This window comes from Phaseolus vulgaris, chromosome 3 (genome assembly GCF_051622355.1).
Source record: "Phaseolus vulgaris cultivar YP4 chromosome 3, ASM5162235v1, whole genome shotgun sequence".
Lineage (NCBI taxonomy): Eukaryota > Viridiplantae > Streptophyta > Magnoliopsida > Fabales > Fabaceae > Phaseolus > Phaseolus vulgaris.
The window spans coordinates 46777477-46849565 of NC_143500.1; the positions used below are offsets into that span (position 1 = coordinate 46777477).

Genomic DNA, 72089 nt, shown 5'->3' on the forward strand with positions numbered 1-72089 from the left:
TTCGAGTTTGCTTTGGAAGCTAACCTTTCGGTATTCTTAGGGTGATTCACATTCATTTAACAAGGAACATTTTGAGCACATTATTGTTTGTCTGACTACAAGAGCTCATTCTACTCCACTTCACCAAAAAAAATGCAGAAGAATTTGAAGAATTTATATACAAGTTATAGTATAATTTTCATGCTGGGTCATCTAAAGTTATGACACCAGATAATGTTTTATGCTGCAATTGGTTGCGAGCTTTGCTGTGAGAGTGTAGTATTGAGATCTTACAATGCATCAAGGAACTTTTTTATTGAATGAAAAGACTCAAGGAGGGAACGACTTTGCCAGAACAAATAGTAAATGAAAAGACGGAGGAAGCTGTAGTTTAAAAGCATTTAAGTAGAAAACTGAAAAACCAGAAGAGCTTAAATTAGAGATGATTATTTTTCAGCTTAAAAAATTAACAAACGTATGCTAACTTTGACAACAGATTTAAAAATATACTTTGTGGAGCCTTTTTTTATTTTAAAAATAAAATTTGTTTTTCTCTAACACGTGCTACACTGGGACAATTAGCACCATCGATCACGCTTATCTGAAGGTAAAAAAAAGTCGCAGATAACATCTGCCGACAACTGAAACTTTTGCATAAGGTTAGTTTGAAGAAATAAAAAAAAGACGGCTTCATTTTCAATTAATCATATCTCTCACCAACATATATTCTCTGAGAATAAATAAAAATGCAGAGTTGTGAAAAAAAAAAACAATTAAAACGACTAATTGAGGTGCATATTCTATTGTGTAGTTTTCATATACTCCTTAATGCTACAAAAAATTCATTTAAACTTTTATTTTTTATTTTTTCAAATATTATATCTAATATCAGTGATTTTACCTTTGATAGGACCAATTGGATTCTCTAGATACAGGAGTTGTTTGATTTGGATTTTGTTTGTTGTTAATCTTTCATTACATATATTTAACAAATTTTATTGGCACGAACAATGAATAACTACAGGGAAAAGGCTGTAGCAATCAACTTGTTGCTTAACTCATACGTTGACATAATGTAATTACTTGGTTCGTCAGTCATTGTAATAATGAAGAATCCAAAAGATGTCAACTTGTGTCAAGAAACATGCCACCTGTCATGTCATCATTATTCAACGTTAAATCGATAAAATTTATTAAACATATAATGAAAATATCAAAATGAAACAATTAGGCATATAAAAATCTAATTTGCACAATTAAAACTTCAAAGACAAAAAAACATAATTATAATACATAAAAAAATAAAAAATTAGTCATCTATTATCTTCTTAGAATTTTTTATTAATAGGTATAGTCTACATATGTATCGTTTTTGTAAATATATGAGTTTTGGTTAAGTTCTTCCATATTTTGTATTTTTTTTTCTTTTATTGAATAATACTTTTTTCATGTGATGACAATGATTGTTGTTACTTAAGGTATTAGCATAACTGAGATGTCAAGTAACATAATGATGTCTAACATAAAAACTTTTAATATAAAAAAAATCAAAAATTATTCTTAAATCTATTTTATACTCTAATATTAAATATGGTTACTATGATTCACCAAATTGTTCAAGTTCTTTATGACTTGATTGATTTGATTCCTATATTTTAAACTAGTAGAAGACATGTAAAATAACGAAATGTATGAAAGAAATTGTATTATTATTATTATTATTATTATTATTATTATTATTATTATTATTATTATTATTATTATTATTATTATTATTATTATTATTATTATTATTATTATTATTATTTTCCGTTTTATTTTATTTATTTATTATTATTACTTTTATGAAAAAAAGTTGGAGGCCGTGAAACTAAACATTTTTTTAAAAAGAATTGTTTTAAGATCTGTCGCATCATCGGAGCTTTATTCCCCTATCTTCTTCTTAAGTGTTTAATCTTAAATACGGGATTAAATTATTCTGAAAATTAATTTTAAAAGACTTATTATCTATCTTTACATTTAATTTTTTATTAGAACAAAAATAGAGTATGAAGTCTTTGAAAGCATATAGAAGAATTATGAGATTGAAGGTTATGTATGTATATTGCCGACTAGGATAAGAACCCACTAATATGCCGACCTTCACACTAAAAATTTGAGCCGCAAATTTTAGTATTGGCGTCACACATTCAGCAGCCATGCTCATGGCTATTAATATTAAAAAGACAAATGAAAGCAGACAAAAACCTTGGAGCTGTTGTACCTATGCAAGACCACTCCAAACATCTCTTATCTGCCATTTCCTCATAATTTTTTTCATCACACCTTCATCAAATGTCTTTAGATTCCTCTCACTTCAATCACCTACTTGTAAAAGCTTAATAATTTCCCATTACCCAAACTTAAATTGCATTATCAACGCACTTGATTCCTTTCTATCTGATGCATGCACTCTCTCAATTATTGTAAACCCCGACCATATATGTTATTATAAAATCTACAACTTGTCAATAATCTGTAATTTAATATTCAAAAGAATTTCAACTTGTTTGAATGAAAAATATTCTACGTAACTATGCATAGATATGGCCAAACTGTTTAGTTAGACCTTAGAATAAATAATAGTAGCATTGAAGGAAAAAGGATATATATATATAATAATTTCAGCATAGAAACGTGAAGTGATTAGCTTACTACTTTGTGCACGTGGTGATTTCTTTATCTGCTTCTTATTTAATTGATTGATTAATTAATTTGGGTCTTAAATTTGACAGCTGGCGAGGAAAATCCATTGTGGGCCGCAGATGTTCAAACTGGTATTGAAGATTTGAAGCAGACATATTATTTGACGTAATAGGAAAAAGATGTTAAGAAGACTCAAAGATTGCGGTGCGCACGGGTTGGTGGTTGGCACGTAGTGACTAATACATGCTACACATAATATCAATGACAATTTTTCAAGTCAAAGTCAATTGTCCTATATTTTTTATGGTCATTGGTCAGCTTCAAAGCCTGTGTAATGCTTATGCTACCTTACGTGGGACTCTCTTCCTCCTATAAAATCTTTTTTTAAATCACAGATAAAATAACTCCACGTTAACTCATACTTTCATATGTCTGCGCAGCAAGTATATTTAGAGCATCTTGGTGATAATAACTAAACATTAACGATGGTGTTGTGTTGAGGTAAAAGGTAATAAAGTTTCAGCGGAATCATAACATGTGTTCATTAATATGCAGATTTGTGTTGATGTGTATCAATACATCTGAAATTTATTTTGGAATATGCACATGTGTGTGAAGTTTTCTTTGAAGTAAATATCTTCCAAAAGGCATTTTCCTCCATTTTGCTAAAGAAATCTATCAACTCCACCTCACACTTTGGTTAATTTTTATTTCTATCAATAACATGTATGTATACTAAAATAAAATAAGAGAAGTTACTTTAAATATAATCTTGTGTATCTTGTTACATCTTCATTATTGATGGGAAAAAGCATATAAGTTTGGTTTGATATAAAAAGAAGTAAAGGAGAGAAATATGTGATAGATTCGAATCTCCCTCTTTACTCTAGATGTTAACAATTAATATTTTGTGACAAAAATTTATAAATTTCCTTAATTATTTGATAAATACAATTATTTGTACTAGTCTTAAATCCAATTAAGTTTATCAGAATTATAGGCTCCAAAGTCAAGCATATCATTCTTTTCTCACCCAGGACTTTTCTTTCTTTCATATTTTTTTTTTACCAACAAAAAATAATAAATAATAGAAGTATTTTAGAAATACTTAAACCCTTATACAAGCAAGTCTTCTTGTAACTCCTTACATGAAGCAAATTATAGACTTCTCCCACTTGAATATTAAAGTTCCTACGCATATATAATTTTTTATACATTAATATATATATATATATATATATATATAAAAGTTTGTATTTTTTTTATAATTTATCTATATTTTTATTTTTAATTCGTATATAAATTAATTTTAACTTTTATAAAAATACCTTTTTTAATACTTTTTTTCCTTAGAGAAGTTCCTCGAAATAAATTTATGATTGATAAAGAAGATTTGATTATAATAGGAACAAAATAATTTTAGTTGCATGTTTATGAAAATAAGAATTATTTCTATAAATGATAAATCAAAAGAACAGTATTTATTTTTAAAATGTAAAAACAAATATTACACGAATAAATAAATTTATCAAATCATTCACACTATGTTTACTGGAACTGATAGTGTGGAATTGGAAGAGATATAGGATGAGAAAAGCAAATAAATGTGCCAATGAAAGGAAAGTTAGAAAAGCAAATGAAAGGAAAGTTAGAAAAGCAGACAAAAAGTGAGATGAAATCACGAAAAACAATATTTTTTTTTATTCCTTCAAATTTTCGCTGATTTTAAGAGATTTGTGAACAAAGTGGATTTTTTTAAAATTAATTATATATATAAATTATATTTTAATATAAATATAAGTATAATGTTTAATATATATTTTTATATTATAATAAAATGAATAATTAAAATAATAAATAAAAAGAAATTTAAAATTTAATTATTAATATGCATTTTTATTATTATTTATTAATTTTTAATTTAAAAATTATTTTAATTTTAATTTTAACTTTTAAAATTTTTATATTAAATTATTTATAAATCTTTTAAATTTATTATATCTATCAAAGCACACACAAACTCTAACATAATCATCACATTACAAACTTCAATAAACTTTTTTTATAGATCTACTCTAATATATCTCAATCCTAACAACCTAATCACTACAAATTTACTTTCTAAAATCTTTTCTTAATCCAAACACACCCTACATTAGGAAACTCATAATGCGGAATTGGAAGAGAATGACATGAAATGTTCCTTGTAAGGGTGGAAAGAAAGACAATTGGCGTTGTTTGAGAAGATGAAATTTCGCCGTCTCTTTTAGGCTCTGTTTGGATTGAGGAGAGGATGTGTGAGGATTTGAGGAAGTGAATGTGTGAGGAAAGTGTGAAGAAAGTGAGGGTGTTTGGATTCGGGTATGTTAGGGTGGATGTGTGAGGAAAGTTTATGGGAGTTTGTGAGTGATGTGATGGTTATGATGAAATTTTAATTTTTTTTTAAATGTGTGAATTGTTACTTTACAGATTAACCCTTGCCTATTAAAAAAATTAATAATAAAATGAGTTGTTTTTGTTTAAAAATGAAAAACTTTCACACATTTCGTAAATTTAAAAATTATAATTAAAAAAATATATGTTAAATGTAAATATGTATAATATAAAAACTATAATTAGAAAAAAAATATGTATTCAACAAATTAAATAAAAACAGAACTTCAAGTAATAAAATTGAAAAATAAATCAAATCTTATATAAATAAAAAGATATTATTTTTTAATATTAAAAACCCTCTAGAAATGAAAAATAAAAAATACTATAACAACAAAAATATAACGTAATTAACAATAAAAAAAATTTCATAAAAAATTATAATAAAATAAATTATAACTCATAAACATAATAACTATATATAGAAATATATTAATATAAACATAAAAAAAAATAAAAACAGAATTTCAAATAATTTTTTTAAATATTAAACATATACTATAAAATTAAAAAATAAATCACATCTTATATAAATAAAAAATTACTATTTTTTAATATTAAAAAACTTCACAATAAAACAATTAAAAAATACAACATAACAAAAATATAACTTAATTAACCATAGAAAAGGATTTCATAAAAAATAAGGATAAAAACGTATTAGTAGTATAATCCGATATAGTTCAATAATTAATTATTATTATTTTGTTTTATTAAATATTTGTGTTAGTTAAATTTATTTAATAAATAATATTTATAATAAAGTGTAGTTTTTATTAATAAATAATGTAAAAATACGTGAAAATATATTAATTATATTTTCAGTTTCTAATGAATAATTTAAGTTAGAATAAAATTATTTTAAGTGATGGATTGCTTTTAGAGATTTTTTGTATTAAACAAATTAAATATTTAGTATAAAATAAAATGAAAAATGTTTATTATAATCTTTTGGTGATGACCATGATCCAACCCAGGTAATATTTTCAATTTTAATTAGATATAGTATATTTTTTTCTTTAAACAAAACTAAATTCAACCACATTTAATAAAATATCTGATTAGAACTTGAAAAATAAGTATCACCTGATCTACTCTAATAACTAATATATAAATGAAATATTTTATTTAACTATATTTTTTTTACACTGATTTATAATATTTTATAAAATAATAAACAAACTTAAAACTTCCTTAAAATTTATTATGATTTGTTTCTTCATTTTAAATATTATATATATATATATATATATATATATATGTATATTAAACATTGTACAATACATTTTTTAAAATACTAATACATTCCAATGAAGCATTATGATACATTCAAATGAGGGTAAATTTGGAAATAAGGGATGCTGACATGGCTTTTCTTCTACATCTTTTTATTTTGAGGGGAGAGGATATTTACTGTTCACAGGTATATCCTTTCCTTCACTTCCCTGCACATCCCTTGATCCAAACCATGGATATCCACTCACATCCTTCCTCTTGAACAGTACATCCATGGAAGCAAACAGGAGGTTAGTGTGATAGTGGGAAGAAAACTTCTCATCCCGTAACAGTGGTGGTTTGATAAAAAAAACATTGAAAAATTAAATAAGATTTCGTAATTGAAACGCACATGGAAAATGAGTAGAAGTAGGAAAAATAACGAAGATTGTAATTAATTACTTTATATATGTAATATAACAAAATAATAGTAAAAAAAATTAAAAATAATAATCAAATAGTATAAATGAAATACTATAATAATTATTACAATTAAAAATAATCATATTATTATTAATATTAATAATAAAATTATAAAAAATAATAATAAATTTATAAAATACTAATAATATTTATGTTAAAACATATATAATTATAAAATTAAAATAAATTATTTATAAATAATAATAAATTTATAAAGTAACAAAATTATAAAATAATAATAATAATACAAATTTATCATCATTCATTTTAAATACAAAGACTAAATCGTAATTTTACAAATTTATTAAATAAAAAATTATTTTTTCTCTAACATATGAATTAAATTATTCACAAATGTTCCTTTCATATTTTACTTTAAATTAATTTTAACCACAAAATAAAAATGTAATCTTACAATTTTATTAATTAATTTTTTTACCAATCATATTTATTACACTACTTACAATTTTTTATAAGAATTCATTTCATTTTTCTTCATTTTTTTACTTTCTTTTCCTCAATACAAATAACTCTACTTTTCACAATTTTTCTCTCCTTTCCTATAATTTTGTTCTTCCTCAAACTTATTCCTTGAAATACACACGCTCAACTACTGAGTAAAGGATCCGATCAAACAAAACATAATTACTTCAAGCAGTAAATTTTAATTTATATAATATTAGTATCACTACAATAAATTTATTAAATAATAATTAAATTTAAAAAATAAGCATAATTTATCATTATATTAATCATTAGATACTAAAAAATTATTAATATCTAAAATAATTTCTATTATTAATAACAAATTTTAAAATAATTTTTAATTTTATAATTAATTATAAAATAATTTATAAATTTGTATCTAATTAGCTACGAATATTTTAGATATTAATAGACTAATTTAAAATATAAAGTAATTATAACTAAAAAATTTAATAATTAATTATTAAATATCAATAAAATTAGTTTATAATTTATTATTAATAATAAAAAATATTTTAAATATTAATATTTTTTTAATTTATAAAATAATTTTTAATTTAATTAATATAATAAAATAATTTTTATTTAATAATTTTCTTGTAATACAATGTTATCTTTCATTTTACACAAATATTAAACGTCTAATTTCTATTCCAATGCTTCATTTGAAAGCAGGGTTGATTTCATTTTCACACCAACAAAAATATTTGTTTTATATAAGTTAATGAGGCCAAGTATTTGAAATTAACGTTGCGCTTAGAAAAATAATTCAGTTAAAGTTATTGGATTATTTAAATGAATCAAATTTTGAAACTTTTTTATTCATAATTAAACTTAAAACTTGAAATACTTTAACATTTACTAAACCATTCTATACTAGAATATACAAATTACATACACAACCTTTATGAAAAAAATATCATTTTAAATATTCAACGTTGATTATAATTTTATTTTATTTATTAACAAAGAATTGATGAATTAAAAGTCGTAAAATAGTTGTGAATAAAATTTAAAATTAAATAACAGTTCCCGTTTGACATATGTATATGTGTGTGTACAAATTGATCACATACACAAACACAAATCATTCATTAGTTATTCCAATATGGCAGATCAAACTTAAATAATTGAGTTGCAAAGATGTTCATACATGAGCCACATTGAAATGAAGAAGCAACATAGTAAGATGGTAGCTGTTTTTGGTTAGTGACAACTAATTTTGGATAAAATAATGATAAATTGGGGCAGTGATGGATCATGTTTTTCCGCAGTGTAAATCCAAACTCAAATGATGCAATATGAAGTTGAAGGTGATTGGTAGTTACTGTCATGGAAAACACTAAAAAGCAAAAAGCATATGATTCTACTGTGATGATGTGTGAGGCAAGTTGAGAGCAGTTGGGTCCTCCGAGGGTTATTAAATTTGGAAGAGACTTATCCAAACAATGCAAAGATCATAAATGTGTCCACAATCGTTGTATCCGTATTGTTTGGTTCCTGTCCTTCTCCAACTCATTCTCCACTTCTTTCTTCCCTCGCCATCTTCTTTCACCTAGATTCCTTTTTCACTGAAATACACAGATCATTCGCTTATATCTGAGTGAGTTTTCAAAAATTTAGTACCTACTTAATTACTCACCAATTAATCAATTATCATATCTAATCACTCCTAAATTTCAAGAAATAATTATTTTAATTACAATTTAGCGGGATCGAATGTCCCCTGTGGAATTCCTCTTATCTTTTCTTTTATATCGACCATCCTTCTACCGTGTCCGAGAGAGGAGATGTACCTGCAAAGGTAGGTAATTTGACGCTCAAGTCTGCTGAGGTCAATATCAATGATTTAATTGAAGATTCAAAATAATCTTATCTTTCACCATGAAGGTCCCCTTTTATTTATACTACTCCGATAGGTCTTGTCTTGTCAAGATGGTTCAAACAGGCACAATAGATGTTAATCCTGTTTTGTTATCTTTTTAATTAAAATTAACGTACTTACCTCTTATATGGCGCGAGTGTTAGTTTTGGCCGGAAGGTCGTTAGGCCATCTAGATGGTCGGTCATTCGACTTTATGACATAACAATTATATTTGTATACCATTTACATTGAATTCATACGAGATGATACCAATGTAAAGTTTTTATATTTGATTTATTTTATATACAAGGAAAAAAATTATAAATTATAATATTTTAAAGTTTTGGATGGATTGTAATATTAAATTTATGTATTTATTGTTCTTTCTAATAATCAAAATGGATTTTTGTAAGATAAAAATATTGATACATTACATATGTGCTCATTATGAGTATTACTCCATCAAGATACAAAATTATGATAATTAGTGTAGAGTTTCTTGAAGAATGATTGAATAAGTGTCTTTGGTTTTCTTGTTCTAATTGCATAGATGTTGTTCTAATTAGATAAATCAAGTTTTTAAGTAAAAAACCACATCTTAAATTGTTTGGATTAAATGGATGTAGATTTGGAAAGAATTGAATTAGCATAAAAAAATTGTTTCATCTTCTCTAATTTTCTTGAATTTTTGTTTTTGGTGTTCACGGAGTGTTCACTTAATTTCCGTTATCATCAAACTAATTCACTCATGGTTATGATTTTAGTCATTTTTTATTTTACAAATTAAAGGTGGACAAAACTCACATAAATGTTTCTAAAACATAATTTAAGAAACTATTTTTGGATAGTATTTTACAAACAATAACGACCCATTTGTTTCCGAGCAGAAAAAGGAAGATGTTTATTGTGCATGAAGAAAACACAATAATCAAAATAAAATATCAAAATCACAAAAAAAGAACTCCTTTTACTTTCAAATTTTCTTCATATTTTAAAAAAGATTTGCAAGGAATTTTTTTTATCTATATATATATAATTATTTTTAATTTATTCTATTATCCTTTTTTCATTTTAAACTCAAAATATTATAAATTTTTATGTTAACTAAAATTATAATCTAAACACATAAAATATAAACAAATAATAATAATAATTTTTATATAATTAATTATATTATAAATATAATAGATTATATATTATATTTCAATTAAGAATAATTATAATCCAAAAAAAATTAATCAAATTAATTTTTTAATAATTTTTAAATAGAAGGATAAATTTGTAAGTTTACATTTTTATCAATTAAAAAAAAATACAATTTCAATCGCATTTATCACATCACTCATAAACTTTCATACATTTTTCACTATATTCACCTTATACTAAAAACAACCTCACTTTCTTCACATTTCCTCTTTAAATCATCATAAATCCATCTTAATGAAAACATAAATTAAGTAATCACCAAAAAACATTCACATCACAAACAAATGAACCTAAATTTAAACAAACACTTTATGTAATAGTTATACTACCCATTTGGATATAATCAAGTCAACATTATAGTAGAAAAATAAATCATGTAGTAAAAATAAAAAATAAAAAATATTAATTTCACACTTATTAAAGAGTTTAATTCTTAATTTAAGAAATCTGATTAATTATAAGTAAGAGGTTATTGTAGTCAATGTTCACGCTCATAATATATTAAACATATTTGATTAAGAATGTATATTAAGTGAAAAGAGAAAGAAGGTCCTGTATCCTAATATTTTAAATTTATTTGAGTACAAGAAAAAGATGGCCACAGGCTTCATGAGCAATTAATTAAATAGAGATATAATAGCCGTAAGAAAGAAAATAAAAATCGGCGATTATGCAGCTTGCAAAAGTGACAACAGGGAAGACAAACACCAAGCAAGTTGTCTGCACCTTTAAGCTAAATGACGTCACGCCCTTTCGTCACCCAAAAAAATTGACTCAAACTCATTATTAATAAAGAAAAATTAAAGAGAAAAAACATCTAAGAAAATTATATAGAATAATTTACATTATATTTTGGCTATCATGTTGTAATTTAAATTTTTTTTTTATTCCTCAGTGAACAAAGACTTGACGTTGTAATATAATATTAGGATTTTGTGTTTTTAATTTATTCCTAAGTTAATATGATAAGACTTGTTGTAAGAAAAATCTGTGGGAGTGGAAAAAATGGTCGAAATAAAGCACGTGAGGAAAATCCGCACTAATTCCTTGCCGTTTACACTTTACGCATGCGAACCTTCAGCGAAGCTAAGTAGATGACTCCAACACGATGAAAAAATTAGACATCCACAAAAAATAATATAAAAACATAAAAAATTCAAACGATAAATGAGAAAAGGCCAAGTGCATGAACCTACAATCCTATAAATACCCACCAATTCCAAACCTTATAAGTTCGAATATTCAATACGCTCTTCAAAAATATCCAAAATCCTCACTTTACTCACTATCATAAATCTTTTTGCAAAGCAATTAGATTTAAACCACAATACTATAATCGGAAGATCGGAAACGGAGATGTTCGAACAAAGTAGTACATACGAATCGGATTTGGCACTCTATTCGATTCGCCGCCACTTGCTCGGCGAGTCCGAATCAATATTCGGAGCCCCAACATGTGCATCGGGTCGGACCTCAAGTGTCAGCATCTTGTACTCCTGTTTGAGCGACAATTGGGGCGACCTTCCGTTAAAGGAGGACGATTCCGAAGACATGGTGCTCTACGGCGTGCTCCGTGACGCTGTTAAGGTGGGGTGGGTCCCTTCTCTTGAGGTCGGATCGCCCGATAGCGTGTTGTCGGGTTTTCCTACGGATTTCACGGTGAAGCTGGAACCGGACGTGTTGCCGACGGTGACGAGCTCGCCTCCTTTGACAGCGGTGGTGAAGCAGGAGAAGAAGGCTTCTCCCGCCAAGGGGAAGCACTACCGCGGCGTGCGGCAGCGGCCGTGGGGGAAGTTTGCGGCGGAGATCCGGGACCCGGCGAAAAACGGGGCGCGGGTTTGGCTGGGAACGTTTGAGACCGCTGAGGATGCGGCCTTGGCTTACGACCGCGCCGCCTACCGTATGCGGGGGTCGAGGGCGTTGCTGAATTTTCCGTTGAGGGTTAACTCGGGCGAGCCCGACCCGGTGAGGGTGACTTCGAAGCGGTCTTCATCGCCGGAAAGTGGGGCGGGTCCGGCGAAGAGGAAAAAGGTGGGGGAGTCTGGGCAAGTGGGAAGTCAAGTGGCAGAGTGTAGACGTGGCGAACAATTATTGGTTACCTGAGAGAAATTGTATGGGTGGTGTTGTGTTTATTAAATACACTTGTAATTATTGAGGTGCGTGTATTGCACTTACCCCACCCATCCTCCAACTCAATTTTGGAACCTAGAAAAAGATGAGGGAGATTTTAAAAATATGGAATTCAGAAGATAATGAAGGAGGTGAAGATATGTGATTTAGCTATGTGAATACCAAATTTTTTATTTCTTTGTTAGAAGTTATAATTATGAATGGGTTAATTTTGATAAATGAGACGAGACCTTAACTTTTGATTAATTCCCCTGTTCGTGGGAATGGATCGATGTGAAAGGGTTCGTATGAGATCAGGAGAAAGAAGTGTTTTACCAATTGACTATTAACAATTGTTATTTGGATACAGAAAAGTATGGCACCAATGGTAAAACCTTTTGGCTGAAGAAGAAATAATTTAATGGTTATATTGTGGTAAGACTTACCAAATAAGGTTTTTAGTGTAATCTTGTTTCCGGTTTTTCTTTCCAAATATTAACCAAGTAATGCGTCCACACCGGTACACACAAAGGCTACTACAAAAGCATTATAACAGGACAAAGCTGAAAAATGTGAAATTATATATATACTTATGCAAATAAAATAAAAAAACTCCTGTATAATATTTTCATTTTGTAATCGATAGGATAAAAGCTGTGTTGCACGAAATAAAAGGCCATACAATAGATTGAATGACAACGATTTCTATTATTTTATAGAAAAACATAAGTTAATAATTAGTTCATAAAGGAGACGCATTAAAATTATGTGGACAGATCATTTCAATCTATTTTGACTCAACTTATTATTGTTCTACTAAAAGTAGGGCGAGAGCAGTAATTCCAACTTAAACTAATAACATATTTTAAGATGGAATGACGAATTAGTTTATCAATGTAATATCCTAGAAAATAACATCTAAATATTATAATACAAGTTCTACGTATTTTTATACAAACTTGAAATTTTTCAAAATATTCCTAATACATGATTAGAATTTATAGAAATACAAATATTTACATATCCATAACTCAAAATAAAACTCTGAAATCTCTAAGGCTTTCCTGCACTTGTATGGTCATATGTACACGCAGTTTAAATACAACACAAAAAGCAAGGGTAAGCTAGTGAAAATAAAATTTTATAATATACGAAATTAAATTAAAAGAGAAAATCAAATTACATGGCCAAATTCTCAATTATTCAATCTTCTTCAAAATCCAACATAAATCAATCACATAGATCTCACATGGATCTACACATCCAAAATATTCAACAAACAACGTCTTGAGGAAGACCCGTATTAAGTAAGTCTTACTAGAGACTAACACTTGATCCAAAGATTACCAGCGAATCCAACAAAAATGATCAGGGTAAGTTCAATACAACTCAAGCCGTGCATCTCATATGTCACGGTGTGCATGAACTTCCCCATCAGCTTCTCACCACCTGATATCTTAGTCTATGTGACTTACATCATCAGTGAAGCTCGGAGATCTCTGTTACCACATAGGCATCAATACTTAATACACAGCAAACATCAGTCCATACATTATCACAAATGTATGAATTCAATTCCATACCATTTTGTCATACAATATCATTCAAAAAGTGATCTACAATATTCAAAAGTCAATTTGACATAAAAAAAATAACACTTTAAAAATAATTCATCAAAACCTAATATTTCCACAAATTTAAATAATATATAAACAAACAACCCAATATATATAAACACACAACATCCCTGCAAGAGAAATTGAATATTGGGACCACGTCCCTTTCACATCCAGATCTTCTAGCCTAAGGTTCAATTAAAAATTAAATTTAGCTTCCCTTACCTCAAATGTTTGCTTTCCAAACAACTTTTAGAATTTTATTCCCCACGGTCTAGATAAGCTTCAAGATTTACGGCCTAATGCAAGTTATCCAAACAAAACAAAAATTCAGTATATAGTAGAATAAGTTGAGATGATTAAACTTCTCAAGTGACCCCACCAATATTGATGACTAAATTCTAAGGAAAAAAAAGAACAAATGATATTTAGAGTAAAAATGAACTTACTCTGTTTGAAAATCTGATCGGGTAGAAATGTTTCTTAACTCCTCAGCTACAACATAGTATTATCAGATTCTAAAATAGATGAGGTATGGAGTGAAAAATTAAGAGAAAAGATAGAAGGAAGAGATGGAGAGAGAAAAATAAAATAAAAAGAATGGTGTTGTGACAAAGGCACGGGTTTTGTTTTTTTTTTAAAAAAAAAGCGCTGTTACAATCACTTTTCAATTCTTTTATAATATTTTTTTAATTTTTTGTTTTAAATTTATTTACTTATTTATAATTATTAATATAATTTTTTAAACAATAAAAATATAAAAATAACAAGAAAAATTAATTAAACTTTAATATTTAAAATAAATAAAGTTTAATATCTAACTCATTTTCCACGAAAAAAATGTCGTCTCCAACAGTTTTAAAGTTACAAAGAATTTGATAATCTAAAGGAACCCACTTGATGTTTATTCCACTAAATCTAGGTGTGAGTACCTTGTAAAATTGGAATGGAGTGCCCCTAAAAAGTGTTGATATAGAGACAGGACAAATTTTGAGTTGTGACTGACAGCACACTTATTGTTCAATTTCTTTTCTGAATTCATACTTCAATTAATCACGGATAAGATGTACAATAATCATTTGGAACAACTATGGAATCCAATAACTCAAATAAAAAAAATATAGAAATTAGAGGAACCGTAAAGAGAGTACACACTTCTTTATAATGAATGAGGATGATATATTGAGAACGTACTTCATTATATAATATTTAATTAATGATATAAAAAATGTATTTTTGGCATTTTATTAAAAAATTAAAATTTAGAAAAAAAAATAGTATATACTTAGAGCAAAATTGTCAAAGTATATTTTTCAACAATCCATACATATCAAAGAATTTCAGTTTTTAAAATACCTTCTTCGAAGCATTTTGACAGTACTAAAAAATATTAAGGGAATTCAATCTTACCTTCGTCATATAAAATTAACTTATTAAAATAAAAATTAAATTCACTTATACATTATAATTTATTTATATTTTTTAATTAATCTAAAATTTACAATACTTTTTAAATTAAGAATACAGTATCTCAAACCTATGTAAAATTCAATAATAAATAACATGATAGATATAAAACTTGACCAAAATGAATTGTAATTAATTTTAATACCATTTTAAGAGGATAATATTTAAATTTAGTTCTACCTAAAAAAAACATGGTAAAATAGAGTTTAAATTTTGTTATATATTATAGTTTTTTATTACATATATGATTGATGTGAGATCTCAAATATAAAACAAAAACAAATTTAAAAATATTGTAAAATGAAAATATTTTTCCTTTCAGACAAAAAATAAATTTATTTAATATTAAGAAATATTTTGTAAATTTGAATATTTTTTTTATTTTTTTTTGTCTATTGAATATTTAAAAAAATTATATTTTAAAATTAAATTTTTATGATTTATTTTTTTAAACTGTGTATTCATGGATGATATTTCGTCTAGTCATCTTTGTTTATTTGTTTCCACTGTTAATAAATATCGAGTTTTGTAATTTATATAAAATAATATATCACTTAATATTAGAAAATATAGAATGACAAATAAACCTGTTAATAAATATTGTTATAGATGATTACTAAAATGCAAGAAAAATTCGTTACCCAACATATCTTCAAATAAAATAATAAAAATCATGTACTTTTACAATAAATATAATATTATTTTATATTAATTACAAAAGTATGAATTTTTTAATACGTGAAAACAAGTTTACATCACTCCATTATTAACAGAAAAAAAATTAGATAACAAAAATTTAAAAATTTTAAGTACACAAATTAATTCTTTTAATAAGGATCCAATTCAAAATTATTACAAGTTAATTAAAGTTAAATATTTTTATTACATCTTTACACACCAATGCATTATAACTTTAATGAGTTTAATAAAAGATGTTGATTCTCCCACTTTATAATCAATGATTATAATTGTTAGGGAAATTAATTTTCTTCTAGAGATGATGTTAGGCTGTCAGCAATTGGATTTACGTAACTACTCCAACATCAAAAGCAACTAATTCTTGGAATTTCCTATCAAATGAGAAAATTGGGTCATAATTGTGTTATATTTTAATGTTGCTTTTGCTTTGAGTATAAATCAAAGAGGTAGGAGTCGCCTACAAAAATAAATGCAAATTATTGATAAACACATTATACTTACAATAATTAAGATTCTTCACTTATAATCAAATCATTGTTTTTAATATTTTCAGAACATAACACCAAACCATGTACTTCATATAACCAATCCCTACATCATCATCATCATCATCATCATTATTATTATTATTATTATTATTATTATTATTATTATTATTATTATAATATATGTATATATATATGAAATCAACGATAACATGGTTGTGAAAAAAAGAAACAAATAACATTTATTTTTTTTCTTTTATAAAGGGAAACATGGTGCCCCGGCCACCACACCATCACAGTTACGAATTGCAATAATTGATTTTTCTTTTCAAAAACGATAAAACACTCATTAATTCATTGTCTCATCACATGGTTTTGACCCAAAGCTAACAAGTATCTAAAACTACAATATATATATATATATATATATATATATATATATATATTATAGTTTTAGAAACTAGGATTCGAGGAGATAGTCGTAGTTCGGATTAATTTATTCTTTTTTATATACGGATTAAAATGTTTTTAAAATATTTTAATTTATATTCAATTTATTCTTTCTCAATAAAAAAATTATTTTCACTTTTTCATATCCAATTCACAGATAAACTTATGTTTTCTTAATCTCCTCCGATTTTATTCAACTCGTTCTTAAAGTACCCATTTCCACTAAAAAATTGAAGAGAAAAAACTAAAGAGTTGATCAGTGACTTGGAGATGAGAAAATAGAAAAAATAGTCACTTTATTCCACTGATAGTAAAAATTAAACATATATTTAGATAAAAATAAAAATATTTTGAATTCTAAATAAAATAAATTTATTGAATTAAGTCTATAAAATATATCAACACTAAAAGGAGTAATGTTTGAATAGTTTTGGTAAAGCAAGACAAAAATGCATGATCATGCTAAAATAACTATATGTCGATTTCATTTATTTTTATTATTTTTTAAATATAAAAAGTTAGATAATTTGGATTATTAAAAAATACAGAATTTACACAATGTTACACACTTTCACGTGGATTCTCTTATGAAAAGCTTCGTTATATAAATTATGTACATAGCGAATAACAAATGCACAATATTTAACCTAATATTTTATGTTTTGAAGAAACCAGACGCCGTTGAAATTATTTTATTGATTTTACACTTACCCGCTGCAAATGCTATCTTCACTTTCCTGAAAACATGATTAGGAGCATGACTTTCCCTTTTGTTCAACGTCATTTGGGTCAGAACTATTAATTCAAAACAAATAATTAAGTGCGTTCCGGAATTCAATTCAAAGATGAATTCTGAGGTCTCAATAACGTTAGCACACATTTGTTTATGCATAAATGAAAAACTAAGAGTTGCCAAAGACAAACATTGCTTCTCTGAAATTCTTAACAAAAACAACACTCACTTACACACGATGATCTTGAAAACGAAACGTGTAAGCAGGAGTATAGACATAGTAAAACATACTATTCAAATAACAGTATATTTTGAATATCATGACATCAATAAGCTACAGTGTCTTCACATTGCAACGTTTTAAAATAAAGAATATTTTTGTGTTTGAAAACTGTGGTATATTAATTAGAATTTGAGAATTGTGGAGGTTCAAAGATGAGAAGGTTTTCGTCAACCGCAAAAGGCACCGCACGTGTTCGTCCACGACACAGTATGTAAGACCTTACACAATTGTCGCACCTTATCCTCAACGTTAGACTTTTCAAACTTTGACCTTCCCTTTTCTTCTATGATACTTTTCAACCATTGTTAAATCAAGGAACAGTTTTCTTTTATATGAGAGAATGTTGACTAAGGAAAACATGGTTTTCAATAATTTACACACAACCACAAGTACAAAATCTTAGATTTATTTATAAATTATAATTATTTTTAATTAAAATATTATTAAAATATTTATAATTATAAATATTTGATACAAAATTATTTTTATATTAAATAACATTACTATTTTTATCTTTATTTTTTTAATTAATATAATTATTATATAAATTTATTTCTTTATTATTAAAAAATATATTTATTTTTATTATTATTTATATTTATAATTTATTATATATAATATGATTAATTATGTTTTTTATAATTTTGATTATATTTTTTAGATTTAAATTGTAATCCTATTTTAAATAAAAATAAAAATAATTTAAATTTAAAATAAATAAAATAAAATAAAATTATTAATTAAATATATATACAACTTTTTTCGTATTACCATCCTACAAGATTCATAATTTTGTTGTTGTAAAATCGTATTAACATATTGATTACTTTTGTTGTTGTAAAATCTTATTAACATATTGATTATTTGTGATAGTTTTTAGTTCTCTTTATAAGTCTCTAGAAGAGTGAAAAAATGTGGTGTTGTTGCATCAAATCACAAGTTTAATTAATTTAATATAAAAATAACGGCTGTTATGCTATAAATGTAAAAAATATTGGAATATTGACAAATCTTCATAAAAGTGTCATTGGTATTACAAAGTTGTATATTTCTTTGAATACCATTCATAACTGTAACTGGATTTTAACAGATTGGTCCAAACAATCACTCATTTAATGAACTTGTTATTTTTCAATACTTGCAATGCCAAGTGGCCCACAAACTTTGCTCTCAATACAACCTGAAAATGACTTCAAAAATATATATAGAAATAATATAATGTTAATTAAGAAAGTAATTTAAAATAGTTGTCTTTATTTTTAATTTAATAATTCATAAAAATTAATAAAAAAGACATAAACAATTACTTTAAAATAACTTGATCTTACAAATATATTTAAATCGTTAAACGTAGATTTAGAAAAAAATAAATAGATTTGGAATAAAGGATAGTAAAAAACAATTAGATTTTATGAGCTGGGCACCGTGACATATTCAGTCTTAGTTTATTCTCACGTATGAAGCAGATGCCAATGTGTTTATATTTTTTACTTTTGTATTATACATATAAAATACTGAAATAAAAATTATACTGTTACGTCGAAAAGTCAATCATAAGGTTTGACTGAAGGTCAAGGCAGAAGAGTTAAATGTAAAAAATATAAATAAATAAAATTATAATTGGTTATTGTAACAAAATTCATAACATGATCCAAATTAATAGGTGTGTTTTAAAAAAATTATGTAAAAAAGAAAAGTTCAAATAGGTTCTGAGTTCAATAAAAATAATATAAATAGGTCATCAATTTAAGAGGTAATGTAGAATGAATTTATCTGATAATTATATAAACTGATTTTGACTTTAACATCGAAGCGTCTTGCAGGTACACATCCAACCGTGAGAGGAGGCCGAGAAGAGAAATCTAGAGATTCATGAATCAAACCCAACCAAGTGAGTTTGTGATACTATTAACCCAACCTAAAGTCAAAGGAGTGGACCAAAAGCTCAACCCGAGAAACCCAAAAAATCTGATAAGTCAACAAAATGTGAGTTTGATTTTAAATAAGTAGATAATACTGATATATTTCATTTTTAATACTATAAAAGATAATAATTTTAGTATAAAATTTTAATTTTATTGAACTTTCATTAACAATTGAAGTAATAATCAAGCATCTCTTTAGTAATTGGTCATGTGTACTTATAAAAAAAATTAATCTTGTAATTATTCCAACTCACATGTATTTTAAATCTACTGTTTTAAATGTATATTAATGAAATGTTTTTTTTTTATAAAATCACGTGACAATCACTAAAAAATACTTTACGTATTCTAAAAATAAAATATATTAATATTTCTTGTACTAAATGCTCTAAAAATAAAATATATTAAGATTTATTATACTAAAGTGACTATTACATAAAATCATAATGTCATATGATTTGAAGATAGAAATATTAAATAAAATAATAATTTGAATTATAAACATTTATAAATAAAGTTGAAATTATTGATTATAATTAAATAATTTATTATATAAAAGTAATAGGTTTATTAATTATTTTAATTAAATACATTAATTAACTAGACTTAATATTTACATTGTAAAAATATGTTTATATATACACACAATAAAAGTAAATAAAAATTTAAAAATTTCTTAATGTTAGTAGATTGAGTCTAGTTCGTATTAACTATAGTGAATAAGTTGGATTTGATCTAATTCTTTAGTCAATAATAAAATAAGTTTAGTCCATTTTACCACCGTTATTTGAAGCTAATCATATCAGATCAACAAGTCTTACATATTATTTCTCTTAAATTTATATTTTTAGGCAATAATTTTAAGAAAATAATATTTTTTTTTATTTAAGTGAAGGAATATATAGTGAGAAACTAAGAACACATTGCCCCATCCTGAATTTTAATTATCAGTAAATACGCATTAGAATTTTTTTTTACTTTAAAGAAAATTGTTTTTTTAAAACTTAATTAGCTCTTCAACTGGATCTATTTTGCCACTTTAATTTAAGGGTGATTAACTTATTGAATCTAAAAATTCAAACAAAACTAATTAATTGAATTAATTCATTCATTTCACTTCAAATTACAAACAAATTTTTTTTATAATGGATTTATTGTATGAACTAAGCCAATGACCCAATCGACTATATTTATCTTTTTACATTTACAATATAGTTTACAACTTTAGTACTTTTTTTTTTATTACTTTTGTCTTTTATTCTTTTTCTTTTTCATTCATTTTATTTTTCTTATTCATATAATATTTTTAAGTGTCTCAATTTAATCATGTTTATGATGGATTTTTTTTTATCATATTTAGGGAAAAAGTTAAAATAAGAAACATAATGTAATATACCATATATAGGTGATAATTATTGAAAACTAAATATAAACAAAATAATAAAGTATTCATTAAAAGTTAATAAATATGTTTATTACGCACTGATATAAATTTAACCTTCTATAAGATATCCATAAAAAAAAAACCTTGCATGAAATAAATAATAAACAGAGATAAAAAAAAACTTTATAAAAATAATATGATAATTTTATCATAATCGCTTGACTTGAACCAAACTAATAAAATGGTTTGGATCAGATAAAAAAAATCAAAATCTATGCCAAATCAAATGAATTAAAATATTATTGATACGAATTTAATTTCACCCTAAAGTGAAAGCAAAGCAAGTTATAAATCTTCATACCCTGATTAATTTTGTCTATTTTAATGTGGTGACTATTTATGAACTAGAAATGGACCTTGGATGTGTCCCAAAGAGAGCAAAAATGAGTGGTGTTTAATAATTGATTATGCCGAAACAATTTCATACTAATTATTTCACATGTTCAATGGCATAAAAATAATGTATTTGTTATACCATAAATATTGAAAATATTTAACTTTAAGCTAAGAGTAATTACAAATGAATATATTTACTATCCTTATTGTATACGATATAAGCAACATCTGGAAAAACACCAAAACTCAGAATCCAAATTACAGTTCCGAATAGCACATTTGGAACAGAAAATATCAAAATAAGTTGCTTACAAAAAATAACATTCTGAGTTATATTTTAAAATATTCCAATTTTTTTAGATGATTTAGAATGAATAATCATAAATACTTGAAAATTGATTTAGGATTACACATTTTGAAATCTTCATTTTGAAATATATACTCTTTTTCAGAAATGTGTAATCCAGAAACTTTTTAATATACTTTAGAAATCATTTCCCCAAAAATATTAAAACTTCAAAAAACATTTTCAACATATTCAGTATTTCGTTATAAAATATACATATTCTAGAATGTCTCCAAATGTGTAATAGTTTTTTTTATAAATTCATATGAAATGAGGTGCAGAAAGTAATTGTAGATGTACTTAAAGCAAAAGCCTATTAAATGATGCATGTTATTCGACACATTTTTTTGGACCAGAATAAGGGTATTTCTTCCTGCAATCCATCAAATCTTTTCCTTCACCCCATCAATTGCTGAAAAGACTGTTTTTCCTTTTTAAAATTGACTTCCGGTCTATGTCTTCCAGAAATTTTCCAGAACATATTTTCTGAAATTTGAAAAATGTTTTCTAGAACAGTATTTTCGAAATCAACTTTTCAGAAGGTATATAGTATGCTCATGAATATGTTTTCCAACATAGATTTTTCAGAGTATGCCGAAATGAAGGTGAATCAGATGAATAGATGAGGACTTTTGGTCATTTTACCTAATTAATAGGGGTGAAGGAAAAAATTTGATAAAGTGCATGAAGAAGCATCCTTTAAAATTTGGTCTCAACATTTATCTATGCCATTATGCTTATTTGAACTGTTGCCTTTAAAAAAACTGAAAAATCAAAGCGCCAGTAAACAACTTCTAGGTCAAAGTTTGTTCTTTTAGATCAAATTTCCTCGTGCATCTATTTTGACCGAAAGATGCTCTGCTTGATATGTCACTGAACGAAAATAAAAAAACGTAGATACAGGCAAAAAGTGAATAAAACTTCAGATGCCTGGAGATTATACAGCAGATAACTTCAAGAACTGCTTCACCTAAAAAAGCCCAAATTGACTACCTTAATGTCCATCCCCGGATTTCTTTGATATTGCAATGACATTGAAGTTAAGGGAATCTGGATTTTTCTGGATCATGCTCTGGATAACTTTAGCTGCATCCTGTCGTAAATTTAGATGTGCATATTAGTAATTAAAAATAGTGTAGTAGAGAAACAAACATGCTGGATGAAAGATAATAAACCCAGTAGCTTCAGACATGATCAAATAACTAGGATCGGCAAGGGTTGATTGAAAATGCCTATGGTGACGGGTTTCAGCACAACCCTCCAAAATTTGACTATATGGGGAACAAAGAAAAAGGCATGTTCAAGCTGATGAAGGTGGAGAACTATGTTAACAAAAAGTAGACGTGATTTCAAGTAATTAACTTGAAACGAATGAAACTCAATTTAGTAATAGAAAATAAATACAATGAGAAAAATGATACACCAAGGAGAAAACCCTCTTTGCACACAAATAGAAAACACCCAAATCCTATATTCATAGTGTATGCCACTGTAAATGGGTGCCAGAAACAACATTCACAAGCTACTAGTTTGGGCTCTAACTGCACCCAAAAATTCCTTTATAAGATAATTCCTTCCCAACTAAAATATGACAATGATCGAGATAAAATGTATCCCACCGCTTTGAGAACTATGGCGGCAGGTTGGCAGCTATTGCATTGCTAAGAAGAACAAATACACATTCTTACTGTTCCCCCTTGGTTATTCTGCCTCACTTTGGACCTTGTCACACATAGTTGTCTTCTAAGGTTTTCAAATTATGAATCCACTGAACCACCAACTCTTTCTATAATATATTTGAAAATTGGCCTTGTTACCCCCACAACCACAGCCAACATATTAGGATATTAGATTTAGAATTTGCATTTGATTTCAAGGCACATTTGAGGAACATTTAGTTTAGAATTGTGGAATCAAAAAGGCTATAAATAACCATCAAGAGAGTTTCAAGAGTTCTTTAAAAGAGAGAAAGTTATCTTCTTGCTTGAGTCTTATCTTGCCTCTTTGGATCAAGTGACGACAATTTATCTTAGATCTTCTCCAAGTGGTGTGACAACCTCCATCAATTCATAAGTTTTTCCTTTCCATTTTTTTCTTTACTTTCTTTTTAATGACGAGTTGGAACTTGTACATTCCATCTCCATAGTTTGTGCTTATCTTGTCCTATGTTCATGTTCTTCTCTTGGATGCAATTCCCACTTATATAATCTTATTAGATTAATTTGTTTCTAGTGATGAGCATCCTCGAGTGTCATCTACATTCTTAAATCCTAAAAGATAAAATCAAATTCTTAAACTGTTTTCAAGCTAGCATAAGTAGAATCATATCATACTTCCTCCGATCTTTGTTAACTTTCTTCAACCAAAGATGTCCCGTTTTTAAATGATCCACCTTCTCCACGCCTTCCATGCTATTATCATCACCGGGGTTGTCAGAAAAGAAAAAAAAAAACTAGTACCAAACTGCATTAAAAATGCCCCTAAATTGAGCTGCTTAAATTGAATTAAACTATAACTTATAAAATTGAATAAGAGTGAAAAACATGCTTCAAAATAAGATGTTCTGGCCAATAGTTCAAACAGTTCAATCAATTCAAAGCAGTGCCATTTGTTTGAATTGTTATATGGTTCAATTCAGTTCGCCTGAACTATTATGCAGTTTAGTTTAGTTCGTCCAAATTGCCTTTACAATTTAATTCAATTCTATAACAGTTCAGTTTGGTTCATCACTTCATCTACTTTGCCCACCCCTAATCATTTGGCCAGTCTCTTGCTTTTTTACCACCACCCACTAATGATGATTTCAAGTAAGCCAACTTCTTCACCTATCTGCCTTTTAAGATTGATCTCCCATTTGCATTAGGGTTCCACTTAATTCAATCTTTCTCCTCATTATGTTACTTAAGTTATCATCATTTGCTTGTTTGGCGTTATACTTCCCTTTCTTTCTTAACCAGTGCCTACTTTTATACCATCCTAGTTGTCAATAAACTATGATTGATGGAATGTGTACGCTATAGTCACCAACAGTTGATGAGTTTATTCTACAAAAACAAATGACATCACACACTAACAATAAAATCTGGCTTTCTGAAATTATTGAAAAGGAGCATATGTTCAATTTCTAGCAGGACCTAAATAGGGACATAGACAAAACCAAAGAAGTTTGTTCGGAACAAAAACTTTTCCCTATGAATCTAATTGTTTTTTAACAGAAAAAAGGGAAGGAAGGATACAAGGAAAGAATTTTAGGACTATTTTCTGTTTAGTGATGGTACAAATTTTATATGGGCTCCACATTAAAGAGTGGTTGTTTCCCATTTTGACAGAAAAGGAAGAATGAGAGCTTGAAATGTAAACGAAACTAATGCCCTTATTTATATCACAAGACATCTCATTTTTTATTTAGAGTATTTGTCATATTACACACAGTTTTTTCTCTTTCATTTTTCTCCCCTACCAACCAACCTACAAAATCACCTCAATTCATTCTACTTTTCGTTCCTTCCATTTTGTGAATGTTACAAGAGAGAAAAAAATGGGTTATGTTCGATCTTCCCTACTAGACCAACTACAACTTCTCCAAGTTTTGTACTTACTAGGTTAGTAGTTAGTACTCAAAACAAGTAAAAAAAATAGAGAATGAAAATCAGTGGTGGGCACTACTACAATCATGACCAAATTTTGTATGGTGGGGGAGCTAAAGAATCCTTCTTCACCAAAGCTTATGCATCTACACCCTTCAACAAAATGTGGTTACAGAAAGCAAGAATGGACACCTTTTAGAGGTATCCCATTCCTTAATGTTCCAGATAAATATTACAGAGAAGCTCTCTTACATTACTGCAGCTCTCATCAATAAATTTAATGAACCACTGGATCCTTGCACACCTATATCAGCTGCTGGCTACAAGAGATATGTCGTTTGACTTGTCAAAAAAGGGACTACAAAAAAGTGGCCAGCCATTACTCATTTAGAGAGTAGAGAGCAATTAGTAGCAAAAATCCAAGGATGAATGTCTAGTAGACTGGGGATAGAACTGAAGGTGGGGAATTTGATATATTAGACACTTACAAGGCCCAATATTATCTACAGCATAGAGCCAGTTTGTGCATTGTCCAACTGAAAAGGACAAAGGAATTATCTAGAGGCAGCCAACTGTATATTGAAATATCTGAGGGGAACTCCAGGCAAAGGAATTATTGAAGGCTTTCTAATTGGGCTAGATCAACTGATGTTAGTAAGTCAAGAACTGGGAATAGGCTATAGCACAAGCACAAAGGTATGGGGAAACCTTGTTACATGGAAAAGCAAAATACAATCTCCATTGTGGAAAGGAGAAGGATGGATAGTGGCAATCATACAATGATTATGACAATTAATTTGGATTGAGAGGCTCTACAGTACCTAAAATTCTCTAGAAAAGGTCTATAAAGCTATTTAGTAACAGTGAATCAGCAACAAGATGCATGGTTCACAAGCCTGTCCAGCATAATCAAACAAGCATGTCAAAATTGATAGCAATCATATCAAATATGAAATTGTTTATATGGGGTATCAAACTATCAATATCTTCTATGTTCAAACAGGACACCATGATACATGAGGACATTACCAAAGCCTGTCAACATCTTGGTTTGAATTCTTATTTGGTACGCTAGGAATGATTGATATCTATTCACTAGGTTGAGGGGGAATGTTGCAGATGATCTTGGTCATCATAGGAGGTGGCCCTTAATGCCAGTAGCAGTAAATGTTGTGTGTTTGTTGTAATTTCTTAATTGTATCCTGATTGATGTTAGTTACTTTAAAAGTAATCTCCTATCTATAATTACGGCCACTTTAGCCTATTTAGTGTAAATTCTGTATTCTCAGAATAGCAAATAGGATTTCTTTCTAAAAAGCCTCTGTACACTAACTTTACAAACTCAAATTTAAATCACTAGCTATCAGAAAATTTTCTCCAAAGAGGTGGGTGCTCCAGTGCCAGAGCCACTTACCTACACATTTGTGTTTGTTTCTTCATCCATCATTTAAAATTTTAAGTGACAACAGAATTACTAGAATTTGCAAACTAAATCAGTTCCTTTCGCTAAATACATGTTTTTAAGCATCAATAAAACTATATCCCTAACATTTAAAGAAATTTACCCTCAACAAAGCACTTGGTGAGGATTCACCATGAGATATTGGTCCCGACTTTCTTCCATCAAGCTCATACAGTTGACCTGCATATCATACAATTGCAGAGACATTAATCAGATGAATTTTTTGCAACTGCAAAAGGAGAACAACAAATTCAAATTGACATTAATAGGATCTAGATAGTTTAGTTTAGCCTTTTAATATAGCTGGTTTATGATTTAGACATTTAGTTCGCCTCCTACAATGGTGTTGTTGATACAATGATATCTTAGTATATTGTTTTGCTCTTTTTATGAACACAACACAGACAAAAACCATTAATTTTTTTATTTATATAAAGAGATTACCATCCACACAGGCAAAGCAGATGAAATGAGTGTCCACGTTATCTGATGCCTGCATTATAAGCAAAAAGATTGTAAGACAAGAAAACAAACAGTTGAAAAAAACAATTTTGTTGTTGCACAGGGGAGAGGGTTGTTATCTATTTTTACAATACTATTCAGGTTTTGCCTCACGGTATGACAGCCTTCTAATAGTTATATCTCCTAAAACCTCAGTAAAATTTGCAAAATCATCCAGCGCAAGTACTAATAGTATTAAGCACTTCATATTTTTCAGATATAATTTCCATTCATTTTGTCCCATCAACAGACAAAATTGCATGGAAAGATTATTTCTTCACATATACAATAAAAATGCTTCCTTTTGACCTATATAATTTCACCTTTTTTTTATCAACGAAGAAATTCATCAGGATGAAAAAAATATGGCCCACTACATTACACTCTCGGGGAGCACAAATGTACATAGCCTTATAGGACTATTAATCTTTAAGCAATTGCATCAAATACTGGCATATAATGCCCATTGCTATGAAAAGAAACTTCTTAGCCCCCTTTTGGCTCATAAAGCTAAATCCCTGTGTGTAATTGATAGAACTTAAATGAAAGAAAATCCAAGTAGGAAGCAGGATTTGACTCCAATAGGTTGGAGTCTTCTCATAATTTGTTTGATTAGTTTTGAAAGAAACATCCTTGTACATAACAACTTAAATTCAACATTTGTTCAAATCTCTGTAGTGTAAAAGCCCAAATCTAATTCCCGACTACACATCACAGAAGAACCCAAAAAAGCTGTTAAATAAAAATCCCTGCTTAAATATGAGTTTATCATGTTAAAAGAATAATGATAATAATAAACAACTAAGATTTTCAAGATGATAAATCTAATTATCAAGACTACTCATCATAAAAGAACCTATATCCAAAGAATAATGATAACAACAAACAACTAGAAAATTTTCAAGAAAAGAAGGCCAAATGAATCTCTCATTATTACTACATCAGTTATCTGTTTCACTACTACATCACATCATACCCCCCAATTATTGTTGCTTTAAATTTAATAAATAAAGTACCACTGTATCACCAGCAGTGGCTGCTACTGAATGAGCAACTTCCATGTCCCTGTCATTCTCAAGAAAGGCAGCCCGCTGCAAAATACGGAAGTTAGAAAATGTCAAATGAGCATTATATTTAACTTGCTATTAGTGTCATTTGTTTGCATTTATTAAATATGAGAAAGAGAAAAGTTTTTTGTAGGAAAAAATAAATAACCTGAATTGGATCCATGCTGGCAGTAGATTTAAAGAACTTGTCAAAAAATGACCCCTCAGCTGTTAACCACAAGAGCAACACAAACTGAATGAAATTTAATGGTTGATACACTATAAACTTAAGCTGAGGCTGTGACTGTTAAAAGCCTACCAAGCTTGACTTCGGAAGTTATGTTCCCAAGTGCATGGAGCAGACCTATCGTACCACAAGCATTACCCACGGTTTGCTTCATAAAGTACACTTTACTGCTATAATCCTACACCAGAATAACAACAAAAGAATCCTACTCAATTATATGATATATGCAACCTAAAATTCAGATTTATTGGACACTATTAAATAAAATGGCCAATTAAGCTTGAAAGACGATCTATAATTAATAATATCCTACAGTCCAAACAGAATGTAGAATGCTTTGAATCAGGTTAAACGAATAGTCACAGACAGATGAAAAGACTCTATAAATAGACATATCCACTCAGGCACTCACTTTTTTTTCATTTTCCTGTTGCAACCTTTCTTCTTCAGTCTGATAAGAGAAAATAAAAACTTTCACAAAATCAGAAGCACAAATATGCAAATGACATGAAGTGGAAATAAAAATTGGAAAAAGAAAAAAACACATGTTGTGAGTTGAAACTAACCTTTGCAGTAATGGGATAAAGAAAAAGCACAGCGAGAACTGGCTTTGGAACTATTTCCAGAAGCTCCTCATCCAAGCCGAAAACATCACAGCACTCTGCCTCCTCCACTGGAAGCCCAAGACCCCAAAGGAACTGTAATTCATCCAAAAAAAAACTTAAATTTCGCACACTACCAAATAGAATAAAAAATTGTAAATCCAAAACGAAAGCGAGAAATTGTTTGGCAAAATTTGATATATGCGTAACTGTTCCATGAATAAATGATCATGATTGAAACATTTTGCTCAATGAGAAGGAAATAGGAGGAGAGAGAATACCTGGTTCATGACGTCAGGGTTAGCTTCAAGAGGAAGCCACCTTTTGGCAGAAGGGCGTTCGTCTAAGGTGGCCATTCGAATTTCTTTCTGCTGTTACGTTATTCTCTTCTTCCAAACTCACTCTCGAACTTTTCAGAACTTAGAATACTATATATGGTTGAATTTGTGGGCCTAATTGGGCCTTGTAAGGTTCACAGTTGGCTTTTGCTTCCTTAACAATTGGGCCTTAGAATACTTTAAGAAGTTATTCTTATTCTAGAAGACTGTTTCTTCCTGCACCTCCATATCTTCTTCTGACACCTCCATGCACAACACAAAAATATATTTTTATTCTTTTTGTGTCACTCCATAGAGTATTTTCTGGATTATATAATCCAGAAACTCATTTGAAAAAAACTTTTGGATTACATAATCTGAAAGCTAAATAAGACTTTCGAATTATATAATCCGGAAAGTAATCATGCATCTGGAAAAAAATTCCAAATTATATAATCTAAAAACTAATTACAAATTTGAAAAATGACTTCCGGATTAAGTAATCCGAAATATTATAAAGGAGTATTTTTGGAAATTAAAAAATTTATGGAGGTGAGAAAAGAAGGTATGAAGGTGCAAGAAGAAACAGTCTTCTAGAATTGTCTTTTCACATGTATCATAAACCTCATTACCAAAATAAAAATCTGGAATTGAAAATAAACCACAAATTATTTTTTCTTTCTTCCTTCACAAAAGCAACCATCAAATATCAAAGAAGCACCAAATACCAAAGAAGCATTGGACAACAAATAATTAGATCTAACAATTACCAACCATATAAAACACTCAAAACGGATAAAAAAAATGAGTAGAGGAAAAAGAGACAAATCTTTAAATCTATTTAAAAAACAACTGAGGACAGTTTTGTTATTTAATGTCATTCGTATAGTGTAGGTCAGAAAATGATATAGAACAGGAAGCACAAGCCTTCACAGTTTTAGTAAGGACAATTTTTTTTTAAAACTATAAATAAACATCGTTTTTCTTCTTTTAGATCGTATAATTTAGAAATATTTCTGTTTATGTTTTTGGATTTCATATTTTGAAATATATTTTTGACTTCTAAATTATATATAAAAAAAATAGAAGTATTTATGTTTATGAGATTGCAAAGAAATATATGGAGATGCAGAAATTTAGCAAGTAAATATGTAATACAAAGTCCATGATATTGACACCTCCTGTTTCATAATCGCATCATTCCTTCTTATTTTTAGTTTTTTATTTATTTATTATTAAAAAGTATCTTTGTGTAATGTAGATTGACCCTTCTCTTTCAATTAGCAACACATCACCCTGTATTGTATTTATTTGTTACATGCATTTTGTTTTTCAGGATGACATGTACGTTAGAAGCAATCCATCAAATAAGTCATATTTTTTACTTTTCATGAAACATTCTTCTTAAGTTTACATTAATAGAGAGAATAGAATAAAATTAAAAAATATATAATTTAGATTTAATTGTTTAGATTATTTAAAATAAAATGTACCATGGCAGAGATATATTTCATTTTATTCCATGTATTATTCCTCTTTCTAGTCTCCCGCATGTATTTGGAGGTTGAGATCAACCAATTTTTTTAATATTAATTATATCATTAAAAAATATTTACTTTTTAATATTGTATGATCATTGTTAACTATTTATGTATTTAAAGAAAAGTTAAGTAATCATCCAATTAATTAGTACGTATGAATATTGTAATATTATGCCTACAAATAGTGTTTTTTACTATTTGTAAAAAGACATGATATTATCTATGTTAAAATGGATATTAGGAATTAAAATTAGTGATTTCAAATTTTGAATAAAAATGAAATAAATATAGAAATTAAAATAATAAATGCATACATTTTATAAGGACTAAAAACAATTAATTCAAGTTTTACAAATATGAAAAATAATTTATTTTTATAGAAATAAAAATCAAAACTCACTCATTTTACTTAGATTTAAAATATATTTAATCCTAAAAATAAATAAACAGTGAGAGAATAACTCTATTCCATTTCATTTTATTCTTCCCCACTCCTTTTCATCTCCTTCAAAATGTTAACAAAAAGACTTATAAGAAATACCTTTAAGACTCTAATCTTTAGTCGAGGTGGGATAAACTCGAAAATGACTCTGATATCATATTACAAAGTGGACTTTAAGCCTAACTCAACCTCATAAAACCGACTCATGAGATGAAGTTTGCACCCACTTATATACTATGAAAAACTCTAATCTCTAGTTGATGTGGGATCTCCACCACAAATTGCAGTGGAATTCCATCGTCTAGGAAGTTGACTCCAGGCTCTAGATGACTAATCTAAAAGATATATATTCCTCTCTAGAAACAGAGACCCAATGAGCAAAATAACACTCTTATCACTCACCCGTATATCTTGGTTTCCGCTTCTCAGCAAATGCAGCCAAGCCTTCTAGTCGATCTTTAGTATTCAAGACATGATCATAGTAATCTTCTTCCAAGACCAAAGCTGATGTTAGATCAGTCTCAACCCCCTCATTAATAGCTTTTTTAGCCATCCTTATAGCTACTGGACCCTGTTAAAAATTTAAACTGAATAACATGCAGGGACAAGTAAGCCTTATCTCTAGTAAATCATATTTCCAATAAAGAGGAGTGTTGTTTTATTTCGGAAATTTCACACCTAAAAGTAATTTCACTTTATAGTATCCAAGAAACTCCATTTGATTTGACAATAAGTTTTAGGCTAACGTTCTCAAATACAAAATTCTGGTGTTTTGGATTTCAATCAAAGGTATTTTGGACATATAACCAAAATTTTCTCTTGATTTTCAAATTGCACCAGCTAAATCATTTGTGGGGTTTTTGCAAAGGAAGTAAATGTACATGTAACATGAGCTATTTATTTTTTTTCTTAATAAATAAACTTCTTCAAAAGAACAAAATGGAAAATCAACATTTAGAAATATCAGTAACAAACAACCCTTTATTTTATACATGGAAATTCAACAACACTAAGGCCTCGTCCCCGCATTTCTAAATGTCATAAACCACAGTTATACCATTGTACCAGTTTCAGAATGATATATTTCTGAGGGAGATACCTTTTGATTGATATCCCGAGCAACTGCAAGTGCCTTTGAATAAGCTTCACCAGCAGGAACACAGTAATTAACAAGACCTGTATAAATATTTTTTTAGGCAGCCATCATGATGTTTGTCAAAGAATAAAAAAGAAAAGATTATGCTTTATTTGTGAAAGGAAGCAGTAAGAAGTTAGCAATTTCTCAGGCGAAATTTTTTGTATGTGTTATTGTGTAGAAAGTTGCATAACAGTAACCTTTCTCTTTGCTTTAACGGAGTTAAACAGGAAAATGCTAAGTGTAACATAATAGTGCTTGCTATGAACACCCAAAACAAATGAAGTCAATAGAAGAGATAAACTTTTGTTTGATAATGTCTTGAATATTCTTTTCAAGTGAAATATAAGTTTTCGGAAACAATGAGCATATGCGGTGTATTCTCTAGATTCTCCTCCTCAACATCTCTGTATTGATGTCTTTACTAATTAGATAAAGAAAGGAGTTGAGTGACTGATCAACATACCCAAGGACAGTGCCTCTTTGCCATCAATCTTTCGACCAGTAAATATAATATCCTTTGCAATTGCTTTTCCAACCAATCTGGGTAGTCGCTGAGATCCACCTGCCCTGTATCAATAATAACAAGAATATCACACTGACCTTATTAAACACATTCATCAAAAAATCAAAAACAATTCAAATTCGCCATTACATTCATATTTGTCTACATTTTTCAAATATACTCCTCAATCTATCTTGAGATTTAATCTTTTTACTTTATTAGATAACAGAACTGAAGGTACATGACAGAAATAGATGTCGTCAAAGACAATATGCAAAAAGACTAGAGTAATAGTACGAAACATACGCAGGGATTATTGCAAGTCCTGTCTCTGGCAAACCCATCACAGCATTTTCTCCTATGTCATGAAAGAACAGACAAGTAAAGAAAATGTTTGATACTGGCATCACATTCAGAAGCAATCAAACCATTAAAATCCAATATAAAAAAATACAGTGTATTTAACTACCACATATTCGAATATCACATGCAAGAGCCAACTCAAGTCCACCACCAAGAGCTACTCCTTCAATAACAGCAATAGTTGGAACACAAACAACCTGAATAAAGAAAAAATAAAGAAAAAAAAATATTATCCCAAGGAGTAGTATCATTAAAATGGGAAAACAGAGATGTTATGACACAGATGAAGTACAGCCAAAGCAAAAGAACATGATAAAGTCAACTTCAATAGTTCTTACTACCACCCAAAGACGGAGTATAAATGGAAGCAAAAGAAAGTTGGGTCAGCTCATGAGCTATATAACAACCCCTCCCCAAATGATAATAACAATACCAGAAAAGAATGGGAAACCGAATAGAAATATAGAATTAAACACCATAACCTACTTCATACGATGCTTCATCTGTCATAAATTCATAGCATTATGTGGATAAGTACAGAACACAAATATTAGAATGCAACTCAATAAACCCAAATACTATAATGTAATCCAAAAAGTACAAAAATATTACGAATGATTTGAACTAACCTCTAGAAATGAAAATGTGGAGCGAATAGAATTCACAAAAGTCTTAGCCTCGGATTGACTCATGGCCCTGCGCTCCTGCAGCCAATGAACACAACTTTTAAAGGCCGGGGAATAATGTGTAAACTAAATCCACACTACCTTGACTAACAGCAAGAACCCATTAGAAAATGGATAACTTAATATGTAAATTAAATCCACACTACCTTGCCTAATAGCAAGAATCCATTAGAAAATGGATTAAACTATGTCCAAGTACTATGCTTTGGAAACTTTTAGTTTATGATCACAGTCACCACAGAAGAAAAAAGAATCACAAATATTATAAACGCACAGGCCTTCTTCCTTTGAAGATTGAATAATAGGGAATTTAACAATTAACCTTTAAATCGGCCCCAGCACAAAATACCCCAGGAACTGAACTGCTGATTATAGCAACATTAGCGTAAGAGTTCTGATTAATCAACTCAAAAGCATGACTTAGGCCTCGCAGCATCTCTTTCCCTACAGCATTTCTTACTTCAGGCCTATCCAAGCTAATTTCGACAATCCCTGTAAAAATAAATGAAAAAAAAAATAGAATCATTATTGTGAGGGTGAATGGAGTAAAAAAGATAATTTACCGGAATCAGGGCCAGTGAGTCTATGAAGCTTGACGAATTCAGAAGCGGAAGTGTCAAAAATAAGATTTCTACGGGTCTGGTACTGGTTGTGGTGCTGATGTGTGATGAAATTGAGAGTGAGATAGGGTTTGCAAATTTTGGCGTGGAAGCTGCTATGCAAAGACTTGGTAAACACTCTCATGGCGCACATTTTCTTCACTGAGATGATCGATTACTTGGGACAATGTGAAAATCAACCACTTTCGTGTTTGATCGCATGAATATCAGGATAAGTATGAATTAGTGTTTGCTTGAATTTTTTTTAAGTCAAACTAATTTCTTAAGAAAATAAAGTCCTAAAAACTAGTTTATTTTTTTTTAAAAAGTCTTTTAACAAAGATAAGTGGTAAAGCATATAATTTTTTTTTATCAGAAACAACATAAATATATAAAAACTCTACTTATGGAATAACTTTCTGTGAAAAGTGTAAAACATCCAAATTACTATATTTACTGTTAATGTTATAATTAACCTCTGATTGTTATTGTCACAGTGTAAATGAATATTTTTTAATATTAATTTTTAACATAGTTTATGAAAAACTATATTTTATAACTCTAGTTTAATATGCTATTCCATAACAAGAAATATTGCTTCCATTTTTTTAATTTAAATTTTATGAAAAAATATTTTTTATTAAGGTTTTCTAAAGCAAATTCACTTAAGAAGTTAGAAAATAAAAAATTTAAGTAAACAAATAAAACTGTGATACACTTATGTATAAAAAGGATAATTATATTTACATGTTTTATTAGTTCCCACTTATACAAAATACTGTAACTGAGTTATCAATTTTCGGAAGATAATTATGTCTATAGTGAATATTACTTCACAAATTGGTTATTCATATATTCTCGCCCTTTATTATTTATTATTTAATTTTAAAGTTAATTGAATTATTAATTATAACTTGACTTGATTAATACATGACATTGGTTAGGCGAGGCTTGAATAAGACCTATCTTTTTAGGTAATTTAGTGATCTTGCTTTTTTTAAAGATATTTAAACTTTATCTGAGTTTTTTTTAAAAGATTTCAATTTTTTAATTTAAACTTATTCAGGCATTAAAAAAAATCAATTTCATGAAATAATTAAACATGTTTTCACTTGTATTATGTTGTGCATTTATGAGTAGTAAAAATAGTTTTATTAGATAAGATATATCATAATGGAATATATATAATTATATTTTAAATTATTTAAATATTAAGAATCATTATGAAAAAATTTAAATATAGTTTTTTTTAAATCAAAACTTTGTGTCATAGTAATTATGGTAATTATAATAAATATTAAATATATTTAACTCATTTACGATTAATCATCAATAGCACATACCAGCATTGATTTCTTTTAATTGTAACATTTTGATTTCTTTATTATATTATTTAATACGTTAATTATAATATGAAACAGTCTAACAATTACTCATATCTATACTTATATATTTATACTTCTATATCTATAATTTTTCATTTTAACTGTTCTAAATTTTGTTTCTATCTTATCCTTATTTTATATCTTATTTTATTAATTTATTTTAAAATTTTATTTTATTTGTTGTCATTTAACTAATAGAAAATGAAGAGATTGTTAAGTTACTTTTCTATTTTAAAGTGATATTTTTTCTATTAAATAAAAAAATAAGATATTCTCTAAATTTTTTTACTATTTTATCATTATTTTATATTTTATTTTGGCTATTTGGACATTTTATAATTTCAGAAGTTAATAAAGCATTTTTTTAATTTTAAAATTTTTTTTTATTTGTTGTCATTTTATTGACCGGAGAATGGAAAAATTGATACGTTACTTTTTTTGTATTAAAGTGATATCATTTTCTATTAAATAAAAAATTCAAGATATTCACTAAATTCTTTTCTTATTTTATTTAATTAATTTATTTTAATTATTTGAACATTTTATAATTTCAAAAGTTATAAAGCAATTTTTAATTTTAAAATTTTATTTATTTGTTTTCATTTAACTGAGAGGAGAGTTGAGAGATTAATACGTTAATTTTCTATTGTTTTAAATGTCATTTAAATTTAGTTTCTGAAATATATTTTCACTTTTTCAGTTTTTATGTTTATCAATTTGATTTTTTTTTTTTTGGGTTTTATCATTGTTCTTCTCTCATCAAAACATTTCATTTGAATTAATAACTATTCAAATACATCCAATAATTCATTTAATTTCAAACTCACACATTCTACAACATCTATTATATCTACACTTCACATTTCAATCTCAAACAAATCTCAATCTACTTAAAAAACAAGAAACCGTGCAAGAAAATTTTGAGACTCATGATCACGTCACCCCCACATCCAGATCTTCTATTTTGTCTAGGGTTCTATTGACAATTTAAACTAGCTTCCCTTACCTGAACTTGAGCTGGTAGCTTAACTTGCACCACAAAGTCTGACAAAAAAAAATCTAACTATACGGTCAGGACCCTGAGCTAACAAACACTGCTTCAAAAGATAAAAACATCACATGCAAGCTTAAACTAAAGACAAACATAACTGGATCAAAACTAACTCAAAGAAAAATGAGCCAAGAAGGAAATTACTCTATCTGATATTTTGATCGAGCAATCTTGTAGAGTTCACTGTCAGGAATCCAATGACAGACTTCGATAATTGAAGAGGTCAGAATCTCATAGAGAAAGGAGAGGAAAGAAAAAAAAGGAAAAAAATGAACTTACTCTATCAAGTTAGAGATTTTGATGGAGTCTTGTAGTCTTCGCTGTCAGGAGTATAATGACGTACTCTGATCGTCAAACTGGTGAACGAGGAGGTCAGAATCTTAAAGAGAAGGCAAATGAGGAAAATAAAATGAAATTTTTAAAGAAATGATGATTATTTTAAAATGAAACTTGAATAACTGAATTTCTATTTATATGTTATTTTAAATTTAATAATAAAATATTTAGGTTTCATTTTAATTATACCACTTTACTAAAAAAAACTATTTTTCTCGATCTTTACAAAATATATTATAATCAATTTCATCATAAAATAGTATAAATGTATATATATAATGTATTTTTAAATTAATAATATATTTAAAATTATATTTTGATTAAATTGTTTAAAAAAATATATAAGTTATAATTTTAAGAGTATGTCATTAATATTTTTTAAATACAAAAATAAGTTGAAGTTTAATTTATATTTCTTTATTTTTTAAAATTTAATAATATTAAAATTTAAAATTTAATTGATGGGAATCAAATAATGTCAATATCTATTTATAAAAAAATTTATGTGTAATGTTTATGTCACTTATCATTTATGTATTATAATGTTTATGCATAAAATTAAAATGATTAAATTTCAGAAATTAAAAAAATAAAGGAATATAAATTACTATTTATTTATAAAATACTAATGATATGTTTTTAAATTATAAATAAATAAATAAATAAAATATAATTATAAATATTAATAATTAAATATTTGTATTTTTTAATAAATTATTAAAACTTACGAAAGAACACATAAAACTATGTTTAGAATTTGATTTGGCCTTTTTTGAGAACCTAATTTTGACCTGCTGAAAAAAAAAACCAGGTTGGGATGTGTAAATATTTGAGGGCTTCTTCTTCCTGCACCCCTACATTTTTCTTCCTGCACCCCCACAATTTTCTAAATCCCGAAATTAGCCTTAATATTTTATTTGAAAAAGAACACCGTGGTTACTGGAAATAGGAATCTGGGAGTGTGCTACGGATTCAGCAATCTGGAACTAAATATTTTTTTTTTCCGGATGAGGGGGTGTTCCGGAAGCAATTTTTGCATAAATTATTGATTTCCGGATTGCTGAATCCGGAAGTCTAATTCTATTACGGATTCATGGATCTGGAATGTTTTTTTCTTAAATTACGGATTTTTGAATCCGGAATGCATATTTCTGTTACGGATTGGTGGATCCAGAATGTTTTTTTTGAATGATGCATATTTTGATTACAGATTGGTGGATCCGAAATTTTACCGAAAGTGTCAATCCAAAATTTTTCCGGATTCAATAATCCATAATGCAAAAAAATAAATATAGTTCAAGTGCATTTTAGGGTTTTTAAAGAATAATAGGGATAATTTGATCTTTGCATAACATTGTGGGGGTGCAGGAAGAAACTGCCATATTTGAGTACTTTACTTCTTTGATCATTTTTACAAAATTGTTTTATCATGGAATTTTTTTTTAAAAATTAAACTTATTCTCTAGACTCAATTTCCAAGGGACTAACTTTGAAAATTGAAATGCCCTGCTTGAAGGTGAAGGAGAACTTTGCCCAACATCTCTTCTTCATGTACTTGTCTTCTTCACAAACAAACCCTTTTCCTTTTGAATCAAATTCTTCGAAAAGTGAGTTTCTATTTTGGTTGTGGGTTTCCAATCAACATATCAACTTGAGAACCCTACTTTGAAATTTTCCAAACTTCATGCTATTTGTAGAAGAAAAAAATGGAATTGAGAAACTTTGATGCAGTAATGTTCTTCCCCAAGACCACGGAAACTGAAGCCATCAATCCTTTTTTCTGCAATTTATCGTCAGGCAAGCTGGGAATGCAAAACCAGTTGAAGATGAGGAAGAACACAATTAGTTGGTATGAATTGGGAAAAATGGTAGCTAGGATTGGAAGCTTCAAAGGAATATTGCATTTGAATACATCAAGATGTTTCCTACATTACATCCAACAACCTAGGCGGCGAGCCAAACAACAACGTGGTAAGTTTGTTCAATTTTCATTTTTTTTACCTTCTGAAATTTAAAATAAAATAAAATTGAGGAATGAAATTGGTGCCACCTGACTTAAGGGGAGTCTGCTTTATGGTGTGAGTTTTGTTGATATTCTCGGTTCTGTTTTTCATCAGACAATGTTAATAATATGTTGGGAGTTTTGTTGAACTTCTTTGTTCTGTCTTTCATCAAACAAAGGTATTAGGAAATATTCTGCTTTTGACTAGAATGAGAGCATGAACATAATATATAAGGGATAACTCTCATCTCACAAGTTTTAGGGTTAAACACAATTTCTGAAAAGAGCCACTTATCATATTAGCCATCTAAAAAGCTAGCAGTGCTGGCTGTGAGGAGGTACATGGGGAAAATTCAACCCCTAGAAGAGATAGAGCTTGAATTGTATATAAGTGGATATAACTTTGACCTCAAACAAATTTTGTATGATTGAAATAGTCCTAAACTCAAATTCTATGATTAATAATGTTAGGACAATTTTCTTTCATTTCGGAACGATCTTTTGGAGAATCTATAAAGCAACACAACATCTCCATACGAGATGTACTAATGCAAGAATTAAATGTGGTTTGTTCAAATTCTTTTCTTGGACTCACAGTTGAAAGTTCTATGGAGTAAATTAGTCCTAGGACATAATTTAAAGTATTAATATCTAATTATTTATGGTTGACTTGAAGCGATATATAGTTTTTTTAGTCATTTGATCATTTCACAATTCTCTCTTCTATCTATCCCTTTCACTCTTTCCACAATGAAAACAACATGGATTCCTATTTTCCTAATGCAATCAATCTATTGTCTTACCTGTCAATTATTACTAAACCAATTTTCAATGATATAATCAAAACAAGTAGTAGTTTCATAGATTGTTTGAAAGGTTGATCTTGGAGGCTACATAGATTATTGAACTACTAGGCAATGTTTTTGTAGTTCTTTTACTTTCAATCTCTAGCTACTTTGAGCTCCTAGATATGCTAGAAGATATGACTAAACTTATATGAAGAGGATGTGGCTTAAAGGAATTCCTCTATTTCCTACATCAATAAATAATTTTTTTGCCACATTCTAAAAAGTTTAACAGATGTTCCCTTTTTCTAATCAAATCTTAATTTGTGTTAGTAGGAATTACATCTAAGTTAGAGTATGTACCAAAAAAGGGTGTCTAAGAAAGTAGTTCCTCTATTTCCTATCCTTTATATCAAATAATAACTTTTAAGAGATAAAAATGCATCAAAGATTAAAAGAAGGGCCACATTTAATCAAATTGCAAGTGATGTTACTTTGGTTGGATTTTATCCAATGAAATGGTAAAACTTAGCATAAGTTTTAGAATACTTAACTGCAAGTTTCCATTGTGCATCAAGTTGTAAGGGCGTTTTACAATTTTTAGAAGCCAATCTAACTTTGTAAGGAAAAGCTATGCAACAAAACAAAATATTCTTTGTACATGGCATAATTGGTTATAAAAAGTTACTTAATTTTCTTCTCTAATCCAGGGCAATGAAAATACATCTTATAGCATATCTGCAAGCGGCAGCTTAGTTAGCGATTGTTTAGACAATAAATGTGTGAAACGCATTTGACAAGTGTCAAGTCAGCAAAGGCGAGGACCACATCATCCCGGTTGGCATTTTGACATTATTAAGTTTTTTTGTCATTTTGACATTATTAAGTTTTTTTAGCTGCTTTAAAATACTATTTTCTTTTGTTGTATTTCTTAAGAAGTAGACTTTAAACCTAACTCAATCTCTAGCAGGTGGTATGATAGGCCCAACAAACTCTCGCCAGGATAGACTTTAAATGATTTTGATACCATGTTAAGAAGTGAACTTTAAGCCTAACTCAACTTCATAAAACCAGCTTATAAGGTGAGGTTTGCACCCACTTATAAGAATTAAATATCCTAATCTCTAGTCGATGTGGGATCTCCAACAACATTTTTACCTGTCAATTTAATTGCAGTTATTCTAGAGAAATTCAATTTAACCATTGAGTGGAAGCCCTCTTCAACATAAAGATACTGTAGGTTTATCCTTGCCTGGTACAATTATCTTCGATTTCGCATTTTAGTCACTGGCTTTCAGACAATTTGGCATTGCTGTCTAGGTTTCAGACCAATTTCGCATAGCTGTCTCTGGCTTTCAGACCAATTTTGCATTGTGATCACAGGTTTTCAGATCAATTTCACATTGAAGTCATTGACTTACTGCGCAGTTTGAATTATTCAGTGTCTCTAATTCTTGCTTCCATTATGATTTCCGATTTTCCTAATGTAGTGTCCTTCGGTATCAATTCTCCTATTTTTGTTAGAAAATGTAGCTTGAATTCTTTTATCGACTTCAGATATTCACTGTATTTTTGTTATTTCAAGTTGTGCGAATATTTCATAGATTTATATACCGTTTTCTACTGCAGTGATCACCTGCGGCGCGTACTTAGTGAATCTATAAAAATTATCGCATCAATAATTTAGGGCTGATTTCCATACCAAAATTGAAGGTATGTTTTCTCCTTTATGGCAATTTATCCTCTTATAAATTTATGCAATCGTTGAGATTTGTGGAATATAATTACCACTTTGCATGTTTGGCAAAATGTTTAGATCTCCTTGATTGAGGTGTGGTGAATGACAACTTATGCATTCTTGTTTTATCTGATTGATGTTCAAATGGTGAATGACGAGTTATGCATGCTTGTTTTGTCTGATTGATGTTCCAATGTTAATATCTGTTTTGGTATAGATTTTACCATCTAACCTATTTTGTGAAGTCTAGATCCTCAAAATATGCAAAAAAATGGTTTTTGGATGTCTTTTTTGTACCAATAATATGTCCTGAAATGTAAATAGTATCCATTAATTTTCTTTAAAAGATTAATTTGCCTGATACATCTCCATTACTCCATGGATACCACTCCAATAATCTATGTCTACGACTCATAACACAGTTCTGTAACTACTATTGTTTTTTAATTGTTCTATGCAAACCTAATAGTGTCACTGATTGATAACAAATAACACTTCCAAACGATGAGGTAGGACTTATCCTTCTTAGATTCTATCTACCAATCAACAAATTGTTTATTTTTACTTTATAGATCCAAAACTTCTTTTTGACATCACTAATGTTTTTTATGACATCTGAACCTGAGTGGGGATATTGTATATTTTTTATGACATGTTCATAGTTAAAAAAGTATATTTTGATATGAGCAGGGGAAATATATGGAAGAATGCTTACTTGTTTTGACCAAGTTTTTTTGTGAATTGCAATCTTCATCTATTGACTATTGATATATTTAATTAATGAGCAATCAATAATGTGAAGGCCTCTTTAAAAGTATTATGCTCTTATGTTAGATATATTTAAATTTTTTATCGAAATATTTGTTGTATCGATTTTTTAGAAAAAAATCTTAATATCCCCATATCCATTTTGCAAACATACTGTAACTTCCTAGAACCTTTTTGATTTTCAGATTTTCAAGCTTCTATTAATTAAAGTGGACCTATCATGTGTGTTGGGTATTGGATTTTCTTCTCTCGTTAGCATTTTGTCCCCTATTGAGTTTTTTTACTTCTTCAGTTCATAAACCTTTTACTCTTTGATGTAAATTTTTAAAATCACTGGAAGAAAGAACAAATGGTCATTGGTTGCTGTTAATTATTATAGTGAGCTGAGATGGAAGTTTCGGTACAACAAATATGGATATCTTTTGATTGTTGATTTTCTCACTCCTGATAAATCCACCAGTAAGGTATGTTGATGATAGTGGATATCCCATGAGACTAGAAAAAATTAACTAGATTGGAAATGCATGAAACAACTTGATCTGCTTACAATTTTTGTTCAATATGCCATTGTCACTAATCCTGGTCCTAAACTTGGTATGAAGAAGCAGATTATGTGTTCAAGCTGCAATGTATCAATGACAATACGGAGAGAATAATATTTGTTGTTTACCCCATGATTATGATGAATGAACATTTTGGTCCTTCTGTCAATGTTCAATTTTCACTGTTTCTGTGCAGATTCCACTTAACATTCTTTGTAAAGTTTTTACTTTTTATAGATGAGTATACTACAAATAATTACATATTTCATCATATATAATTTTATGATGTAAATTTTCTGTTTTATTAGCGTAGAAATGAAACATATTTCAGTTATACTGGCTTGTTAGAATGAAGTCCCTTTTTAAGTTTTGTATGTCTGTTACATATATTTTTGCGCCTTAAGTTGATATTATGGAACCATAACTATCATTGAATAGAACCAACAACCGAATACCTTCCCCAAATAATAATGCAAAATGTGTCGGCTCAAGTGATCTTAAAACTGACTTATACAACTATGATAATTCTAGGGTCTTCTTTACAAGCTCAACAACAAGAAGAAACATGTCATCATGCTCTCCAATAGAGTTAGAGACTAAAATGTCACAATCAAGTATGGATTTGATTGCAATAGGTGGACAGGATGGTGGAAATACAATATCATACTCTCAAAGAGCAATGGAAGTTGAAACAGTGGACGTTGCTGTGAATTTGAATGCAAGTCATGGACAGGGTGGTGGACAAGGTGAAATCACAACATTAGGCAATCCAAGTGCAATGGAAACTAAAATGACTGTCTCAAATGAGGAATTCACTGCTGGAAACACAACATTAAGCACTCCAAGAGCAATGGACACTGTGAATGTTGAGTCAAGTGAAGGCTTGAGTGCAAGACATGGACAGGGTTGTGGACAAGATGAAACCATAAGATTTGGCACTCCAAGAGAAATGGAGACCCAAATGATAGTCTCAAGTGAGGATTTGACTGTTGGAAAGACCTCACTAAGCACTCCAAGAGCAATAGAGATGGTAAGGGTTGAGTCAAGTGGGGATATGATTGCTGGAAAGGCAACATCATGCACCACTCCAAGAGCAATGGAGATGGAATTGGTGGATGCAGGTGGAGATTCAATTGCAGAACAAAAGCAGGATCACGGACAAGGCAACAAGACAAAACTCAGCATTTCAAGGGAAATAGAGACAGAAACAGTGGTCTTTAGGGCTGATTTGATGGCAACGCCTAAACAAATCTTTGGAAAAGGTGGAACATCAGGCACTCCAAGAGCAGTGAAGAATAAAATGGCAGAGACAAGCATGGAGCCAATTGCTAGATTCCAAAGGCTTTGTGGACGAGGTGTAAGAGAAAAAGGTCCATCATCACCTGAAGGAAAAGCAACAAACAAGAAAAGAGATTCACCTTTTCCTGAAAGAGCAAGGTCAGCTAAACGAGGTGCAAGAAGAGGCATGCAGGGTACATGGAACCATCCTACTCAGAAGAGGGCAAGAATAAGAGAAGAAAACAAGGAAATTTGTGATCCCAGACCAAGCTCAATGATGGAAGAAGGTTGGCCATCACCTGAAAGACAAGCAGCAAACAACAAAAGAGGTTCACCTTTGCTTGAAAGAGTTAGGTCATGTAAACGAGGCACAAAAAGGGGCATGCAGGGTACATCAAGCCAACCTAGTCAGAAGAGGGTAAGACTAGTAGAACAAAACAAAGAAGTTAGTAATCCTGGACCAAGCTCAATAATGGAAAATGGTCCATCATCACTTGAAAGACAAGCAGCAAACAAGAAAAGAGGTTCACCTTCATCTGAAAGAGTAAGGTCATGTAAGAAAAGCACTTGTTTTTTATGGTTGATAGACTCTAGGATTATTAAGAAAGATGAACGAGTAAGCTATAAGAGTGCCACAATGAAAAAGGCATTAGCAGGAAGGATTACTAGGGGTGGAATTCTCTGCAGCTGTTGCCAGGAGGAGATATCAATGTGGACCTTTGAAAAGCATGCTGGAAGTGATCTTAGACAGCCCTATAAACATATTTACATTCACAGAAAACATAAATCCCTCCGAAAATGCCTGATTGAAGCTTGGCAACATGCCCGGGAACAAAAGCGTCGGCGCATGTTTTTGTATGTGCCGAAAGAAACTGATGCAGACCAAAATGATGATATTTGTTCAGTCTGTGGTGATGGGGGAGACTTAATCTGTTGTGACAAGTGTCCTTCCACATATCATCTATCTTGCCTGAATATAGAGGTAATCAAATTATTTTTACTTTCCTTTCTGAAAAGGATCTGTTCATATTACATAGAAACAATCCTTCAGGTGTAGATATATTTGATGCTCTACATAAAATTGTGAATACTTTCCTTTTAAACTGCAGACGGTACCCCAAAATGATTGGTTTTGTCCATACTGTGTATGCAAACACTGTGGGCTGGTTGTGAACCTGGTTGTTGATAAAAAAGAATACTATGAGAAAAAAGAAGGCTTCGAGTGCTCCCAATGTGACAAGAAGTGTAAAATTTCTTGAGATCCATTTAGCTTTGTTTACTTTTATTTCATTTTCGGTTGAGAGTGGGTTGCTTTCCGATTGAGCATTTAGTTTGTTAAAACCCCCTCAATGCATGTTTTCACATTTGTAGATCATTGGGAGTGCTTTGAAAAATCTGAAAAAGAATCCTCAAGACAAACTCCAGACTTTAACCCTTCAAGATCATATTGTGGGCAAGGTTGCCAACGGGTACATATTCTTTCTTTTTGATTTGTGCATGAAAAATCAAATTCCGGAGGTTTGTGTTTTCCATCGCATTTAGAATTTTCATTATGTTTTGTTAAAGATACATGAGAAAATGGGAGTATATCTCGGAATCCGAAATGATTATTCGGCAAAATACTCTTGGAGGGTTATCCGCGTAATGGAGACATACAAGAAGAATTCTGCAGATATGAATCTATTCTTAGAAAACAATTCAAGGGTTGCTGTTTCTTGGATGTTAATGAATGAAGCTTTTAAGACAATAACTGACAGGAAAACGGGCATCAATGTGGTTCGAAGTATAGTTTACAGCTGCAAGTAAGCTCATAGATTGAATTATTCCTTATTGTTGTAGGAATTAGTTTTCTCCATCTTAAGGCATGCAACTCGTTACTTTTCGTGTTCTTGTTATTTTGTTCATTCAGCACTTTCTAATTGCTTCTAATATTACTACTTTTTGTATAAGTAGTCAGGCATTAACAATTCAACCTTTTGATCCACTGTTGCAATTACTATTCAGGTCAAACTTAAACAGGATTGATTTTAACCGTTTTTATATGTTTGTTCTGGAGGAAGATGATGCGATCATTGCTGCAGCTTCTATAAGGTATTTTTTTTATGTCCATTAGTGATCTTTTTTTTTCGACTTTTTTCAGTTATTGGGTTTGGGAATGCTCTTTGCGTTTGACATAAAAAAACTCTTGTCGTTTTGCGAAAGTGTGTGGGAGAGCCATTATTTATCCTTGCATGGTTGTTTCGAATTCAAGCCCATAATCAACCAGTCAGTCACAGGCACAACTTTAGTGTCGTACCAGGGTTCACCCTGTGCCTTCGCCATGTATTTATAACTTTTTGTGTTCACAAAGATTGACATTCATATTTTTATTGAATTTTTACTTCACGACTATAGATTTCACGGGACAAGGATTGCAGAAATGCCATTTATTGTAACAGAAAGGGCATACAGGGGCCAAGGAGTTTGCCAGGAATTAATGAGGGTGATTGAATCGGTAAGTGATTACCAATATCATTAAATTTCTTGTTATATATCCATTCAATCATGTGGTAGAGATTAGACTAAGATCTTTAAACAACTCATTTCCTATAATTGTTATTCATAGAAACATTATATATGCCTAGACAATTTATAATGGTATATGGTCGTCACTTCCCATTCCAGTTCCTATGCAATGTTAAAGTCGAGAATTTGATAATTCCATCTGCTGTGGAGACTTGTGATATGTGGAAGCGCAAGTACAACTTTACTGAGGTGAGTGAAGAGCTGAAGAAAGAAATATCCTCCTATAATATTGTGATGTTCCCTTGTGCTGTAAGACTGTACAAGGACTTGTCAGCAAGCATAGCAGGTGAATCTCTCTCTCTCTCTCTCTTCCTTATTCTCCTTCTCTCCTGTGTTCCTAAATATTCACTTATATTCCCATTTTGCAGACATTAAGAATGATCTGGAACCACAAACAGAGCATGCAGAGGTTACTACTAGACTTGAACATGGATCCTCACCAGGAAGATTAGAAGAAGTAAAAGAGTTGTAGGATCGTGGATGGCAAATTGTAGGTTCATACTCTGGCTGATTGAAAGAAACTTAAGGTCTTTAAATCTTGGAAAGTCCCTTCCAATATATTATTGGTGTGTATCGAGTGCTACCTGATATTCATTATTGAACCGGGATGTATTGATCCGGGAGTTCTCTATTTTTTTCTTTGGTTGGTAAATTAGACTTTTGTACTAATAAGGTAGATTTGTTTTATCCAAACATTATTTATCAAAGCAAGCAATGTATGTGACTCTAATACTATAGTATCGGTTTAGTAAAATCAGTGATAGTTGGCATTGAAGTTCGTTGAATTCTACACTGAGCACAAGGGAAATGCAAGCAAAATGAATAAAAATGAACCAAGAAACAAACAATCCATGTTCTCTAGTAAGCTTCGTTTTTTATGTCCAATCATTTTGATAATTTGATTTGATTAGTCTTTAACATCATCAAAGATAAAGATAGGGTGATTGGAAGGAAATTAACTATTTGTTCATCACATCATCATCTTCCTCAAATTAATTAATTAAAATTACAAACAAAAAATTAGGAAGAAAAAGGACCTCAGAAAAAAGTTACGACATCATAACCAAGAACAAAATCATCCAAACTGTTAACCACCTATTTTTATCCAATTGCGAGGTATTTTACCCGTTCTGGTTAAAGATCAAATCCATGATTGAATGGTCATATTCTAATAGGGCAAATTCTTTTACACCCAATATTTTTGAAGCTGCACTCAATACAATTTTAAATTTTTAAAAATGCCCTTTATTCCGAAAATAAAAATTTGGAATTGAAAATAATATATTCCAAAAAAATAGATTTGAAAAAGATTAAGTGTTTTGGAAATAAAAATCCAAAAACATCAAAATCCCATTCCAGATAAAAAAAATCCAAAATTGAAAATAGGCTTTTTCTTCCTGCACCCCTACATTTTTCTTCCTGTACCCCCACAATTTTTTAAATCCTGAAACTGGCCTTAATCTTTTATTTGAAAAACGACACCGTTGTTACTGGAAATAGGGATCTATGACTGTGCTATAGATTCATCAATCCGGAACTGAATATATTTTTTTTCTGGATGAAGGGGTGTTCTAGAAGCAATTTTTGCATAAATTATTGATTTCCGGATTGCTGAATCTGGAAGCTTAATTCTGTTACGAATTCGTGGATCCATAATGCTTTTTTTTTGAATTATGGATTTCTGAATCCGAAATGCATATTTCTGTTACGGATTGATGAATCCAGAATACTTTTTTTAATGTGAAATGCATATTTTGAATTACGGATTGGTGGATCCGAAATTTTACCGGAAGTGTCAATTCGAAATTTTTCCGGATTCCATAATCCATAAGGCAAAAAATAAATGCAGTTCAAGTGCATTTTAAGGTTTTTAAAAAATAATTGGGGCAATTTGGTCTTTGCATAACATTGTGGGGGTGCAGGAAGAAAAATGTAGGGGTGCAGGAAGAAACTGCCTTGAAAATAATACATTATGAAAAAAGTAGATTCAGAAGTAATTATTGTGTTCCGAAAATAAAAATCCAGAAAGAAAAATCAAAAGCCCATCCTGAATAAGAAAATTTGTAATACCAAAAAATCGTTATGGAAAAAAATCTAGAAACATTTTCCAAAAAGAGGGTTCAGAATGTATTTTTATATGTACCCCATTTTTAAGGGTATTTTCGTCCTTTCCACTGATATTGGATTGGATCGGACAATGAATAGATTCAAAGTCTACCTGGCTGGATCAATTGGAGCCCTCCATATCCAGAATGCAATGCTCATCAATTGGTCTGACCTAGTTTTAAAGCTACGGTTACAATTATGACTTTTTTTTCATAAATAATACATTTTTTAAAAAAGAAATCCCAAAATGGATATATGAGAACTTTATTTCCTCAAATAGCACCGATCACTCTTCACTGTGAGAATTCGGTCTTCGGGAATCCAAATTTTTTCAATTGCAAAATTTCAGTTTTCCTCACTCTTCACTTAAAAAAGGCAAACCACCAAATTTCGGCTCGGCTTCTTCTCTTCTTCTCCCTGTATTCTTACGTTTTTCTTATTGTACTCCACAATTTTCTTAATTCCGAAAGTGACCTTGATCTTTTATTTGAAAAGGACACCGTGGTTATTGAAAATTGGGATATGGGAGTGTGTTATGGATTCATGAATCCGGAACTAAATCATTTTTTTTTCGGATGAGGGGGTGTTTTGCAAGCAAATTTTATATAAATTATTGATTTTTGGATTGCTGAATCCAGAAGCCTAATTTTGTTATGAATTGGTGGATCAATTTTTTTTTTTATTATGGATTTATGAATCCAGAATGTTTTTTTTGAATGATGAACTTTTGAATGTGAAATGCATATTTTGAATTACAAATTGGTGGATCCAAAATTTTACCGGAAGTGCTAATCTGAATTTTTTCCAGATTTCATAATCCAGAATAAAAATAAATAAATACAGTTCAAGTACATTTTAGAGTTTTTAAAAAGTAATAAGAATAATTTAGTCTTTGCATTACATTGTGGGATGTAGGAAGAAAAATGTAAGGGTGCAGGAAGAAAAGGCTCCCTGCGGTTTCAGATGTTGGAAACCCAAAAGAGTGCTTCTTCCTGCACCTCCATCCCTTCTTCAGCCACCCCCATAGTAAACGTGCTTTTACTATTATACCCCTCAGTAAAATAATATTAAAAATGTAAAACTAAACCTAATTTTACCCACCCACTTTACTATCTCTGGTTCCTTTATCAGCAGCAGAAGGGTGCGGCGGCACCCACCCCTCCATTCACGTTCTTTTTCTTCAAACAGCGGCACCCACCCCTCCCATTCACGTTCTTTTTCTTCAAACGCCCAGCAGCCTCCATTCTCGTCCAGCAGCCTCCATTGTAACTCCAAGCATTGAGCCTCTTCATCCAAGGTTAGTTCCAGATTTTTTTTAAAGGAATTGTATTAAAGCATGCACTGTTTTTTGTTCCGCATCACAGAAATCTCTAAAATCCGGTAGTGTAGTTAGGTTCCGTATTCAAGTAATCCGGTAGTGTTTTTCAATTGTTCCAAATCCGGTAGTCTATTTTGAATAGTTCCGGATTACATAGGTTTCGGATTATATAATCCGGTAGTGATTAATTAGTTATATAATCCGGTATGTATTTTTTAATTGTTGGTTCCGGATTAGACAATCCGGTATGTGTTTTTTAATTGTTGCTTCCGCATTAGATAATCCGGTATGTGTTTTTTAATTGTTGGTTTCGGATTAGATAATCCGGTATGTGTTTTTTAATTGTTGGTTTCGGATTAGATAATCCGGTATGTGTTTTTTAATTGTTGGTTTCGGATTAGATAATCCGGTATCTGTTTTTTAATTGTTGGTTTCGGATTAGATAATCCGGTATGTGTTTTTTAATTGTTGGTTTCGGATTAGATAATCCGGTAGTATTAATTTTAGGCTAATCCGGTAATGACTTTTTTTGGAGTTTCACTTATGCAATCTTGTTTAGTTTATTTTGTTTTCAGTTGAAAAACTTTTTTTTAGATTATGTGCCATGGTTCACCTATGACAGATATGGCTAAAACAAGAGGTGGTGGATCTCAAGGTCATGATCGAACAAGACCAACGGCATCTGTCCGTAGAAGAGATCGAGGTGTTGTGGAGGAAAGAATTGGTGATGTTAATATTGATAATGACAATCAACAAGAATTACATGATGATAGGCAAATGGACCAGGGAGAAGGGTTTCCTGGAGGACCTTCTGATATGTCTTTGCTGGTAAATTTTGCTGACCATGTTGCTGTTAAGCTTTGGGATGGTGAGGTAAGAACAAAAAAACCTTCAATTAAATTGTTTTTGTTAATTATTGTTTAAATTGATTTAATTATATTAAATATATACAAATTTTGTATTAGGATCGGGGAGAACTTAAATTGGTATCCCACGGTAGGAAATTATGTAAATTTGGGATGCCTCATGCTGAGATTGAAGTTCTTATACAAAATTATGGATTATTTAGTCTGTGCAATATAAGCTATGAGGTGGGGGACAGGGGGTTGATTTCAGCCTTTGTTGAAAGGTGGCATGCTGAGACAAACTCCTTCCACCTTCCTATAGGTGAGATGACCATCACACTTGATGATGTGTCATCTCTTTTACACCTCCCCATTTTGGGTCAATTCCCTACGTATGTGCCCTTAGAGTACAACGGAGCTGCAACTATTTTAACTGAGTTATTAGGGGTGGAGGAGACTCGTGGGAAGGCTGAAATGAGGCAGTGTCGAGGCGTCAACGTACGATTGAGTTGGCTTCGAGATATATATGCGGAATGTTGCGCTCAAGAGGCTTGGGAGTGTGCTGCTAGAGCTTACTTGTTGCATGTGGTTGGATGCACTATTTTTGCAGATAAAAGTGCCACATATGTATCTGTTTCGTACTTGTTGTTATTCAACAATCTTCGTATGTGCGGTGGATACGCATGGGGAGCAGCAGCACTTACACATGTATATGAGCAGTTGAAGGATGTCTCCTACTTTAACACAAAGCAGTTGGGCAGTTATGTGACACTTGTTCAGGTATGAAACCATACAAATAATTAGCAATCACATGTTACAATCCATAATTTTTTGTATTAAATATTTTATAATTAATATAATGGAATTACGCAGGCATGGATTTATGAGCACTTCTCGGGCATGGGAAGAAGGGATATTAATCCCTCATATGACGAGGTACATCCACGGGTAGCACGATACATTGTTGCCCATCAGATTTGTGCGGTTGGTGATGTGCGGGTGCAGTTGGATGGGCTCACACACGATGACGTCATCTGGACTCCATATGAGGACCACAGATTGAGCAGGCCATTTGAGACCATTTATTTATTCTCGGGTCACCTACGATTGGGCAGCTTATCACAGAGACATATGCCCGAGCGTGTGTTGCGCCAATTTGGCTACGAGCAGAGCATTCCACCATCACCGATGCCGACTGAGAGTCCTGGTGCACATGTCATTGATCAAAGGTGGTTGCAATTTGATCACTACTTGGTGACAGGTTTAACAGCTGCTTCTAGTCCATCTGCATGTGTTCCTGAGTACATGTCTTGGTTCAGGACGGTGTCACACCCATACATTCGCAGAGGTGAGCTTGGAGATCGACCCAGTGTTGTACCACGTCGTCACCTTCGTAGTCCAAATGCTGAGCAGGCAGGTCTCTCGTCTCAAGATGAGCGTGCACATTCGGTAAGTTTTTTTTTATTGTTATGTGATTAAACAATATATTTGAGAAGTTTAATTTATTTTGAATTTGGTGCAGGGTATATTTAGGCGCATTGTTAGTATTCTCCAACGCATGATAGATTGTCGTCAGGTCACTAAAGGCACTGACGCATATGAGAGTACAGAGGCAGCACTGCATTTAGCCCAAAGCGTGACAGATGATGGGGCGGTGTACACTAGACGATCACGTAATGTTCGTGGACGTCGTTGATATTTTGTTTTATTACATGATTGTAATAATAATAACTTTGTATGTGTACAATATGGTTTAATTAATTTATGTTGTAGTGTTTGCTATTTTATTTTTATCTGACATAAACACCAATTCATTATGAATCAGAAATGAAGTAATAAATTATAAATCAAAAGTTAAGTAATAAATTATGAATAAGAACCTCACATTATAAATTATGTCTACATCAATCGTCTCCAAGGTTCACATATGTCGGACTAATACTAATTAATTGGGTAAAAGATTGCATCCTACCAACGTAATATGATGACCATAACCTTGCCTCTGGGTAACAATGTGTACACCATAAAATGTCAGCGGTAGGTATGGGACAATCATCAACCATTTTTACCTGCACAAAGTGTGAATCATATACATGACCAATACATAGTAATCGGTGTAGACCAACATCGGTAGGGGGTGCAGTACGTAATGGGAAAATAGTAATATTTTGTTTCAAAGACAAACAAACTAAGATAATATTGTATCTGCTTGCTATTAAGTATCCCATATCCGGTATTGTCATCCATTTGTCAACACTAGCCTGCAAAATACCATAATGAAATTAGATAGCATACAAGTTCAATTAATCAATGCACATGACTCCTATGAATATACACTTACCACTGACAACTCATCCACTAGTAGGGATCTCTTGATATGTTCTACCCGTTGATGACCACCTAATAATGTTGCATATTCTTCACGCCACTGAGATATTTCTTTGAATAAATCCATTCTGATAAGTGGCCATGACTCTTCACCCATCCCCAACAAGGAGGCAATAGCACGAAACCCACAATGTCCATCTGCTTTAACATCTATTACATCCAAAATATAAGGGTGATATTTCGGATGAAATTGATTAAGCATGGGAATTGCATTGGTGTTGGCCGTCACCTTAACCTTTCCCTTAGGAGTCTTCAAAGATGATGAGCTATCATTTACAATATGGATGCGATCTACATGCTCAAAATATGAAGGGATGCGTTTTGTAGACCTCTGAAATTTGTTTGTTTGACTCTTTTGGGATCCTTTTGTCTTGACTACATTAAGTGGTGCACATAATGTTGTCATGTCTGGGTAGGCAATTTCACGCAACTTATTTTTAATTGTCACTTTGCCACACAGGTCAACCTGTTTGAACCGGGATAGAATGACATCCCATTCTTGTTGAATTGACAACTCAGATGATGAATCACATTCAGATAAATCTGAAAAGCTTAGTCTCGTCCACATAACATGAACTTCACTAAGAGGAATGACACCCATAGCATATCTGGCTAATTGACAAGCACATGGTAATCCGTGAGTCCATCTAAGTACACATCCACAACATTCACTATCAAACCCCACATCATTGACCCGATCAAACTCTTCAGCAATGAGAATCAAAGCATGTTTAGATACAAAGCCAACCAACATCTTGTACAACTGCACATTGAATGTGTGTCCTATCACATGTAGACTCATTTCAAAGGATGCCTTGATTTCATTATGTTGAAGTATAATAACATGCTTGATAACATCCCAACATGAGCACAAGTCTCCCATGCTATTTTGTAATATTCGTTTCAAAGACCAATGAGCTGATTCAACCCTGTATAAGTATAAAACATAAAACAATTAGACGTTATAATGAATTAAACAAAGTAAAGGCATTGATATACCTGTTTGATGTTGTATTTCCCAAATGCATTAATGAATCTGTCCAACACTTTACAAATTTTTCTTTATGCGGAATAATCCATGTGTTCTTCACATATTCAACAAGTAATGGCCACGGTGAACAAATAGTTTCAAAACTTTTAACAAACTCATCAAATTGAGCAATATCTGTACAATCAATGATAGTCCTCCATGAATCCATCACAACTTCCCAAGCCTCGACAGAATCAACCAACATTTTACACTTTGCTTTAACATTCTTATTGATATGAAACCGACAAAGAAGGTTTCTTGCTTTAGGAAACACAATATTGATGGCATTCATCAAAGCAAGATCTCTATCACAAACAATGACTTCAGGCCCCACATGCGATGTCAAAAGTGACCCTCTAAATTTTTGTAGTGCCCATATGAAGTTCTTTTCCTTCTCGCTAGATAAGAATGCAAAACCAGCAGAAAAGGACAAACCTGTACAAGTCACACCAACAATCTCAAGCAAAGGCAGTCGATACTTGTTTGTTTTGTAAGTCGTATCCATCAAGAATACAATGTTAAATGCATTCAAAAGTTTCACAGCATCAGGATGAGTCCAAAAAAATATCACTAACAATATTGGAAGACTCATGACACGTACTCCAGTGAAGATAGTTGTCACGGTCTAACAACATCATTAATTGTTGTAATTCAGTTCGTGGTCCTCTAACTGATCTCTTGTATGAGTATCTTGCATTGTATACTTGCTTTATTGTTGTCATATTATCCTCATTATTCTCCTTCAAAGTACGTAGTATGCTACTCGGTTTAACCATGCTTTTAGTCATATCAACAAGCATGGAATGTTCATTCGCTTTTAATCTGCCCGCATATGGATGACCAACTAATGTATCATACAAATCATGATTATGAGTACCACATATTACCTTAAGTACCCAACCTTGACCCTTTCCAATAGGTTTACCTCGCAATTTAAAGGGACATTGACATTTTCGAGTACCAGTTACAGTAACCTCCAAACCATCCTTATACTTTCTGTAACTACCCCCCCTTTCACAACCTAACAAGACATATGTTTTTCTCCCTTGCTTCCCATTTGCTATGTCAGACCTAATAATGACAATCACAAAACCAAGTCTATAAGCAACCCTACGGACCCATTCAAGTAAGTCTTCTCGCGAAGGAAAAACCTACACAAAGTTATTCCAACAATATTACAAAAACACTTCTTCAAATTATAAAGCAATAAACATAAATAGAATGAAATTTTATTCACCTCATCTGTTGTAAAATGAGTACCATAATCCTCTTCAACTAATTCATGTTGATGCACAGAATTCATTAATTCTTCCATATATATCATTTCTACTTCATCCGATCTTTTTGTAATCAATCCAACCTCCACGTCCATACTTAAACCTTCATTCATAAAACATAAATTTCTATTTTATTCTAATTTTCATAAATTCAAACAAGTATGCAAAATAAAAACAACATTCAATTACCCTTCCGGATAGTGTAATCCATAAGTAAAATAGTACCTTCCAGATTAGATAATCCGTAATGCATTTCACAACTTCAAAGTGACTTCCGGATTATTTAATCCATAAGTCAAATTAAAACAGCAAATTGCATTCCGGATTACATAATCCGTAAGTCATATTTAAAGTTCTAAAATGACTTCCGGATTACGTAATCCATAGTTCATTTTAATGTACCGGATTATACAATCCAGAAAAGTGAATATCTTTGTTCTGGATCCGGTTTACCCCAGCTTTAACTAATCCGGAACAATTTAATATTGTCTTACGGATTGTGAAAACATTCCGGATTATAGGGGTGGATTCATTGCACGGATTATACAATCCGGTGATCTAGCGGATTAACCCAATCCGGAGAAATGTGTTTAAAGCACGAAAGACTTACCTGAACGGAAGAGCGCAGGGAAGACCACCCACCACAGCAACAGCACCACCTCCACGGTTACCACCACCACCTCCACAGTTACCACCACAAGCACCACCACAAGCACCACGGGCAAGCACCAAGCACCAAGACCAAACACCTTCGTTCTTCGTTTTCACTATGAGTAGAAAGTAAAACAAATTTTCTATTTTTATCTTTTTTTACTGAAGGACAAATTTGGAATTTTAAAAGTATATGGGGGTGGCTGAAGAAGGGATGGAGGTGCAGGAAGAAGCACCCAACCCAAAAAGGAGGTGAAAATTCGATCACCTGGAACCCAATTTCTACTATGAACGGTGATTGATGCTATTTGGGAAATAAAGTTCCGTGGTCCATTTTGGATTTTTTTTTAAATGTATTATTTATGGAAAAATTTCTAAAATAATACCACAATTATATTTGTGATACTTGTTTTTATGAAAATCAGTTTAAAATGTCACCCCAAACTCATGTTATGCAATGCCTTATCCTAAGGTAGTATGTTCTTTTTGATCAAGAAGTTTATGATGAACACGTGGAAAAATCCTTTTCGAGAATGACTTTTAATGATCTTGATCATTAAATATTGACATATTTTTTTTAGCATAATAATTTTTTTGTCTAAGTACAAAAAAAATTATTCCCTTAGTTGTTTTATTTAAACTTCTGTCAAGTCTGTTAATATGTTAATATGCAGTAAAAAAATGTAGATTTAAAATACATGTAAATAGAGTTGGAATAATTATATTGTTAATTATATATTTTTATTTTAATAAAATAAGCATACATGATAATTACTAAAGATAAAACACATGCTTAATTAGTTTAATGACAGAATTCAAATAAAATTAACAAAACTAAAGTTCTTGTATAAAGACTATTTTTAATACATACATTAATTTTAGTATTATTCTATACATTAATTTTAATATTATGATATTAAATCACTATAAAATATTTTTTAATATATATCATATACATAAATTTTATCTCAAAACACCAACAATAAAATATGTTTTTACTTTTAGAATTAATAGTTATAATATATTAAATTTGTATACAATAAAAAAAATTATTACATTTTTCTTTTTATATCCTTACACAATTTAAAACTAATATAAAATTACTAAATTAAATATTTTTTAGGTTACAATTATTATTCAATATTATTTTAGTATTTATAATTTTTTTTGTTAATTTTAAATTGTGTAAAAAAATAAAAATAAAAATAAAATATAAAACACATATTTTTCATCTTTAGGTTGTGTTTGGATTGAGGAGTGGAAGTGTGAGGATATGAGGAGTGTAAGTATGAGGATTTGAAAGGAAAATATGAAGAAAGTTAGTGTGTTTGGTTTGGAATATGTTAGAGTGAATTTGTGATGAAAATTTATTAAAGTTTGTGACTAATGTGATAGTTGGGGGGATATTTTTTTTAAATGTATAAAATGTAAGATTACAAATTTATCATTGTCTTTCAAAAAATAGAATAATCAAATATTGGGTATTTTTATGTAAATTTGGATGAATTAAAACTATTAGTAGTATAATCTGATATAGTTCAATAATTAATTTATGAAAAAAAGAGTTACTTGACAAAAAAATAATTTACATGTAAAATTTTGAATGTATGTAAAATTTGTCAATTGTTATATAGAAATAAATAATTTAAATATTCATAAATTTTAAAATTGTAATTAGAAAATCATTTTGTATTAAATATAAATAGTATTATTATATTTATAATAATAATAATTATATAATTTGTTTATTATAAATAAGTATATATTTTTTGTATTAAAATTTTATTTTATTATTAATTATTATTATTTCATTTTATTAAAATATTTGTGTTGGTTAAATTTATTTAATATGGGTAAATTCGAAAATAACCCCATACTCACATGACTTTTTCCTTTGTTTCTCTTTATTTGAAGGGGAGATGATACTTACTATTCACACTTATATCATCTCATTCTCTTCCGGACAAAATCATGTATCCAAACAATTGATATCCTCTCACATCTTTATTTGTGAACAATACATCCACATAAGCAAACAAGTCCTTAGAGATAAAATTCTTATTTAAAATATATTAGAAAATATATTATTTAACAATCATTCAAGATTAGAATATCAAAATTAATATATAAAAAATAAATTATACATGTTTAAGTAAATTGTAATTATTTTTAATAAAATATTATATCAACAAGTAAATCATTAGTTAAAATAAAAAATATTTACATACTTAAAAATTAATTATTTTTATTTAAAATACTCTATTAATTTAATTATATTTTAACTAATATTTTTTATTTTAGCATTAAATTTATAACATTCTAAAATGCCATATCTAACATGTTGTAAACCTTTGTTAACAAAGGGTTTATACCAGGCATATTAGTATTTTAAAATATACTTATCTTACATAGTTAAAACTTATATAAATACAAAACATTTACGAGACTAAACCAAATACAATGTATAATATTTTAGATGTTGTTGTATATTCTCATGTATATAGGACAATCATCATAGGGTACAAAATAACAAAAAGAACAAGGACAAGTTAATAAAATAAAGTTCTAACATACAAAAGTATAAGTAAAATAAACATTAATGTTTGAAATTCATATACAAGCATAGACATACCACAATGATTTAATTTCATTCCAACACCAATATAAAACAATCATATAGATCACACATGGATTTATACTTCAAAGATATTCAACAAACAAAATATCAACTAACGTCTTCCAGAAGACTCGTATTAAGTAGGTTCTACTAGATATTAACATCTAATTTAATATCCAATACTTAGATTTAAGGGCGAGTATAAGATAAATGATCAGGATAAGTTCAAAACATTTAATACCGCGTGTCTACAATGGGTCACGGGGTGTAATGAATTCTTTCATCAACTTCTCACCACCTGATGTCTTAGCCTATGTGACCTAGACTATCAATGAAACTAGAGAATCTCATTTAAAACATAAGTGTCAATACTTAATACACAAATCAAACAACAATCCATATAGTATCTCAAATGTATGACCTCAATTTCATACAAATCCATCATCCTTATGCAATACATATAATTTAAACATTTCACAAATCAATTGAACACATACATTAATATTTACTTTATATTTTGATAAGTGTTAGATTTACTTATTTTAAACACATAAGTTGCATGAATATAATCAAGTATTGGTCTTAGAAAGTTATGATCATTTATAACTTACAAAATTATAAATTATTAGAAGATTTAATTAAATTTCAAGACCTATAGAAAAGAAACAAAAAGGCAACTAAGCGAAAATAACTAATGTTGAAAAAATGGCTTCAGCTTAGGGAGTTGGCGCTAGGCAGAGGGAGTTGGAGCTTGAGTTCAGGAAGATGCACTAAGTGCAAGGTACTAGCGCCGAGTGCAAGATGCAAAAAGCTAGTGTTGAGTGGATTTGAGGCCAATATCACCCCCAAAAACTGCACCTCAATTCGCTTGAGCACATGGGACTGACGTTGAGTGCACAAAGTTGGTGTTGAGCGCAATTTGGGGTAGAGAGCACTCCAAAAGTGAAAATTTGTCAAAAATCTATAATGTCTTAATTTATATATACTACTCTATCTCATTTAAATCATAATTTGACAATTAAATCCAAGACTTAAGTTTTAAAAATACCCTTTACACTAAACTAAATAGTCAACCTATTTTCAAATTGTTTAAAACTTCAAACCATTTTTATCAAGATTACACTATTTCACTTAACAAAACAAACTCTGCAAGAGAAATTTGGAATAACTTATGACCACATCATCACATATAGATCCTCTAACCTAGGGTACTATTGAAAAGTTAAATTTAGCTTTCCTTACCTAGAATGCTTGAATTTAAAATAATCTCCCAAGTTTAATCAATAATGTTACATAAAACCTGGAGACCTAGAGCAAATTATCCAAATATAGCAGAATTTCAGTATATGATAAAACAAGTTGAGATGATCACTTTTCTCTAACCCCATCAAGATTGATGATAAAAACATACATAGAAAAAGACAGAGAACAAGAAATCTTTAGAGTAAATAGGATCTTACTCGGTTTGAAATTACAATTAGATATATGATTGATCTATGGTTCCTTAGGTATCGTACAAGCAAATTCTGGAATAAATGAGATTTGGAGGAAGAAAAGTTAAAGATGGAAGGAAGAAAGGGTTATTTGAGTGTTTTATTTTATGAGAATTTACAAAATACCATAATTAAAGATAAAATTATAAGAAAGTATAAAAATTAAAATTAACAAATATTCTTATAGGGACTAAAAATAGTCATATTAAAAACATATTTAAAATAATAATAATTTTATAATAATTATAAAGCACATATACTATTTTAGTTTTTATAAAAAACTACAGGAATATTTCAAAACCTAAAAAACCCATTGATGGAAAAAGAGAGTCATCACATGCTTGGTACTCTAAATACCAATTCTGACTTGTTCAGTTGATAATACTCTGAGTCATATGATCTTATTGCACTATTAACCAGAAACTACATATCAAGCCATTTGGCAACGAATCACTTGTATTATTCCTTTTGAAATATATAATAATTAAAATCCATATTATCAATTCCACAGTCTTTAAAGATGAATAAATTGATCAAGTAATGGAAATTACTAGATGTCTTCCTCATACATAGAAATAGTGTAATCTTTAATTTGACCAAAGTATTAAAAAAATATTAATAATCATACTTCATTATCTCTGCACAAGAATATTTTTTTAGACAATGATACTCTTCATTAAAGAAAACGCTATTTGAGTTGAATGGAACTATTATACTTAAACTCACTTAACTCTACACATTCATTAATATTTTATTATGTTTTCAAAGCATATCTAAAGAGTGTGAAAAATTATAAAATGTATAAATGTATGTTCATACTTATCCCTCCTCAATCCAAGGTAGTCTCAGACTTTGTTTAAAATAATGTGCACTCGGTTTCAGAGACTAGGAATCAGTAAAAGATATTATGAGGAATTTTACTTTAGTGGAGATAATTATTTTTAAAACTCAGGATTAAAAATTCCTTTGACATATAAATCAAATTTACGTATAATATAAATCAAGTTCTTATCGTATTTATTTAATTCAGATTAAAAGACATACAGGATTTCTTTAATAGTTATGGGATCATTAAATAATTTTTAATTTTGACTATTTATCATATTTAATTAATATTAAAATAAATGTACATTATTTTACATTAAAAAATATTAAATAAAGATTAACTTTAAAGATAAAAAATAATACTTTCTTTGAAATAGAGATACTTATACAAATCATCTTACATTTTTACCTTTTGAAAGTCAGTAATTAGTGCTGCCGTAATCTTATACTGAAAGGACTTCTTCTAATTTGGCATACGTATTATACACGAGACAGAATTTATACACATACACTTAAAATCATTCTTTTTATTCCTTTCAAACCTACAGTATGTAAAAAAATGTTACTACAAAGTCTCATCCACGGAAAAGTTTTCTATTAATTAATAGTTTAATACATTCTTTGTTTTCTTGATTAAATGTAGTATTAATTTTCTCTTCATATATCTTGTTAATTTGTATTTGTTAAGCTTAAGTTTGAATTGACTTCTTGTTGTAGAGTCAAACCAAAGCTGAGTTTTGCTTGTTTAGAGTTGACTTTTCAGATAATTTTGACAAACACGAATTAGACACGGACGAATCAAATATAGACAATTAATGGTAATTGGAATATGAACTAAAATGAAAAGGAGTTATGTAACATTATATCTTTCATTCATATCTACACGACTTTAACTTGACCTTTCAATAACTCACCCCAATAAGAAGGAAAAAAAACTTATAATTAGGTTTATAACAATGATGAAGTTTTGAAATTATAATTAAAATAATACGTCAAATTCACTATATTAACTAAATTAGATATTATTTTAAAAATTAAAAAATTATTAATATAAAAAATGGTTTTTATTATTAATAAAAAATTATAAAATAATTTTTAAATTGATATTTAAATTAACTATAAAAATTTTAATTACTAATATTTTATATTTTAAATTGATTTAAATTAATTTTTTAGAGACTAATTTATGATATAAGATATTAGTGATAAAATTTTAATAACTAATAGTTAAATATTAATTTAAAAATTATTTTATAAATTTTTATTAATAATAAAAACTAATTTAAATATCAATAATTTTTTTAATTTTTAATTTAATTTAATAATAATTAATTATTTTAATTTATAAAATTAGTTGTAATTGAATGATTTTGAGCACAAAATGAAACATTGTGTGACACATGTAGAAACGTGAAAGTGCGATACTCAGCAACGGTGGAAGAAGCTACTTAGAAACTAGAATCGCGTTGTAGGACGCAAAAAGGTGGAATTATTATGCTTTATTCTTCCCTTTTTCGTGTTCTATTATAATTCGGATTCTTCCTCTTTCGGTGCTAACATCAAGTCTTTCACTCAATTTCTGTTATAGTTTCAACTAAGTACCTGAGAATTTTATATTCAATTCATTATTCTTTAGACAAGTCTCCTAATATATAAAAGGTCATGGTCATTCGCGGTCCTTGGCAGCACCTACCATATCCAAAATATATAATAATTTTTTTAAAAAAAATCAACATTGTACCAAAGCTTTCAATTTAAAAATATAAAACAATAATTATTCACTAATTCATTTACTTTACTGATTCGTATAAATGTAAAAATATAAAAATATTGTTATTACTATATCCATGTTTATCACTTTAGTCATTTTATTCCATATTTGATTTCATTTCACGCTTCTGTTATTGCTTGGTTAGTGCCTTGGACCATTGACTTAAAATATATATTGAATAACTTCACTTACACACATATTTGATTGAATTTTTCGTGGATATATATATATATATATATATATATATATATATATATATATATATATAAATAAAGAACTCTCGTTGTTTCTAACATAAAAAATTACAAACTTACACTATTAAATTATACTTAAATAATAAAATAAAGCCTAAATGTGCATAAGTTTTTAAATAATAATATAATTACTAACTAGTATTTAATCTAAACCATCAATCTATAATTTTACAACCCAGATTTACAATTTTCATTTTGGGTGACTATTTTGCCCCTTTTTGATATTTTTTAGGGTTAAGAATTTTATTTTAAATAAAAAAATTTATGTTATGCATTACTATGCAACTTAAGATCTCAATTACGATTACACCTCAAGTAACAACAATCATTTGTCATTACATAAAAAAAATATTATTAAAAAAAAACACGGGAGTATTAAACCAAAATTCATATATTAACAAAAACGATACATAGGTAGACTATATCTATTCAAAAATAATCCTAAGAACGGACAAGAAGAAAGTCTATTATACCTAAAATGTCTATTCTAATGAAAAGATTCTTTATGAATAAATCTTAAATTAACCAACTTTAAAATGTATCATATTCATTATTTTAGTAAACACATAATAATAGATGAATTTTTAGAATATTAACGATTATGTATTTTTTTTAAAAATACTATTTTATTTGTATTTAATTCTTAATCCATTTATTATGAAATAAACTTTAAGCCTAATTCAACCCTGGAAAACCAACTCATGGGGTAAGGTTTACACCCACTTATATACAATGAAGTGGATCTCTAGTCGATGTGGGATCTCCAACACATCCAGAGTAACAATCACTCGCTAGGATAGACTCGAAATGACTCTGATACCATATTACGAAGTGAACTTTAAGTCTAACACAATTCCATAAAACCAGCTCATGGGATGATGTTTGCACCCACTTATATACTATGAAAGACTCTAATTTTTAGTCGATGTGTGATCTCCAACACCATTTTTATTTTACTATTGAAAAAGTAAAATAACGTGATGTTGATCATTAACAAAATACAGTAAAATAAGGAAAGAAGAAATAGATAAAAAAAACTGCATATATATATATATAAGTATATAACAGTTAAATATATAATTAAATGAATATCTCTATCATGGAGTTCAGTATTGCACATTTTTATTCAAAATTGATAAGCGTGTTCGGAGCCCCTGCGTGTTTTGGGTCACTTTCGTTTTCCACGTTAATGGCTGGTCGGTGGTCTCTCATACTAAATGGAAAATTATATTTCAAAATCAAATCAAATATACTGAAATAAACTTCGAAAAGTATGCAGGTCACACTTTATTCGACTTTCACTAATATAATGTGATTCATATGGTATACTCTTTACTAGATCTTACAATATATTTTGACTTTAATCAAAATAATAATAATTTATAGTAGTACTGATTAAACAATGAAGAGTGTTGATATACGAGTGCATTTCACATGAGAAATGAGAAATGAGAAATGGATGCAAAAGAAAGAAAAGAAAGGAGTGAAGTAAAGTGATAATGGTCTAGATATAAATATATTTTATAATATATAATTTAGTGTAAATTTTACTTATAGGTAATAGGTAATGTTAAGTTAATTTAAAATTTATTTCTTAATATTACATGTGGACTAAAGATAAGAAAATATTATATATTATTTAAATAATGATAAATCTTGAACTAATTTTATAAAGTTAAATTAAATTTAAAGTTCACTTCCTAAAGTTAGGAGTTGAACAAAAGCACATTAGAAACTTTAGATGTCAACATTTATCCATTCAAAAGGATTAATTGATGCATCACATTTTAGATGGATTGAAGGAGAAGTAAAAAAATATAGATTTTAAAAACAATTTATAGATATGATATATAATGTGATGTAATCCAAAACATAAGAAAAGATACCAAAAAAAATGAGATGGAAGTGCATATTATTACTCATTAAAAATTAACTTATAGTGAATTTTAAACATTTAATAAACATTTTAATAAATTTATTTTAATATATAAAAATTATAAATCTAAATAACATTATACAATTTCAATATCAAGAATAACCAACAATAATTTAGGGGAGACATTCATGCATTGTTGTAATTGAACTCCCAAAAACAATCAATCAATTTAAAAAACAAATGAGAGATTTATACCATTAATCACCTTGAAGCACGAAAACTCAATCCAATCGGATAGAAACAATCAATACACAAAATCAATCACAAGGAACCAATGAAGCAAGTGAGCTAATCAATATGGAAGCCTTCACAGCCTCATCACAACTATCACTGGAGTAAAAACGAGATAGAAGAAGTGAAAGTATTATTTTACTATAGAAGAAGTGAAGAAGAAGAGGTTTGCATCAAGAATATAAACAATTTTACATCAAATCCTACGTGATCCAAAATAAAAAATTTCGATCTATTTTTAAAATTTTCATTGTGCTTATTTTACTTCGTGACTAGAAAAGTCTGTCGTAAAAATAAATAACCTTTTTTTTCACTAGTATTTGTAGTGATTAAATGTATTATCTTTGTTTTGTTAATATTATAGCGATAATCAACATATAATGTGAGCTTTTACATGTGGATGGGGTATACTCATAAGTGACACTAAAGAATTGAACTACATTGTTTCTAAAATTAGGATATAATTGTATTTTTACATCACTACAATTACATTAGTTTAATAAGTGACATTATTTTGCTAAAATAACTAAAGTAAAAAATATTATTTTACACTATTGTCTGACATTATTTTGCCATTACTAAACCTTGAAAATACTATCTTACACTAGCTAGTGTTCTCAATGTTTCAATCGTTGTGACAACACTCTCTTGTCACCATCCCTCCCTTGCGACCACCCTAATATTAAGCCCTTTTCTTCTTATTTTGTAAATATGAGGCTTTTTCAAATTAGTGTTTTGGCTACTTGTTTATTTGAAAGTTGGTTTGACCATTTCTTAAGGGGTGGTAGTATATCTCATTAATGTTTTAAGTTGAGGAAGGTGAAACTCTAGACCTATTTGTATGTAATAAAATGGGTAAGTTCATTAAGAAATGAACTTTTAAGTTTAACTCAACTTTAAAATCGACTTGTAAAGTGAAATTTGCACCTACTTATATACTTTCAAATGTTCTTATTTATGTAGGAACTAATTGAAGGAAATAAGAGAAGATAAAAGATTATAGCAACTGATTGAACGTAATTGCACAGAATTATCTTATTCATTTTGATTCACTCAATCATATATATAATAATTACAATTAGTGGAAGCTATAAACTAGAATACTAACAGGCCTGTAAATTGACCATTAATGCAATATAACGGTAAAATAGTTTAAGGTAATAAAATCTGAATTAATAATAATAAAATCTGAATTAATAACCAACATCCTCCCTTAATTCTAATTTGGAACAATCTTCCCAATTTGAGTCATGATATTGTTTTTCTCAATTGCCATCAATTCTTCATTCATAGCCTTTTGCCATTTGGGGTGTTGAATGGCATCGGCAAGTCTCACAGGTTCTGATTCTGCAAGAAAAGCAAAGTGAACAAAATCTCCATTGTCATCAACTTCATCATCAAGATTTACTTCTCAATCTTGAAGATATACATGTTGTCGTTGTTTCCTTCTTGGTCGCTCCATCATAGTTGCAATTGGAGTTGCAACTTCAGGTTGAATTACAACTTCAGGTTGAACTACAGGTGCTTCAAGAGTGACTCTATCTTCCACATCATCGTTCAAAACGTAAATATATCATTTTTTTGAATCCATTTCAGTTGTTGCATTCCATTGCCATTCCTCATCTTCGGCAAATGTAACATCACGACTAACAATCACCTTCTTTGTCATTGGATTGTACAATTTGTATCCCATATGGTTATATCCAATGAAAATGGTCTTCACTGCCTTATCATCCAACTTTGATCTTGTTGCATTGGGAACATGAGCATAAGTAATTGACCAAATACCTTCAAGTGTTGCACATTGGGTTTGAATCCACTCCATGCCTCAATCGGAGTTGTGTTAGGAACACTCCGAGTGAGTGATCTGTTTATCAAATATACCGCACACGTTACGACCTCAACCCAAAAATAATTTGGCATACCTTTCGCTTTAAGTATGCTCCTCGCCATGTCCATGATTGTTCTATTCTTTCTCTCAGCAACTCCGTTGTGTTGAGGTGTGTAGGGGCAAGTTATGTTATGTTGCAACCCAAGTTCTTCACAGTGCCTCTTGAATTCATTAGACTTGTACTCACTTCCTCCATCACTACGCACCATCTTAATATGTCTGTCACTCTCTCTTTCAACAAATGCTTTAAATATTTATAAGCAGTGGAATACCTCATCCTTGCTTTTCAATACATAAATCTAGGTTTTCCTTGAAAAATCATCAATAAAGGTTAAAAAATACTTATTACCTCCAACTGATGATATGTTCATCGGGCCACAAACATCTGTATGAACAAGCTCCAAAGGAAATTTTGCACGCCAAGGATCCTTAACAAATTGTGTCCTGTTATTCTTTCCAAAAATGCAAGCCTCACACAATTGATCAGAGTGATGAATATGGGGTAAACCATTCACTAAATTTCTTTTGGAAAGATTTTCCAAACTCTGAAAATTTAAGTGCCCAAAGCGTAAATGCCATAACCACAATTCATTATTCACTATTGCATTCAAGCACTTGAAATCACCCATTTGAATATCTACTGGAAACATGCGGTTTTTTGATAAAAAGGTTTTAATAATCAAATTACCTTTTTTTATCAAAAATTGATAATTTATTTTCAACTATGTGCATCTCATAACCCTTCTCAGCCAGTTGTCCCACACTCAACAAATTACTTTTCATATCAGGTACATAGAAAACATCATAGATGTACTTGTGATCACCATTCGTCAATTTGATAAGAATTCGCCCTTTTCCAGTCACAGGAACGAACCTGCCATCACCGAATTTCACTTTTGTGCGAAATGAGTCATCCAAATCTGCAAACAACTCCTTCTGACCACACATATGATTTGTGCAACCTGTATCCAAATACAAGTCTCATTGTTTGGGGTTTCATTTGATGTGGCTGTCATTAGTACTGTATGATCCTCCTCATCTTGTACGTGATTACTGTCTTCTTGAGCACAATTGGCAGCATGATTATCACCTTTAGATCTGCACTCATTTGCATAATGGCCACGTTTATCACAATTATAACACTCAACATTTGATTTATTATAAATGCCTCATCGTCCTCTGCGACCACGTTCCCCGTGCCAAGTGCCTCCATGATTCTGGCCACCACGACCTTTGCTGAAATAGCTACCATGTTTATGATAGGAGCTACCAATTGAGGTTTGTGCTTGTAAAGCCTGTTCAATTGTTTTTTCAATCTTATTGTCATTCCTCCGTTGCTCATGCGCGCTCGTAGAGAACCAGACAATAACCTTACTGTCATTTTTGAAATGTCATTGGCCTCTTCAATTGCGGCAACAACATGTTCAAATCTGGGAGTTAAAGACCTCAAAATCTTTTCCACCTTTGCCTGCTCCAAATGTGTTTCACCATTGGTCTTCATTTGATTTGTCAAGGCAATAACTTTATTTATATAGACATCAATAGTCTCTGTGGTTTCCATCTGCAGCAGTTCATATTGGCGTCTTAGGGTTTGAAGACGCACCCTCTTGATCTTATCATCACCTTTATAATTGGTTGACAAAATTGTCCAAGCCTCACTGACAGTTGTTGCTCATTCTATCTGCTCAAACGTCTCGTCATTCATCCCTTGATGAATGAGATACAAAGCCTTATTGTCCTTCTTCTTCTGGTCACGATGCGCTACTCGTTGCGCCTCAGTTGCATTAGCAGCTAATGCAGACACTCCACTTTCAACGACATCCCATAACTCATGATAATCAAACAAAAGTCTCATTTGCACACACCACCGATTGTAATTTTTTCCATTAAGGATAGAGACTGATAATTGGGTAGAGTTCATGATCACAGACTAGCTCTGATACCAGTTGTAGGAACTAATTGAAGGAAATAAGAGAAGACAAAAGATTGTAGCAACTGATTGAACGTAATTGCACAGAATTGAAAAACTGATCTTATTCATTTTTATTCACTCAATCATATATATAATAATTACAATTATTGGAAGCTATAAACTAGAATACTAACAGGCCTGTAAATTGACCATTAATGCAATATAACGGTAAAATAGTTTAAGGGTAATAAAATCTAAATTAATAATAATAAAATCTGAATTAATAACCAACAATTTCTAGTTGATGTAAAATTTCCAACACACTCCCTCACACCAAGACCCTTTAACTCCTCGTATGTGACATTATATATTATGGGTGGTCCGATAAGAGTTCGATAGTGAGTAGTCTGATAAGTCTAACAAACACTCGCTATAATAGACTCTAAATGACTCTGATAGTATATTAACTTAATTTTATAAAATCAGTTTATAATTTTAAAATATTTTTATCTATGTTGAATTTCCAACAAAGTTGGGTAGACATTACTGACGTGCATTTCGAATTGGATTGTAACACTTTCATAAATATATAGTACAAAACCTGTTTTAACTTAGTTGGAATCAATTGTTATGCAATATTGACAGATCTTGCACATTATTCTGCATTTTAAAATTGAATTTATTGGGAGACTAACTGTTAAGGTAGAGCATGTTCTTGCAAAGGTAACCACTTTCATTACTATTACTAACATCTTTTTGTATTTCCCATTTAATTATCAATGAAATGATTTTATCTTTTGTCCTTACAAAACATTAATGTTCATGTACGAAGAAATCAGAATTCATACTGTATATATGTCTATAAGCTGCAACCCTTGCTGATGCAGTTGTTGACCCAAATCCAACATACGTACATTCCGCGTTTATGTTATTGTAATAATGATACCACATGTCTATTTTTTTGTGTTTTGCTTCATCTTCTAAATTTCTTTTCATTGTCGGGTTCATACCATGGTAGATTATAGAAAATATTCCTATTATATATTCATAAAAACACATGCAGCATTTATTATATAAAACAGAACAATAAGACTGTGTTACCTACTATCGTACTATACTGTGATCAAGAATTGTACAGCTCGTGACTCAAAGGATTTGAATTCTGGTGGAAAACTGAAGATTTTTCGTGTTCAGCCGATTTAGTGTCTCTGAGTAATTTTTTAAGTAAAATATAAATATTTAAGGTAGTAAATTTAAAATTATACATATGCGAAATTAATTTAAATAAAACACAAAGGTCAAAATAAAGATAAAATGCATGCATAACTACATATCTATGTTTTGTATGGGTCAATTACGCACTTAAAAAATATACTATAAATCTGTGTCTTATTGTCTATGCTACCATGTGTTGTCTTATAGCACACATGAATAAAGGAAAAAATAACAAAAAGAAGATATGAATGGTGATGTGTTTCCTTATGAAATTTATCTTTAGAATTATATATGAGGAGAAATCCGGAGACATTTGTGGAAAAATTATATCTATCCTAATTTATATTTTAAAGGATGTAAAATGTTTTGCTAGAGATCACATGGATTTGAAAACTCACGTGAACTAAAGATTAAAAATATATAAATAAATACAAATTTTATGTTGGATATTAATTTTATAAAATTAACTTAAATTTAAAGTTTATTTTTTTAATATAATATTAAATCATCTAGAATCTATTAATATTAAAGTTTGTTAAGTCTATTAAGTTATTATTGAATTATCTATAGAAAAAATGTAAATTTTATCTTATAAATCAATT

General features: G+C 29.6%; 4 protein-coding genes and 1 pseudogene across 8 annotated transcripts; 2 read left to right on the forward strand and 3 right to left on the reverse strand.

Moving 5' to 3' along the window:
- The first annotated feature begins 11528 nt into the window (after positions 1–11528).
- Positions 11529–12834, forward strand: LOC137808114 (ethylene-responsive transcription factor 1A). The gene has a single exon (XM_068609067.2). The coding sequence runs from the start codon at positions 11708–11710 to the stop codon at positions 12452–12454; it is 747 nt and encodes a 248-aa protein (XP_068465168.1). The 5' UTR covers positions 11529–11707; the 3' UTR covers positions 12455–12834.
- Positions 12835–23036: 10202 nt separating this feature from the next.
- UCH3 (ubiquitin C-terminal hydrolase 3) lies at positions 23037–30129 on the reverse strand. Its single transcript, XM_068609066.2, has 9 exons — positions 29971–30129; positions 29654–29785; positions 29500–29538; positions 29160–29265; positions 29010–29068; positions 28811–28885; positions 27738–27786; positions 27397–27473; positions 23037–23337 (listed from the first exon to the last, which is right to left on the reverse strand). The coding sequence occupies exons 1-9, from the start codon at positions 30043–30045 to the stop codon at positions 23239–23241; spliced, it is 711 nt and encodes a 236-aa protein (XP_068465167.2). The 5' UTR covers positions 30046–30129; the 3' UTR covers positions 23037–23238.
- Positions 30130–31997: 1868 nt separating this feature from the next.
- LOC137808112 (ATP-dependent caseinolytic (Clp) protease/crotonase family protein) lies at positions 31998–35545 on the reverse strand. Of its 4 annotated transcripts, none has more exons than XR_016519218.1 (8): positions 35242–35545; positions 35001–35170; positions 34622–34696; positions 34099–34189; positions 33936–33987; positions 33591–33689; positions 33089–33165; positions 31998–32560 (listed from the first exon to the last, which is right to left on the reverse strand). XR_016519218.1 is itself a non-coding variant. In XM_068609065.2 (8 exons), exons 1-8 carry the CDS (start codon positions 35429–35431, stop codon positions 32535–32537), a joined length of 801 nt encoding a protein of 266 aa, XP_068465166.1. In that variant the 5' UTR covers positions 35432–35545; the 3' UTR covers positions 31998–32534. The 4 variants fall into 4 exon arrangements, 2 of the variants coding, with proteins under 2 accessions (XP_068465166.1, XP_068465165.1); XR_016519219.1 differs by having other exon boundaries at positions 31998–32576; XM_068609065.2 differs by having other exon boundaries at positions 31998–32576; positions 33591–33694.
- A 3974-nt stretch (positions 35546–39519) lies between these two features.
- Positions 39520–48512, forward strand: LOC137808115 (uncharacterized). 2 transcript variants are annotated; one of them, XM_068609068.2, is made up of 11 exons: positions 39527–40020; positions 41547–41673; positions 42466–42549; positions 44416–46144; positions 46272–46407; positions 46534–46631; positions 46729–46964; positions 47167–47253; positions 47557–47656; positions 47827–48013; positions 48096–48512. In XM_068609068.2, exons 4-11 carry the CDS (start codon positions 44450–44452, stop codon positions 48197–48199), a joined length of 2643 nt encoding a protein of 880 aa, XP_068465169.1. In that variant the 5' UTR covers positions 39527–40020; positions 41547–41673; positions 42466–42549; positions 44416–44449; the 3' UTR covers positions 48200–48512. The 2 variants fall into 2 exon arrangements, with proteins under 2 accessions (XP_068465171.1, XP_068465169.1); XM_068609070.2 differs by lacking the exon at positions 41547–41673 and having other exon boundaries at positions 39520–40020.
- A 5388-nt stretch (positions 48513–53900) lies between these two features.
- Positions 53901–69612, reverse strand: LOC150028872 (uncharacterized; annotated as a pseudogene).
- Between the last annotated feature and the right edge of the window lie 2477 nt (positions 69613–72089).

Coding starts and splice junctions, on each gene's coding strand:
- LOC137808114 (XM_068609067.2), top strand. CDS start 11,708: ATGTTCGAACAAAGTAGTACATACGAATCGGATTTGGCACTCTATTCG.
- UCH3 (XM_068609066.2), bottom strand. CDS start 30,045: ATGGCCACCTTAGACGAACGCCCTTCTGCCAAAAGGTGGCTTCCTCTT. Junction 29,266..29,499: donor AACAGGAAAATGAAAAAAAA/GTGAGTGCCTGA, acceptor ATTCTGGTGTAG/GATTATAGCAGTAAAGTGTA. Junction 28,886..29,009: donor CCAGCATGGATCCAATTCAG/GTTATTTATTTT, acceptor CGTATTTTGCAG/CGGGCTGCCTTTCTTGAGAA.
- LOC137808112 (XM_068609064.2), bottom strand. CDS start 35,431: ATGTGCGCCATGAGAGTGTTTACCAAGTCTTTGCATAGCAGCTTCCAC. Junction 34,697..35,000: donor GTGCTGGGGCCGATTTAAAG/GTTAATTGTTAA, acceptor CATTGGCTGCAG/GAGCGCAGGGCCATGAGTCA. Junction 34,190..34,621: donor CCACATTTTCATTTCTAGAG/GTTAGTTCAAAT, acceptor TTCTTTATTCAG/GTTGTTTGTGTTCCAACTAT.
- LOC137808115 (XM_068609070.2), top strand. CDS start 44,450: ATGTCATCATGCTCTCCAATAGAGTTAGAGACTAAAATGTCACAATCA. Junction 46,632..46,728: donor GTGGGCAAGGTTGCCAACGG/GTACATATTCTT, acceptor GTTTTGTTAAAG/ATACATGAGAAAATGGGAGT. Junction 48,014..48,095: donor CTTGTCAGCAAGCATAGCAG/GTGAATCTCTCT, acceptor CCCATTTTGCAG/ACATTAAGAATGATCTGGAA.